Below are 68,311 nucleotides of genomic sequence, written 5' to 3'. Positions count from 1 at the left end.
CTCAAGCTCTGTGTTTTTCCATAGGCACATTGTGTAAATGTAACCTTTCACTAGGCCCCTCCCCTCCAGGAAGTTTGCTGGCCCCTTTGCTGCCAGGAAATATGAAAAACTGGCAGGATGCCCATTTAATCTGCAAACAGAGAGGGAGAGAGAGGAGCGCACGAGAGAGAGAGAGAGAGAGAGAGATGGAGGGAGAGGAGGGAGGAGAGCCTGAGTGGAGGTGAGGTGGAGGAGAAGGAAATGTTACAGCCACCCGCACCAGTAGAAAGAGAGGGGGGAAAAAAGAAAGAAAACGAGGAGAATTTGACTTTGGAGAAAAAGGAGTCTGATCATTCAAACGGCAACACTTACTTTTTTGAAGCAAAAGACTACAAACGGACTTTGTCACAACCAGACACACACAAACATGCGCTTACAAACGCACAAACACACACACACACACACACACACACACACACACACACACACACACATTGCATGTGCTGAGACAAATGTACAAACATAAACACACACACACACACACACACACACACACACACACACACACACACACAAGCACATTTTTGCCCTGCCACTGCGAACACACCCTGGTGAAGCATTTCTTCCTTGTAGCTATTGTGTCATGCCGTGCTTTAGTGAAAAATCAACACTGTAGCTCCAACCATCTCTTGTGTTGCAATCTCTCTGATACTCCTTTGTCGAAACCAAAAGCAAGTTTATGAGACATGCTGTGTTGTGCCTCATAGTGGGAGCAAATAACTATGCCTTTCAATCTCTACAATGCTATTTGTTGTCACTTTGTAGTGCTGCTGTGTGTTACTATGTTACAACAGCACAATAGAGCACTAGTAACTGTTTTCTACTCATGGGCTGGCAGTTTCCTTATGTGTTATATCTCACCACTCAAGGGCACCTTGAAACGAATGCCTCAGTCTTCAGAACATGATTCAACCACCATAAAAACGAACCTTGTGTATTTTCTTCTTGCTCGTTTTCAAATGAAATGTTCATTTCAAATTGTTGTCCTCAGATAAATAATGCTAAGTAACCATGAAGGATGTGTCATTTTGGAGACTCCCACTAGACTCCCATGATGCTTCACTGCACTGGTGAATGTATAAAGTTTATTGAGAGAATAGCAAATAACTAACATGTGTGTGTGTGTGTGTGTGTGTGTGTGTGTGTGTGTGTGTTTGTGTGTGTGTGTGTGTGTGTGTGTGTGTGTGTGTGTGTGTGTGTGTGTGTTTGTGTGTGTGTGTGTGTGTGTGTGTGTGTGTGTGTGTGTGTGTGTGTGTGTGTCTTTGTTGTCGTATGTACCTTGTCTTCTGTGTCTTGTCAGTGGTCATTTTTGTGTATCTCTTTGTTTCTCTGTGTGAGTGTTGTACTGACTTACTCAAAGTCTGTCAGTTGTGTGTGTGTGTGTGTGTGTGTATGTGTGTGTGTGTTTTACTCAGAGAGGGAGGTTCTCTCTCTCTCTATCTCTCTGTATCTCCCTCTGTGTGTGTGTGAGAGAGAGTGTGTCTTAGGGTAGGGAGGGAGGTTCTGTTTGACAGTGTGTGGTGTGTCTTTGTGTGTGTCTGTTTGTGTGTGTGTAGTGTATTTATATGACTGTCTCTGTGCGTATCTGTGTGTGTGTGTGTGTGTGTGTGTGTGTGTGTGTGTGTGTGTGTGTGTGTGTGTGTGTGTGTGTGTGTGTGTGTGTGTGTGTTTGTGTTTGTGCGTGTTTGTGTTGTGTGTGTGTCTCTCAGCACTCGTGTTCTTCCTGATAAAGCTGACTCTCTCTGGCTCCGGAGCTTGGGTCATGCAGATGCGGAGTGAGTCACCTCCTCTCTGCTCTCCCGTACGGAGCGTTTCCCGTCAGCCCAGCGCAGCTCCCCAGCTCTTGGCTGTTTACGGGCCTCGCGTTCGTCACCACCACCACCACCACCACCACCGACGGGATCTGTGTGCTCCACTCAATCTCTCTCTCTCTGACTGTGGGGGCCAGAGCTCTCTCGCAGTTTAGGCAGTGCAGAGAGAACGAGGGAAGTGCATTTACCTACAGTGCCACCTGGTGGCCAGGGGAGGAACTGACAATGCACGTCACATGATTGGAGGTCGGAAAAGGGTGTCACAGTGCCATCTCTGGACAAATGGAGCAACTGCAGCTTGTGAAGACCTCTGTATGGCTCAGTTTCATTGAGAAGGCAAGGGAATGGTTAATTAATTTTTAAAATGATTGATTCTTTAGACTTTCCCATGAATGCAGATGAAGCCAGTTTGAGATTCACCATATCAATGTGTCCCTTACTCAACTGGCATGGTTGAGACTGTTATTATTGTGAACACATCACAATAAATGATATAAATGAACAAATAATTAATTATAATTGTAAAATACATATAATATATATATATATATATATATATATATATATTTTTTTTTTTTTTTTTTCATCTCATCTCATCTGCAGCTGCACCATGGATGAAGGTGTCACACTCCTGTTGTACAGGGGCCGGAATGCAGGGCAGATGTTGACTTCTGCCACCCTTCCTTCCCTCATTCTTTTCTATCTCTCTCTCTCTCTCTCTCCCTCTCTTTCTCTCCCTCTCTTTTTTTGCTCTTCCAGGAAGTCCTTCCCTGTGTATGACGCACTTCCTGGCGGTTGCCAGGTGACAGGGGAAACAGTGTCTGGTGTGGCGGGGCTCGTGGGAGGTTGGAGGGCTCTGTTGTTTTCCTGGCACATGTTCACAGATTGTTCGGCCGGCTCGCTGCACATGCTTCATCAAGGGGGACAATAGGCAGCGTAAAGGAGGAAACCTGAAATATCCAGTCATCATCATCCGTATCACACAGGCCCTCATACGCCATATCATCCAGCAGGGCCTCTTAGCCTTCTTTGGGTCTTTTCAGTTTGATCTCTTGTTGTCTAGTGGTCATACACTGATTAGCCACATTGGAAACAATAGCCTCTGTTTCTGCTTAATGCCTTCTGGTGAATTCTTGAGACCATTTGCCACTGGTGGTCCCAAGAAACAAATGGTTCTGCCATGCAATGGGCACCCGGCATGAAGAAATGTTTTCTGACACAGCTTAAAAAACAAACTATTTTCCCATCACTCTCTTTTGTTGGTGTGCTCAAGTAAATCTTCCGAAGCTTTTCATGGAGTTTTTTCAGCTCTTTGGAGGAAAATATGTGGCCTCTCTCAAATGTTTGAGTTCTGATGGTAGCAAGGCTAAAATAAATCCAGTTCATTTGGACCAATTTAGGATTTCCACATATCACAATCACACACACAACCCAGCTCACCACCATGACGTGCAGTGGGACTACAGTCTAATTTCAGAGCGGCAGACAGTGTTGCAGCACTACAGTAATTTCAGTGAGGTCAGCCTACAGTATGAGCTCTCCCGGCATGGAAGGCCTGAGTCAGGATGAGAGGCTGTCCTCTCCCGGGCTGGGCTGCCTCCCCTGGCTGTGGTTTGGTGGAGCAGCAGTCTAGCAGTCGCAGCTCGGCAGACACATGACTCACCTCCAGAGACCCAGGAGTGGAGTGGGGTCCTGGGCACCATAGCAGGGGCGTATATGGAAGAGGGGAGAAGTGAAGTGAGTGAGGGCATCCACACACACACACACACACACACACATACACACATTCATACCATCCACATATACACACCCACACACATACACACATTCATACCATCCACACATACACACCCTCAAATGCACACACACACACACACACACGTATACCTCTGTTCCCCCCAACCAACAGACACACAGCTAGGCACAAACACACACTCAAAGACAACAGTGGCCGGTGCAACAGTGGTAGGTCAGTATGATGCCAGGTGCTGACCTGGTAAGGTTCAGTGTGTGTGTGTGTGTGTGTGTGTGGTTGGAAGGGGGTTCTCTCTGCAGTGGTGAGTCATGTGAACAGCCTCCCTGCTCTCTGTGTGAATGGAGCCTCTTATCTCAGACAGGCCCTGTGAAGTGGAATTCTGTGGCAAACGCACCCCCCATCCCAACCCCCCCAAGCTACTCTGACAGACATCTGAAAGGGGGGCTCTGAGAGGTGGGGAGGGGGCTGTAAAGCACTAGGGGGTGTTGGGGGAGATGTGCTGGGGTTGGGGGTTGGTTGTGTGTGTGTGTATGTGTGTGGGGGGGGTTAGTATTTAAATTCCTGCTTTGTTCCGTTAACTCCCTCCCTTCCAGCAGCCCCCCCTCTCCTTCCACACACACCCTCACACACACACACACACACACACCACCCCCACCACCCCAGCCCCACACACAAACCTCACCCACCCCCCTCCCATCCCCCGCCGCCCCCCTCGCTCCAGAAAGCCCCTACCCTTCCCAGCCTGTGAGAAGAAAACACAGGCAGCCGGGGCCGTTGGGCTGGGGGAGAGAGCAGTGCGGGGGAGGGCAGGGGGGGGGGGATTTGTGCTGGGGCTGCAACATCCTGTCTGGCTCCAGAATGTGCCCTTTGTTTGTGTGGAGTTCCTCCCCAGCCATGCTAGCTGACCAGCAGCTTCTCAGTTTCACACACACACACACACACACACACACACACACACACACACACACAGACAGACATATGTGCATACTCACAGAGACACTATACACACACACACACACACACACACACATATATGTGTGTGTGTGTGTGTGTGTGTGTGTGAGAGAGAGAGAGTGTGTATAAATGTGAGTATGTGTGTGTGTTTGTATATACGCATGTATGTATGTTCAAAATAACGTGTAATTTACAATTAATTAATTACAGAATTAACGCTGATTAATCACATTTCGTAATAACCTTTGACCCAGTGCACTTCTGGTTACAGTGACTGAAGGAGGCAGACGAGAAAGCGCTGCTTGGTCCAGTAAATGGAACATTTAGCCTACGCTTAAAAAAAAAAAAAAAAAAAAATGCCAATATGGAACTGTTGACAGTTCTCTGCGATTTCTGCAGTAAGGAATTTCCGTAGGCTACCATAGGAGTTCGTCTGAAGTATCACCTCAATTCAAAGAAACCTGGGTAAACAAATTAGCACACCCCTTGATGATAATAAGTAACGCTGATGGCCAGCCTTGTCAAAGTTAACTTTGCAAACGTATTGACGTCTGTTCACTTATTGCAATGGAATTTCATTGAAAGGGAAAGTAAGCTAGTAAGACGTTGCCACGCAACACCTTAAACTGTCACGTTCTATCTGTGTGGCGAACTATTTATTTTGTCAGCGGAAGACACAAAACAGTAGCAAAATAATTTATATAAAAATAAAAAGACCCATTGTGTTAGGTTTCTTTTCTCGTTTTGGCAAGTAGCCGTATAATAAGCGGGATAATGTATTGTCCGCCGGTAATTATCAGAAAATAAGTCCCTTCAGGTCGAAGCAAAACCCTTCTGCTGCGCGTTGGGGTTCTGTTCACCCTGTCGGGACTTATTTTCTGATTTCCGTCAGACGATACATTAGAAGCTATCCCTTAGTTAATCGTCTACATTACCTCAGTGTTAGGGTACTGCACACGACAACAGTGAGTGGAAACTTAAGTCAAAGATTCTCTAGTTACCGTCTCTTATCTCTTGTCAGTTGCATTTACCATGCTAAAAAAACATCTTGCGAGAATTGTGAAATATTACCTTGTCAGTAGATATAGGCCTACTGTAGCTCTTTGGAGATCGTTTTCCCCTGTTAGTCTGTTAGTCCTTCGCCTCCACAACAAAAGCATTTTCATTGTGTACAGGGGAAACAAGCCCTGAGAAGTAGGCTATTTACAACGGCAAAGTAAAATATAAATATATCGCGACTCTAGAGGGAGCTCTTGAGTCGCCAAAAATAGGCTACCTGAAACTGCAGAGGATTGTTTTTCAGTCTACACTGCAAAAAATGAATTCTAACCAAGTGTTGATCTTATATTAAGATTAAAAAATCTATTTGGTATTGTTTCTAGTATAAAGAGACTTACCTAGCGCCCTCTCAAAAGATCATTTTGACTTAATTTAAGAAGACTTTAACTTATTTTAAGGAGTCTTATCAAGACAAATTTGCTCAACGCACTGGCAGACAAATTTGCTTATTTTTAGGACAAATTTGCTTAACGCACTGGCAGACAAATTTGCTTGTTTTCAAGATGAGATATCTTAAAATAAGTCAATGTTTTTTTAAATTAAGTCAAATGATTTCACAAGAAAGCGCTAGGTAAGTCTCTTTATACTGAAAACAATACCAACTAGTTTTTTTTATCTTGATATAAGATTAATAACACTTGGTTAGATTTTGTTAGATAAGCAGTTTTTGCAGTCTATAATCTATAATGTTGGTTTGGCTATTCATTTATTTACTCATCCGCCAAAATTTGAATTTTTTTAAATACGTTCATAGCATAAATAGATGAATGCGATTAATTTAGATTAATTAATCACAGAGTATGTAATTAATTAGATTCTTTTTTTTTTAATCGCTTGACAGCTCTAATGTATGTATGTGTGTATTATGTATTATATATTACACAGCATACACACGCACACACACACAGACACACACATGCTTACATAAGTAGACATAGACATGTGCAGACCAGAAAGAGAGATATACATAAAGAACCCTAAGCAGAGGGCCAGAGAGAGGGGGTGAGTGAGAGAGAAAATCAGACACACACACACACACACACACACACACACACACACACACACACACCAGAGGGTTGGGGGCCACAAAGACACAGGGGCCCCTTCTCATATGAGTGATTTGAAGCCTTCACACAGCTGATGAGGAGGCTCTGTAGTCACGCATTCTGTGTGTGAGCAATTGAGCACCAAGAGCACCATTAATCTGGGACAAACTGATCAGCATGTGGACTCTGGAGTTAGGCTGTCGGTTTAAACCCCAGCCAGGCTAATTACAGCAGGGAATCTTTAACTGTCATATAGGGAGTCATAGGCACATCTATTTTTCCCTCACAAGGGCTCTAGGTGTGGGAGAGTGGTTGGGATTGTGGGTATTGGAGTCATTGCTTGCATGAGTGTGTCCAAATAAGGCCGTAGGGGCTTGCGCGTTTGAGCGCTATCAGACTGTGATGTTTACTCCTTCAATGGCTTTGCCACGTGTTCCTCATGTGACTGCTGAGAGGAATGTTGGGCCGTTTGGGCCGTTTACTCGCCGCCACACACACACACACACACACACACACACACACACACACGAACACACACATACATACTGTACAAGCGAGCAAATGAGAGGGAGAGACAGAAAAGAGGGGGGAAATATAGCAACAGAGAACTTATCAGGAACATGAAAATGCACATTGTGTGTGTTTTTCTTTTGAGAAATGTACTGTAGTGACTTTCTCATGTTACAAGAAGGGGACTGAAAACTCTTCAGAAGGCCTTTCAAAGAACACATTTAATTTAAACTATCTTTACCTCCCCAGTTTATCAGTTGGTAGACTCAAATGTATGGGTCTAGAATCTCCTCTTGACATTCCAAGATGCCATGGATTCAGGTGCTGCTTGTACAATTCACCGCACTCCTCAAAAACCTCTGAAAACAACAATAAAAACATTTCTGACACTTGAATAGGTTTTCTCCCATTTAGGGGGTATTAATTCTTTGGGATTTAGTTTCCACCCTACATTGCTCTCCAGAAGGTGGCATTATGTCAAAACAAATGTTAAGCCTAGTGTGGTGAAAATGGCAAACATACAACCCTCCTTATTTATATTTAAAAGCATACATCTGGTTTTGTACTCGTTCAGCAAAAAAACTAATCCCTGTAACACTCAACTGGTAGAGTGGTAGATCCCTCTGGAAGCTACTATGTGTGTGTAAAACACCGGCAGATAAAGAATAATGATTAAAGCCAGTAACACAGAGGTACAGTGAAACTACACAGGGCTTGTGTGCACACCGGGGATGGGAGGTATTGCATACTGTGGTAAGGTTACCCATCATACTACACAATCAATCAATAGTCAATCACATGTCAATGGGCGTTTCACCTGTTGCATAGCGACACCTGGTGGAAAGCCTCGGCATGGCTACTTTTCCCAATCAAGACACCCCAGTTCCATGCCCCCATCCTCACCCCTCCACCCCCCACCCGCCACTCACTGGCCTTCTGCTTCATGCAAGTCACATCACGCTGGGTGCTGCTCCGATATGACAGTGGTTTATCACAGCTGATCCCAGTTTGGCGAGCTGTATTGCTAGCTAATAGCTCTTCCTGTATAATAGCATTCTGACTTGTAATGTTTATGTAGGAACACAAGCAATTTACATTTACATGTGTTTATATCTGTGTTTACATGAATGCATTGTGAATGCATTTAGAATCTCTATTAGTAGTAATTAGTAGTATTACAACACAGCTGAGGCCAAAATGGATGGTTAGAATAAGGTGCTGTCAGTTCCTTTACATAAACATATTACAATATCTCCATGATCCTTTAGGTATTACAAAGAAAACAAAGCACACAGCTACAATCTATGTTCAATAAGTAAAGTATAAACTCAAGAATATGACTGTAATGCATCTCAGTATTCATTACAATTCATCACAATGAGATGACGAAGCAGAGAGAGGTAAGCTTATTATGTGCACCATGTCCTATATGTGTGCAACCCTGCAATACGTGCTTGTGTACATCAATACCAATATTTGTATGTATATGTGTTACACTGTGTGTTTATGCCTCAGGGAGGTTGTTCGTATATTGGGAGGATGGCATACCTGATCTCTACATATCAGCATATCGGAGTGAACCCATTTCTGTGTGTGTGTGTGTGTGTGTGTGTGTGTGTGTGTGTGTGTGTGTGTGTGTGTGTGTGACTCTGTGTGTGTATGTGTGTGTGTATGTGTGTGCCTGTGCTTGTGTGTGTGCGCATGCACAAGTGCGAGGGTGTGTTCGTATACGCATGTATGTATGCATGCGAGTGTATGTACGCTGGTGCATGTGCGCGTATATGTTTGTACATTTTTACACCAGATCGTAGAATTATGAATGTGGCCATGATAGCACGTAGCTTCTCTCTTTCTCTATGTACCAATTACCGCTTCACTTATCCTTCAGCTTTCTCCTGCCTCACAGCCACCTCACCGCGCCTTGCCTCGCACTCCCTTTGAGTTATAGCAGCTGCTGGTGTGTGGCTGTGGAATTGATGCCGTCGAGCGAGGGAAGAGAGAGAGGGAGAGCAAGGGAGGGGAGAGAGGAGGAGGAGAGGAGAGGAGAGGGAGAGCGGGAGAGAAAAGGAGATGAGAGGGAGAAAGTGATGGGAATGGGAGGAGGAGGAGAGAAGAGAGAGAGAGAGAAGGCTCTGTGGAGTAGAGGGGGAAGGGGCAGGATGGGAAGGAAAAATGGAATTACAGAGGAGGACTGACAGGTAGGGAGAGAGAAGGGGAATGAGAGAGAGAGAAGGAGAGAGAGAGAGAGAGGAGAGCGGGACAGAAAGAGAGAGAGAGGGTGAGAGAGGGAGAGAAGGAGAGAGAGAAGGAGAGTGGGACAGAAAGAGAGAGGGTGAGAGAGGGAGAGGAGCGAACCCAAATGGGAATGGTGTGTCTGGGAAACAAAGGACGGACAATAGAGGGGTGTGCTGAGGAGGACACAAACATGCTGCTCTGGAGAAGGAACGATGGAGACAGAGAAGGAAGGAGGAGACACGAAGAGAGGGAGAGAGGGAAAGAGAGAGGGAGAGAGAGAGGGAGACAGAGAGAGAGAGGGAAAGAATTGGAGGACAGAGCCAGGGAGAGAGAAAGGGAGAGAAGGAGCATGTGAAAAAGAGTAGGAATCAGCAGAAGGTTGTGGTGATGGTGATGTTGAGGAGGTGGGGGTTGCAGTCCCAAAGCTCAAGGGGGGGGGGGAGATCAATAACTAATTTCAGTGCTGAGCTCGAGTCAGACTGTTTTCCAATAAGCCCTGGACATAACGAGTTAGCTTGAATAGCTGTAGTCCTACTCTCTGCTCTTGTCTCCACCCCTCCCTCCCTCCCTCCCCGGCCGAGCCTCACGCACACGTCTCCCAGGACCGCAGCTACCTATGGCTGGATCGATGCTCCACAGGCCCTGGTTGGAAATTAGATGCCTGGGCTTCGCCAAGCTCTGCTGGCCCAGCAGAGGTGAGGGTTTGTGGGAAGCGTGAATGGATTCCTTGTGTCTACGTATGCAGGTTCGAAGGACGATCTCTTTTTCATTGTTTATGAGACACATTGGGAGAGAGAAAGAAAGAAAGAAAGAAAGAAAGAAAGAGACAGAAAAAGAAAGAAAGAGGGGGGGCAGTGAATGTATATTGGAATGTGCATTATTCTAAGGATGCTTACATACTGTACATCAATAGTACATGGAATCATAGCATAATATCATTGAAAATCAGCATCAACAGTATGTGGACGTACAATATGTATTCCTATTATGATTGAGTTCCAGTCTTGTTTGGGCTATGTGTGTTTTTCTGTGTACCAATATTTGTACATCTGTGTTTTTTCCGCCTTCTGGACTTAGCCACACCACCAGGCAAGCTGTTTTGCCAGACGTCAATACATGGTGACCACAGCCAGTGTTGGAGCATCTCGGGAGACGGGTGAGCACAGACGTGTGTGTGCCAGGCTGGAGGTTCTACCCCTCAGACTGGGAGTGGCGTGCCAGCTGGGGCATCTGCCAGCGGGGCCCGGTGACAGAGCAGGCTGACGCCTCGCCAGCCAGCTAGGGCTGAGCACTGTGTGTGTGTGCACTGTGTGTGTGTGTGAGTGTGGAGTGTGTGAGCACTGTGTGTGTGTGTGTGTGTGTGTGTGTGTGTGTGTGTGTGTGTGTGTGAGTGTGGAGTGTGTGTGAGCACTGTGTGTGTGTGTGTGTGTGTGTGTGTGTGTGTGTGTGTGTGTGTGTGTGTGTGTGAATGTGGAGTGTGCGGTGTGTGTGTGTGTGTGTGTGTGTGTGTGTGTGTGTGTGTGTGTGTGAGAGTGTGGAGTGTGTGTGTCTCCGGGACAAGTGTCCTCTCAGCACGACCTCACACCAGAAGACATCCCCCACCCTCTCTCTCACACACACACACACACACACACACACACACACATACACATGCATGCATGCATGCACACAGACACAGTCTCAGGATTTCAACCCTACAGAGTTTCACTACTAAGTAGTAACATGATAAGAAGCAATCATTTTAACACATACTACATTGCAATAACAATGTCTTTGGTGTTCACATAAATCTTCATGTTGAGTATGCAGAATTTATGGTGAAATGTTCACTGATTTGTGCTGTATGTGTAATCCAAAACTGTGCATAAACGTGTCCATGGATTTTTCTAATAAGTATGCTTCTTAAACAGAATGTGACTGACCTTAAAAATCCCCTGTTTGCACTATAGCCTTCTTGCTCCTATGGTGCAGCTGCAATTCAATTAGATTGCATTTCCACACGTGCACCATTAGATGGCGCTGCTGAGCACAGGCCAACTTGCCCCTGCAGTCCGTAGCAGAGCCCAATCAGAGCCCATATCAGCCTGGCCACGGGAGGAGGTGCATGGAGGAGGTGCGTGGAGGGGCTGGGGAGGCAGACATAGCCAGTGCCAGCTCCTCAGGGCCTCTCCCTGTCTGTCTGTGAGTGTCTGTGTGGGAACACTCGCTCTGCCTCCCACCACCACCAACACACACGCTATATTTACCGTCGCACACAAAGTGCCTCGCAGCTTAAAAGCTCCGGCTCCAGATGTGGGAGCTGTCCCATCCCGTTCCGTCCCGTCCTGGACAGGAGCAGGACATCAGACGGGACGAGAAATGGGTCACGCCGTTCAATCAGCCAATCAGGACCCCATCTCTCTCACTCTCTCAGCGTCCCGGCAGCCGAGGGCCTACCGCAGGAAGACTGGGGAGCCTCTCTGTCTCAGAGATGGAGACCAGGGTGGAGACAGAGAGAGAGGGAGAGAGAGAAAGTGAGAGAGAGAAAGAGAGAGAGAGAGTGACATAGCGGCTTAGACAGAGACGGAGTGAGAAACAGCCTGGAAGAGAGATAGAAGTAGTAACAGACACAAGGTGATAAACAAGAGAGAGAGAGAGCGAGAGAGGCAGACACAGATGGATGAATAGAGAGGGAGAGATACAGAGAAGGATAGAGGAACGGAGGAGAATGACTGTGATAAAGAAACAAGAGATGGGCAGAGAGGAGAGAAATGCAGACTTGAGACTGTAATCGTATGTTGTGAACCCACCTAGTGTCCAGCACACACATCATGTCACACACACACACACTCACACAGGAGCCCACTAGGAGGTATAGACCACTGCGTCACACCGACAGGACAAGAGCTCTCAGCTGTTGTCCTGGTGACAGTGAATGACTAGGAGAAAGCTAACGTGAGCCATCGCCTGAATAGCAACCTAAAAGCTATGCTTCATTTATAACTCTGCTCACCCTCCCATCTCTCTCTCTACTCTCTCTCTCTCTCTCTCTCTTTCTTTTTCCCACTTCTCTCTCTCTCTCCTTCTCTTTATCACGGGATCCATTGTTTTTGTTGTGTTGTGTTTTATCCTCCTCCTCCTCCTCCTCCTCTCTCCTCACTCTTGCTGCAGCGGGTCCCTACCCACTCTCAAGCCTGGCAGGCGTGGCGTGGTGGAGAGGGGAGGTTTGCCTCTGTGAAATATTAATGACAAAATGGGCTATGCATTTTTAACCAAGCACCAGCCAGCCACCCGGGGTCCTCATCAGCCCGCGGAGTTCAGCCAGCTGAAGCTGGGTGGATGCTACAATTGCACCTTTTTTTTTACTACTACAGGCGTCCAAGGCTCTGCCTGAGGTCTATTCCCCAGTGAAGGAGCTGGTGGTGGGGTCCATTTAGAAAGGACAGCTCATATGTGTGGCCTTCATGGACACTGTTGAAGAGTAGTGGGCAAACAGAGAGACGGCGGGGCCGACACAAAGAGGGAGTCGTCATCGCAGTCCACTCGTGTGGCCTCCTCGGGTGTGTGTGGGACTCGAGGAGGGTGTGGTCACTGGTCGATGGAGGATTGCAGTAAACCAATTACACGCCACTGCGGTGAGTTTCACACATAACATTTTCTACAGAGGTCAAGTCAGCACTGTCCTCTCTCTCACCCTCTCATTTCTCTTTCTGTTTTTTCCCTTCTGTGTGTGTGTGTGTGTGTGTGTGTGTGTGTGTGTGTGTGTGTGTGTGTGTGTGTGTGTGTGTGTGTGTGTGTGTGTGTGTGTGTGTGTGTGTGTGTGTGTGGTGTGTGTGTGTGTGGTGTGTGTGGGTGTGTGTGTGTGTGTGTGTGTGTGTGTGTGTGTGTGTGTGTGTGTGTGTGTGGGTTTCTTTTTCCATCCACTCTCTGTTCTCTCTTCTCCTACTTTATTTCCATTTCCTCCATCTGCACCTCTTTTTCTCTCCTGAAGAGAAAAAAGTCTCCCTCGTTCATTCTGTCTTTTTTCATTCCTTCTCTCTGTCTTCTCTCTCTCTCTCTCTCTCTCTCTCTCTCTCTCTCTCTCCCTCTCTCTCTCTCCCCCTCTCTCTCTCTCTCTCTCTCCCCCTCTTTCCCTGTTTTTCTTCTGTTACCCGGCTGCAGGCTGCTCCTTTTCTAGGTCAGGGGCTGAGCTATGGAGGCAGTAGTGAGCACACACACACACACACACACACACACACACACACACACACACACAGACACACACACACACACACACACACACACACACACACACACACACACACACACACACACACACATACACGCTGTGTGTGTGTGTGTGTGTGTGTGTGACAGCAGCGAGCACGCGCTCCTCTCCACTGTCTGCTCCAATCTGCCCCGCCAGTGCTGATCCCAGCCCAGACAATAAGGGTGAGAGAGAGGGAGAGAGAAAATAGCGTAGGGGGAGGAGAGGAGGAATAGCAGAGAGAGAGGGAGAGAGGGAGAGAAAGTGAGTGAGAGATACAACAGGAGAGAACGACAAACGAAAGAGAGGGAAGAGTGTGAACGTGTTTGAATGTGTGGGTGAACGGGAGAGTGAGGCTAAAAACATGGAGTGACATGGCAAAAAGGAGGAGAAAAGAAGGAGGGATAAAAATAGGAATCAAATGTCCTAGAGAGAGAGAGAGAGAGAAAGAGAGAGAAAGAGAAAGACAGAGAGAGAGGAAAAAAGAGAAAGAAATAGGTTAGGCAAACATGCTATTGGGGGGTGGGGGTGTATTGTGTAACACTATGTCCTCTTTTATTCTGTAAACGCATGCTACACTTCCTCTCTCTCTCTTTCTCTCTCTCTCTCTCTTCCATCTCATGTAGTAAAACTAGAACCACATTACACCCCGGCCCCTCACACGCGGCTGACAGTCCCACTCTCACCTCTACAGGGGAGGATGTGAAGGCTCAAAGTCTCATTCAGTCCAATTCCACTCAGAGGCATAGTTTCATGTTCTGTTTTATAAGAGGATTTATGGCATGTCCAGGACTGGACCACAGTGCTGATCAGAAGGGACAACCGAGGGAAAATGGGCAGGGAGACCCCCCACCCCCCCATTCCCTCAGCAGATGAGAACAGCCTGACCTGAACTACAATGACATAATGCACACACTCATACATACACACACACACAGGTACACTTTCACACACACATCAGGGACAACGTCACAGATAAAGCTGACACACACATATGTGCACCCACACAGACACCACTAGTGTAGAAAACGATGTCATAATCCCCCCTACACAGTGCAATATCACAAATAACGTCACAACTCTACTAAACTCGTCCTCCCACTCAAATCTCAGAGAGAGACAGCTCATTTGTTATCCTATGTAAAGCCTTCGCCTCACTTATACACAAACGCCACAATAACAATCTCACAGTCGCAAACCCGCCAGTGATACAAATGGTCTCATAACCCAGATTATTGCCCTCAAATACATATGCTCATATCATATACATTATTGTAAAACCTATAATAACAAATGTCACAGCTCTGACAAAAATGCCACAGTTGTAAAAATACTATTATAACTCCCACACATGTTTACAAACTCTTCATTATTTTGAGTGGCATAACTCACGCATGTGTATGAAAACACAGATTGACATTGTAATACTTCCACAGAAACATGATGCACTACAGACATGCACATACACACACACACACACACACACACACAAACACACTGATATACACAAGGGTAGAAACAGCAACTTTAGTTCTCTATGAGCTTTGATTGGTGCTGGAAACTATGACGCTATGGCCTATGGTAACTATGGTAAACAGAACGCCTGACGCTATGGCCTATGGTAACTATGGTAAACAGAACGCCTCGCAAGTGAACAGGAGGGTCTTTCTTCTGTCTGTTTGGGTCCAGTCACATCTCCTACACAGGAGAGGAAGAACTGACCCAGATCCAGGTCTTGAGCTCTCGCCCTACATTTCTACAGAGCTCTCACTACCGATGGGTGTAGGCCAGGTGCCTTCCCTCTCCCTCTCAATGATGTAATATGATTGTAATGTTCAACATCAAAAGGGAGCTTTTCTCCTTGTGGATGCGTGTCAGAAATTTTGACCCCAGATCAAAGTCTTCCTTTTTCCTTTTTTTTTTCTCCATCCTTCGTTCCACTGTTGGAGGCTGTGTAGTTTGATATTGCCTTGAGCACTGGTCCTGGGTAAAGGTAGTGGCTCACGTTCACAGGAAAAAGGTCAGAGTACGAGACAACCAAAACCTGACCTGAGAACAGTGATGTGGGCAGGAGATGTTAAATTATGAATAGAATTAAATCTAACATGATGTAGCAGATGTTTTGTGGGGATTTTAGGTGTTCTAACTTAGATACTACAACATAGATGGTTGGCCTTTTTGGTGGTCTATTTGTTTGTTTGTTCATTCAGGTGACATGTTTATGTCTGTGACCTCATCAAGGTCCTTCCATGCCATTAACAACACAAACACAAATACACAGACAGACAGGCACCACACAGCGTTTGCTGTGTCTTAAGGTAATACAGACCTGATGCAAACATATAATGAGAACGTCTTTTTTATTATCAAGCCTGTTCAAGCACATAGCAGTTCAATAAAATTGCAGTAGAATAGACTGACAAAATAATGTTGAGCAGTACATTCACCAAATTTAATTGTTTGGTGAATGACCAATCCATTTAGAAAGAAGTGCAATTAATGGAAAACATGTTTATGATCTGTTAATGGTCTGACCTCTAAACTGGAAACAAGGCATTTGTGGGTAAACCTTTTTCTTGATAGGTTCATTTGGCTTTCAAAGTATTCATTTTCATTATGACATTGTTCACTATGACATTCTCATAGCACCTAAACATTATGATTGCTGCTACTCCATGTGTGATGGTTTAGTTTATAAACTAACGCAGGGGTATGGCATCTTTGCTTTGTAGGGCTACCCTTGAGACAATGCTACATGTGCCCATGGATTTAACTGTTGATGTAAATACAGAGTTTACAATGTAGGCTTCTCATCAAAATGAATAATGTGTTAAGACCCCCCCGAAGACAGATATGCTGCTTTCTAAAGTCGTTCCAATGCTCCCGGTGGTCTTAAGCAGACTGTTTATTATTTACCAGTGATTTTATTTTGTATCATAAGTGCCACAAACTTTGCCGCTGTTGATGGCCTGCAGTGCAAGACGGGCGCACACACAGTATATGTAACAAAAAATCTTAAGTTACTTCAATCAGAAATAGTTGTTACACAACCATCTGCATCATTTCATGGAAACACCACATTGCCATCTTGTGGCCAAGTTGGGAAAAATAACCATTGGGTGTCCACCTACTGGTCAGGGATATCTTTATGCCCTATCTCACATTAGGTCTGCCAGTGCTTTATTTAAGACTTGGTAACTTTTCACTGATACCACAGAAATGACAACTTTGTCTCATGGCACAAGGACTTGTATCCCAGAGCTTGCAGGCATCAAATACGTACAAATAAGAATGATTTATGAACAATGCCCACATGTGCCTACAAAACAAACACCACCAAAGAATATGTCTGTCAATGTCCTGATTTAATAAACAACAAAGTTAAGTGACCTTGGCCATAAAACCTTTCATTTAGTCACAGCAAGAAAAATATTATGATGAGGATAAACAATTAACAGAAGCTGTTTGGAGGGCCCGGCACAATTTTTCATTTTGTGATGAAAGCCTTAGGAGCATTAATTTGGGAGCACTTATTTTACTACACCATCTCGACACCTAAAGCAGAAGCTGTCAAAATGAAGTTTATGGTAACTTTCTTACAATTTTTGAGATGGAAATATCTCTCGAGTGTACAAATGATATGTCTATGCTTTCAATAGAATCAACTGAGTAGCGGTCGGTTCCAATTTCATGTTTCCTTCTTCATGAACTTGAATTGGTATCGCATTTGCTGGCATACATGTCAACATGTGAACAATGACTACATCCAAACAGTAGCATGAAAGATTAAATCAAAATATTTCATATTTGACAGCAGGCATACTACGCACCAAGCCCACTTGAATTAGCATCTAAATTTCTGTCAGCTAAATTTGCAGTGGGTTTCTTGTAGTGCTAAATCATATATGTATGACTGGTTTAGGTTTTGGCTATGTAGCATAGTTCCTTTGACAGTTCCTCACATTGTGGGGCATGTAGATGGATTTTTGCCTGCTGTGTGTCTGTTTGAGGGGAACGTTATGTAGATGGATTGCCTTGGTGAAGCCTGACCTTGTGCCTGGTGCAGGGCAGACGAAGGTCCTGATATGATTAGGATGATGAGTGACTGTCTTTGACCTCCACTCCTGCAACCCCCAAGTGTTGTCTGTGTCTCCACCACTATGCTCAGCCATTGGCCAGCTCCTGGACCACAACAGATGACCCTGCTGCAAAGGACTCGGGAGAAAGAGAGCAGAACCGGACGGGGCCTGGAACTTGTGTGTGGGGTGGTGGAGGAGTATTTAGATATTAGACCTTTCAAGAGAGTTCCATTATCAGCATCATAGTTGGCTCCACAAGGCTTCCGTTTTTAACATTCCATATGTTATCTTAAATAGAACGTTCAAACATTGTTTTTGTTTTTATTGTTGAAAGGACCTTTCAACAATAAAAACAAAAACAATGCTTGAACGTTCTATTTGGTTCCCAATCTACTTCCTCTGCATTAAGATAACATATGGAATGTTATAACGGAAGCCTTGTGGGGCCAACTATGATGCTGATAATGGAACTCTCTTGAAAGGGTCTATATGACTTGGTGATGTCACAGTGCAGTTGATATGGAAACATTTTAATTTCTGCGAATATCAAACTGTTGCATGTACTCCAGATAGTGGTCACTTGCAAAATCAGCATGGACATAAACACGAAAAATATAAGAGTATAATGCCAAATTATTCAGGAGGGAGTCAGTTCCTATCACATTATATGTGTGTACTATTCGCAAGACTCCGGGGTACCCTCTAGACATATTGTTTCATAATCACCAGTCTGCATCAGATTATTTAGTGAGAGCTCAGATCACACATCTATTAACATATCCGTCATGTAGTGAAAGCAGGGTGCCATTGACAAAGGAAAAGCAGAACAAAGACAATCTACGGGTGTGAAGGGCAACATCTTTAGTGTCTCTCTAACAGAATAAAAAGATGCTAACTTAAACTGAACAGAGAAAGAAGAAATAAATGGATAGAGAGAGAGAGAGAGAGAGTGCAAGGAAGAGAGGATGACAGCAGACAGGGAGTGGAGTGGAGACCCACTGATGTTGCTGAGTAAGGGGTATTCAGAAAGTGTTGATTTCCACTCCATTTCTCCAGCTGTTTTGTAATTCTAATGAGCGAGGAAGGTGTCAGGAGTACGAGAGAGAGAGTGAGAGCGAGAGAGAGAGGAGGGGGGGATAGGGATGGGAATGGGGGCTGCGTATGGGGGATGGTGGGGATGGTGGTGTTTGTGGTGGTGAAGATCAGATTAGATATCGACTGACTTCAGGCTGTCTGGCACAGACCGCCCGTGCTCTGAGTCATCACTGAGCTCCGGCAGACTGGTGACGAGGACACAACCAGGAGGAGGAGATGGAGACAAGGCTGAGGACCGGAGCATGTAGGCTACACAGAGAGAGGTGCAGGAGAGTTCATGTTTTAGGAGAAGGGGTTATCGGGTCCATGTTGTTGAGATGACAGGGAATGTTCAAGGATAAACAAAGGACAGACACTGTGGACTGAAACATAGTTCATAGTTTGCATATAGAATGAATACATGTGTTGATGTTGAGTAAATCAATTTAAATAAAAGCAAATGGGGTTGAGGTGGACAACCAATAGCCTACTATACTGCTACTACACTACTACACAGGAATCATTATACAAACAAATACATTATTAAGGTTTTCTGATGACACAGCCATACTGATCTTATTGACAGGGACTCTGACACTAGCATGCATCAGTCAGAGATATAATGGGTGGTGCAGTGGTGTGAGAGGAACCATCTAGCTCTAAATGTAAATAAAAACAAAAGGGAATTATTTTTGATCCCAGATCAATTGGTGATCATAGCCCCGTTGTTATTAACTTGATGTGGTGCAGGCCATGTCTAGGCTTTCCCTCTCGAAATGGCACTGTGTCTACTTTAGAGGGCACTGTTCCCACCTATTTTGGCCTACCATTAAATGCTTGACCTCTTTAGAAAGCTCAGACCCTGTAGTGTCTTAGGAATCAGAATTAATGTGTGATGTACTGGCACAGAGTTACAGAGGCTAGAATATTTTCTTTCTGCTGGGTTACAAACATCTTTGAACTGACCACATTTCAGCCCTCTAAGTCACTTGAGAGAAACAAAACTGAGTCCTAGGACCAGGTCTTGTGAATCTGTGTGTAAAAGTAAATCAATATAGAAGAAAAAAATAATAGTTTACACAATTATTTGTAAAGGTGTGCTCATGCTTTTGGCAAAATGCCCTATGGAGACTCCCCATAGGACTTTTGGTTACCCAAAATGCATACTGACAATAAAAGGCTTAGCATATTTGAACACCTTTGTGTAGAAGTATAATCATGGTCTCAAATGAAAGATAACACTGAAGATTTATTAGTGTTATTTTGATTGTATGTCAGGGGTTCTGATATAGAATGATTACATATAAGTCTCTATTTCTGCCTTTTTTCTGTTGATTCAATGGGTGTGTATAAGATGGACTATACATCTGCACAACTTATTTTGGATAAACAACATGAATATTATATTTCTATGGATTCTTGTGGACATTTCAAGACCCAATATGCTGCATCTACTTATTGCTAAGGATATACACTGCAGCTAGAATGTAGGGAAGCACCAAAGGCGGAGGGGGAGGAGGGCATTTTTGATTCAATTTAATTGAGACATAGGAAGATTAATTTGACAATGCACACTGCACACTAACTGCACACTTTGATCAAAAAGGCGTCAAATTCTCCACTCCAGGTGATCTTTGAGGAGACTGTGAGAAAGCAAAGCATTCAAATTATTGATGACACAAATCCCATCCTCTGCAGAGAGTACTAGCACTCGCTAATGGGAAGCTAGCAGACACTAAACTGTGAGACAAATAGATTCAAATTCTCTGTGGTCCCACTAATCAAGTTACTGAACAGTAAGAGATGAAGTGTGGTATGAGTGGATGTGTCTGAGAGTTTATATAGGTATGTTTGTGTGTGTGTGAGTGTGTGTGTGTGTGCGTGCTCAAACTCTTATTTGATGTAGGGCAGTGTGCAATATCTGAATGGGCGTGTGGCAAAGTGCAATATCTGTCGTAGGGTGTGTGTATTGGGAAGAAAAATGGCTATAGGCTAGCTTGCACTGTGAATGAACAATAATTAATGCATAGGCTATAGAATATAAATCAAATATAAATAAATACAAATGTGGGTTATATGTACAAGGGAAATAATTGAAAAAACATTTAGGACTTGATGGATCAATACCCTGGCCCATATCTTGCCATATATACAGGGTCGGACTGGGAACAAAATTCGGCCCTGGTAATTTTCTACTGGACTGGCCCACCACTGGACCAACCCCCCCCCAAAAAAAAAAAAAATCCCCCATAAATAACAAACAACCAGTAGGCCTATTATGCTGTAGCAACACTTCATAAACTGAACCCAAACATTAAACATTTAGAGTTTAGATCTATAGCCTATAATCACAATAACACAGGGGTCCGGGGGTGTCTCTCCGGGCTTTTTTTTTTTTATTTCTGGTTGCTAATCTCGCCATTTTAAAGTGATTTGAGAAGGACAGGATTCAGGGATAGGCAAGACAGTCTCATATTCTGTCTGTCTCACGTCATGTTACCCCATGCATTAAACCACGTCACTGCTTGACTACAAAATATAGGCTACTGAACATGGACATCGTCATAGTTGACAGAAATTACGTTTTGTGCCAACATGTTGTAGAAACACAACCACAGCCTTAATTTGGTGCAAATCTCCTTTACTTTGGTTATAGTCCGCGATTCACATTAACTGTAGGCTATCACCACAAGTGTATAGCCTAAACGTTTTTGCCCAAGTTTGTGTGCCGTCATCACATTTTGCAAAATTAGGCTAACTTCGTTACTAACCTACCAGTTGATGGCCTACTTTTTACCTGCATCGACTCGCGATTGATTGTGCATTTAATCGGTGGAGAGACTTCCACTTTCTAAGTTTCACTTTCACTGTCGTTGTGAGCTAAAAGGCTAGACCTACTATATGGGAAATGCTTTGAAGTTCCTTTTGAGTAGGATCAGCTCCAAGAATTAATGGATTTTCTATAACCTGTGCTACACTTTTCCACCAAGTTGTGCGAAAATTGTAGACTACCCGTAGTTTTTTTTTTTATGTTGACAGAACCGCACTACAGTAGCCTACATGGTGCAGTAAATGGAAGCTCTTGGTAGCGCGTGCAACTAACGTCTATAAAAACAATATATTTAGGCTATGGAATAAAACTAGACCTCTGGTTGCTGTTTACGGTTAAACTGGGATGATGTGAACACCAGCCAGCGGAGGGCACCTACTAGGCTACTATGCACTCGTAGGCTATATTTCCCCACAAATAGCGGCTGCTTGGACAAATCCACTTGAAGGGTGGGGCAGAGGGGCGCAATCGTAACACACACTGAATCCAGAGACGGTAGAATCTTTGCTGAATCTGTCATGAAGAGGCCAAAATGATTGACCTGTCAGCCCCCAAGCCAAATGGATGCAACTGCATTTATAGGCTAGGCCTATGCCTACATGACGGACCGCAAATAGGCCTAGTCTAAATAACTTTAAAAAAACAAATCCCGGAGGTCACCGGCCCACATGTGGACCAGCCCACCGGGCATTTGCCCGGTTGTACAGATTACCAGTCCGAGCCTGCATATATATTAGAACTTCAGTATGTGGCATACAACAATCGAAAGGGGAGCATACATTCATTTTATTCAATGATTCCAAAAAGAAGTAATACATTAGGTGGCGACACCTAATTCCTACCACATGATGGCGAAATTTCCCTGAAAAATGCTGCTCGCCACAGTGACCAATAAGAAACATGCATACGCCAAATAAGGAAATGACGTGAAAAAACTCGGCGGTGTTCCTCGCAGAGGAGTTCTGTTATTTCCGAGTTTTGAAGAATCAGTCGTACGAGTTATGCAGAGACGCACCTGGTAAGTTTATGATTCTCCTTATAATATCACATCTACGTCAAACCCGTAGTCAGTTTTTCATCAAACTAGAACATGTCGCCTGTAGCGGCCATGCATCGTCTTTAGATGCTGGCAATGTCAACGCTGTTCATCAACACGTGCAACTTTTCATCAAGGCCCTAACTTACTGTTTGTAATTAATCGAGTCAGAATCCTATGATGGTTTCATGTAATATTCACGTCAGGCATTGTGTTGTGACATTGTACACAATTGATCGATGCGTTATATTACACTCCTATTGTAGTGCTAAGATACCCAACTTCAGTTCATTTGGGCTAGCATTAGCTTTCATGCTGCATTACTTGGTTGCTATCCTGCTATCATTGTTTTGATTGACGCCATGAAGTTAAATATAGTCCAGTCATGTCCATGTTACTCATGGCACCTGTCGAAAAAGTCATTGTCAAAAGCTAGCTGTCTTGCCAGTGACGCCAACCATTTACAAAGCTGTTTACGATAACGTTAACGCCTTCTAACGTGAACCTGTATATTTGATTAACGCAATGTAACACGCAATGTAGCCATATCGATTATAAATTAACTCCTTTGTTTGGATAAACAATAACGTTACATGTTGAACTATTTAAGCTCCCAAACCGACTGTCACATCGTTTTATGAAGTGCTACACAGTGACCGCCGTGTCAGTCCATTCATTCTACAACTCGCATACATAGTGTGTCGTGTCTAGACACGGGAACCTCATTGGTAGTTTTTGCAGGCTCCTCGGGAAGATCTTCTACTCCAGTACCCCCAGCTGACCCGCTGTCATAAGATCAGCGTTGACAGCTGAGCTCACGCCAGGCATGTCCACATTTGGACTTGGGAGGCAACCCAAGCGTGACCACACGGACATAAATACATTAACCTAGTCGTCATCGTATTTGAAAGGGTTAATGTTACATGCCACCTCATAGTTGTCGGTATATATAGTTTTCGGCATATAACCCCCATGATCTGTGAGAACTGTAGGGTAGGTGTGAACCATACAACATGTGCTGCTCAACCAGGTCTTTTCTTGGTATCAGCGTCAGACATAAGCACATGACTGAATACCAAAATTCTTTGACTGTGTTGCTATGCAGATGACTACGCTCCTCAAGTTAAAGTGTGTGTGTGTGCTTAACATTTTCAAATTTACGCACTTTAATGTACTAGTTACTTGTAATGCAACTCGGCAACTGTCTATTACTGCTTTCAGACACAATGGATGAGGTAATTGGGCAGGAGAGTGCATTTTACGCCAAGGCAGAGGGCTACTGGAAACAAGTGCCTCCCACGGTGGATGGTATGCTAGGGGGCTATGGCAGCATCTCAAGCATAGACATAAACGGCTCTAAGAAGTTTCTGCAGAAGTTCCTTGGGGTAAGTGAAGTGATTGGCCTGTAAAATGCTAGTTTGAATGGCCAGTGAGTGCTGGTGTGCTGGGTGCTGTGCCCCGTCATAAGAAGTGTAGTCAGTACATCAGTTGCAATTATCTGATTGAAGTGAGAGTGATAGGATTGATTGTAACATCATTGCTTACATCCATGGTCCTTTGACATTAGGATTTTGTTATATTTAGCTCCTAGGCACATGGGGAAAATGTATGTTGTATAATATCATATAGGCACATAGGGAAAATGTATGTTGTATAATATCATATAGGCACATAGGGAAAATGTATGTTGTATAATATCATATTGCACTGATTCTTTTGAAGTGCAACATTTAGCATCATTGTGATGACTTTATTACCTTACAGTTTAGTACCTCCTTTCCCATTGCTCATGTTCTTGCAGGAGGGGCCGGGCAAGACAAACGCTGGGGTTGCCCTGGACTGTGGCGCTGGCATTGGCCGCATCACCAAGCGGCTCCTGTTGCCACTCTTCCGCACTGTGGACCTGGTGGACGTCACACAGGAGTTCCTGGACAAAGCCAAAGCCTCCCTGGGAGAGGAGGGCAAGAAGGTGGACAACTACTTCTGCTGTGGCCTCCAGGACTTCCAGCCTCAGGCCGGCCGCTACGACGTCATCTGGATCCAGTGGGTCATAGGTGAGCTTAGTACCCAAAATCATCTCCCGGGGGAGTTTCATAATGATCAGAAGTTGAATGTGTTGGTTTTACAGGAATCAATTTCTGTAGACACAAAGGCGTGTAATTATAGGAAGTCAATGAATATGTTTGTCTTCCATCGTACAAAGTTTGGGTTGGCTTTGAATAATACTTTTCAAGATATGAATGCCAAAACATGGCTTCTTAGATGATGTATTTTGTCTGTGAATCTGAAATAATATCCTGGGCTAAAACATTATGAAGACCTAGGATTTGAACATGAATATTTTACAGGCCTTGGGTTTTGGGACCCATTCATGATCGACAAGGTTTGAACAAAATGTAAGACGGTGCAGCAAGAACCTTATTTGGTTTGACACAAAATGACCCTACTGTATTCATTCCTACTTTTTACTAGGCTACTGTCTGGACTTAGATGTTAACAGAACTTTCTAGAGACGTACAGCTAAAATACATTTTTTTGCAGTGAAATATCTTTCCTTTCTTCTGAGAACCTTGAACAATTCTGCCACTTTTCATTTTTTAAAATACCTTTAATTTACTAAATCTGTTTTGCTTCTATGTATGTAAAGCACATTGGAGGACCTCTTTGCATGAAATGTGCAACATAGATAAGCTTGTCCTTGCCACCCTTTAACAGGTCACCTTACAGACGAACACCTGGTGGAGTTCTTGCGTCGCTGCCAGGGTGGTCTACGGCCTGGCGGGCTGATTGTCATCAAGGACAATGTGGCGTACGATGGCGTGGTGCCCGACGAGGTGGACAGCAGCGTGTGCCGTGACCTGCCCCTGCTGCGGAGGCTGATCAAGCAGGCAGGCCTGGGGATCGTGTGCGAGGAACAGCAACTCAACTTCCCTGAGGAGATCTACCAGGTGTGGACGCTAGCACTGAGATAGGGCCAACCAGTCAGGTGGTGATGATGATGACGACGACGACGACAACATCAATATAAACTGAGATTGTGCCATGCATGCCTGCATGTCAGGTGATGGTTGTGTCCTGTACGTTTCTAGGTGTGGGTTTTTGGAAGATGAATTTTTGTATGCGTGTTCCTCCAGTGTCTTTGTAGAATGTATGCACTAAACTTTTAACGAGCTCTATTAATGTAAACACACAATATTGTTACTATTACCAAGATTATGAAATTGCAGATATATTTAATAATGAATGTACTGTTTGAGGTACATTAAACTCAGGTATTGAGTTATTTTATGAAAAATAAAAATAACTTCAGAGGTCTGTCGTGAGATGTGAGGTGATGCACGTCCACTCAGCCGTGGACTAACCTGACCAGCAGAGAGGAAATACAGGCATGCTGCTGCTTCTCGTCACATACGCCTCCTCAGATTGCACGTTTTTAAAGCTGTTTTTATTCAGAAAGACAGATAATCCAATCAATTTACAGGCAAGTTACTCTTCCAATCAGTCTTTTGCTATTCAGTGAGAAAGAAGATGCAGTGACATTTGGCATCAGTACACTTTTGTCTGTGCAAGGACAGGATAGATTACATGAAATGCTGTAACATATTTATATTTTGTGATGTTTGTGTGCGTGTTCTGAAAGTGTGTGAATGTGTTAAATATACATCTTTAAAGTGAAATACTGAGGTTGTTTTTTTTGTTTTCTCTAAACACTGTTTGTTGACCTGAACGTGAAAGTGTTGCATAATGTAATCTAGTGTAACATGTGTAATGTTTTCCAAAGCAGTTCATTTATTAGATTATAATCCTAATCAGTTGATGACTCTGTTACAATAAGGTTAAGTCTGTATAGAGTCTTCATAAAATGCCATTGGGCTTTAAAGGCATGATCATTTCCCAGTATTTACAGAATATTACAATTGGCTCAAATTAAGCAGCACATGTAAGTCCTTGTGACTGCCTGGAAGGAATATAGATGATGATGATAATAATAATAATATGTTTGCTAATAATATGTTCGGTTTGTTGAACTTCAATTTGCCAATATACCAAGTATTTCAGTATGCATCATTAAGGGCCATATACAATACATGTAAGAATTCATGGGATGAGTTGTGTGGTTACACTACACCATAGGAACAGGTAATAAACTGTTAAGTTTGGTGGCTGAGATTTCTGTTATTCACAAAAAAAAGGCTCTGTGGTTTTGGCAGAGAATATCTTAAGGACTAATGGCTTCATGATAGTTTCTGTAAGGGGGTAACGGCTTGATCAGTGGAGTTCTCACAAAATAAACCCTGCCCATTTGGAAAAGGCTGAGGGTGCCGGAGGATCCCCTAGGTCCACGTTTCACTCTGGAAGCGGCCAGACTTCTCCAGGGCATCCAGCATTTCCTGTGCCTCAGAGTCAGACACGCCCCCCTCTGTCTGAAACGCCTCCTTCAAGGCATCACACACTCCCGTTGGCATCTGCTTGGCATTGCTAGGCACAGAGGGAAAAACAGTGTTAGTAGTAGTTAAACACCTGCTCACAGTCCAAAAATAGAGAATGAGAAGTAGACATATAATTGGTTTTGATGAGGAAACTTACCCTGCTATGTAGAAAAATGCATTTTTGTTAGCTATGAGGTCCCACAGGAGCTTTGCTTGTTCCCTTACTCGGTGCTGTACATAGATTTTATCTTCCTGAAAAAACAAAAATCAGATACCACAAAATGTCGAACATCCATGCTTATATTACAAAGACTGAGGACAACGTTTGATGTGCATTATGGAATCTCCACATCTACTGTATACAGATAGACAGCTCACCTGGTCCCTGGAGAATGCTGTAGACAGAATGAGCTGTCCAGCCTTCTCCATCTCCTCCCATTCAGAGCGGCAGTAGAAGTCCTTAGACTCAGAGCGGCAACCAAAGAAAAGCACATTGGCTGATATCACAGAATGAGCACAGACAGAAAGAAACACATAACAACAAACTTCAGGTAAATGTGGGCCAAGGCGATCCTATAGGATGAGCTCTCCATCTGCTTTTCATTTTCATTTGCATGACAACTTGTGTCTACATTTTATTGGATATGTTGAAAGCACTGGAAACTGATTATGTTCATTTTTAATCAGTTGCCAGTGAAAGTCCTCAGGGACAATTTAGATCAATCAAAGCTTTGTCAACATCTTCTAAACATGCCTTTACTATAAAAAAATAATTGAAAATAAATATATAAAAGTATCTTCTAAATGCTCCTGGTGCAATGCAAAATCGTATCTCTTTCTGGACAACGCACCTGTCCTTCCCTGACTGATCCTCTCCTGAAGTGCTGATCTGAATGGTGCCACTCCAGTTCCTGGGCCCACCATGATCACAGGAGTGTCACGATCCCTCGGAAATTTCAGGCTTCCCTTCTTAACCCACAACGGCACATACACATCACCTACAATGTGTTACAGCCATGGAAGAGAAGGCCAATTTACACATACAGACATAAAACCTAATTTATATATCAAAACATTCTGCAAAGGAGGGGTTGGAAGTACAAGGTGCTATAAGAGCTTGTGGTCATCACGTTTCATGCCCTGCTGACCACTTCTGTCCTACCTTGTGATGGGTCTAGAGAGGCCAGCCAGGAAGAACACAGCCCCCTGCGTGGTTTCTGCATTCTGGTTCTGTAGCGCACCACTGCCAACAGGATCTGGATTCTGTTGGGATGGGCCTGGAGAGAATAGTTCCTACAATTAGGTCACCTAGTTTTTTTACATCCTTACAGATGGGTGTCTCATGTGTATAAGGGCATGAAGACAAAAATGTATGGTGATTTACCAGTCGTGATGAGGCTATGGAGAAGGACCGTGGCTGAATCTCAGGGTACAGATCGAGCAGGTAGTCAACCTTCAGCTCTGCCGTTGTATGGGGAAAGTCCGCTAACACCTGTAGAAAAAAAAAGGGCCTTAGCACTACAGGTCAGGTCACCACTTCCAGTACAGGTCACCTTTCCCCTTTGACCTTTGCCCTCACCTCAAGTGCTGTGCGGCGAGGCCGGTTGCAGTAGGCGTGCAGCTCGTCCTGTCCCTGCGCCGAGCTGAACTCGGCCAGCTTCTCCCTCTCCAGCTCGTTGGTGGCGAAGGTGGCGAGCAGTTCGAAGAAGGAGCGGCGAGGCACGGCGGCGATGTCCAGGAAGCACTCCACCAGATGCCTTACGGAGCAGGGCTGGGGGAGTCGGCTGGGCACTGCCGCTAGGGAGAGAAAGACGGCTTGAACGTCTTATTAGCACTCGCCTGGAATATCACTCTCAGTCGTGTGTGTCACCAGACTTTAGTCACAACCCTTCTCAACCATCTGTCGTAACACCTCCATTTGTCAACCATTTCGTCCGAAAATTCTAAAACAACAATGTTTTTTAATACTTCAAAATAAAATTTGATAAATGAACCTTACATTTTTTAGTAGCCATAGGTGTGTAGATTTAACAAAATCTGGTTTGGTTCTTACCGAGGCTTTTACTGCTTGAAATATCCGATTTTGTTTACCGCGCTCGGAGGTTAGTGCTGGCCTGGTGGGTCGCCTACTTCCACCCTTTCAACGGCACATGAATGATTAGACTGAGAATTCTCGTCGCTACCTCAAAATTCCACTGGAGCTCCAAGCGGATTTGTACACGCAGCCTTACAAGACTGTTCATAGCTCTTCAAGGTCACGGTAAAATGTAATTTTTGGTACATAGCTAATTTAGATACACTTATGGTGTGGGTGCTTGCGTTTCTTTAGGATTCTGCCTTCTTGGTTTGTTTTAGAAATGAATAGTAAGGGAAACATGGGGCTGGTGGTAATAGGGGGCGATCCGATAAATATCTAATGACATTAGATCTTTGATTGGGCAACTGGTGCACCCCTGGAGTCTTTAGTATCTTCCTACACCTGTCATCTCCATGATCTAACCTGTGCTAGTGTCTGTGGGCTGCAGAGTGAACTGGCTCTGAGGGTCCAGACGTAGCAGCTGGCAGAACTCGTCCACATCCTCTTGGGCATTACAGGGCCTTATCATTACCACGTCCCCAGCAGTGAACCTAGTAGAAACAGACATGCAGCCATTAGGACAGTATGGCCACAGGCAGTCTATATAACTTTCAGTTAAGTTAAGAAATCTCCACCATGGCACCACAAACCAAAATAGATGCCAGCAATGTATACAGCAAAAAAACAAATGCATTGCAGGTGAACATTCACAGCAGTGGTTAAACATAACACATGCCTACAAGTTCAACTCACTCAATGTTTGAGCCGCTAATGTCAAATTCAATGTGCCGCACATCCTGGAAGTGGGAAGGACTTGTGACCCTGTGATTGAACACCACCCTGGCTGAGAAGGGGTGAGTGGAAGAGGGAGGCCCAGAGTCCTCCTGTGCATTCACACGACAGCTGGACTCATTCATGATGTTGTCCAGAAAATGGAATGCATAGCGTGGTGGAAGTCTACAGAAATGAGACAAGAAAAGGTGAGCTAAGATGACTATGTTGGATTGGCACTCTTTTCCCCTTGAAACAGGCAGTGACACTTACGGTTCCTCATCTTTAATAAGGCTCTGTCCTGCCGGGAGGGGATACAGAGCCAGTGCTTTTTCCCAGAATGCTTTGAGCCAAGGATCAATCACTGCATCTGCCCTACGAAACAGAAACCATTTTTAATCTTAGCTACAATTGTTACAATTATGTTTAAAGAAGGGTGCTGAGAAATCCAAAGTATACACATTCAAATTAATATTTTATATTAATAGATATATTTTATATTAATAGATTTTAAACTGCTAAACTAATAAATAACACTCTTTGTCTGGCCCATTACACTGAAGCTCATCTGTCTTTTGCTTGACCTCTCCTGAGACTCACCCCAGGTCATGCTGGTCATCTGCTAGTCCCACTGGCAACAGAGCATTGGCACCAAGCTGCAAAAGCCGCTTTGAGAGTTTCTTGGCAACAAAGTTGAACCTGGCAAAGGATAGAAATGTGATTTTATCTATGGAAATAACACTGAAGTCTTCACTTAGGTCCAACCTCATCAAACAAACACTAACAATAAATCAAATAGTCACTGCTATGGAAAAATAAGCCTACATGATTACAAAACTTGTAGTAGTAGTAAGATGGACAGTTTAAAGCAACACCAAAGCACTTTCCTCTGTCGCATCTATTGTCGCAGCTATTTGTTTATCCAGCACCGGCTTTGGAAATAAAGATGTCCACAGACAAGGTAGAATATGTTGCATGATTTTATGAAAGTATATGTACTGTGACATCAGAAGCAAGTAAAATTTGTGGTTTCTTATGTCTCATTCCATCGAACTACAGGTCCGCTACCTGACCTGGCAAACATAGTGCGGTTATAGCCGATAGAAGGTCGCGAAGCAACTGCAGAAGTGCCGTTCACCCTGTTACGAGTTGATGAACCACTGAAATGATTTTGGAAACATTATTTTAGGGTACAAAAAACTCTTTGGTGTTGCTTTAAATATAGACTTCATGCTCACTTGGGATAGGAGGAGTCTCCAAGACCCAACACTGCACAGTCTAGACGACACAAAGATCCAGCAGGCAAAGACTTCCTGAAGAGAAACCGCCAGAAGTTCTGTTGAGCAAAGGAAATGTTTAAGAAACCTTATGGCATCAGATGGAAATGTGATTAAACAAATTACCGTCTTTCTCCGTCATGTAATGTCCAACACAAACAGTGGTATTATTAAAGTTAAAGTACATGAGAGGTATAAAGAGACAATACCTTCATGTTGTCTGGAGGATCCCCTTGACCGGTGGTGGAACACACAAACACCACCAAAGATTCAGATATCAAGCCAGCCTGTTCAAATAGATAACCATCAACAGCAGAAAGGACACAGTCCTTGTTTGGGATTAACAACACGCTAATGGATCAAACTGCGGGCATTGGACTGCTTCTGATTTCCCATTCAACAAACATCTTTACTATCTAATGTGGTATCATTTGATTTTATACATAATACATTGTATGCAGTGGAGTTCCACTTACCACATTGTAACTGTCAAAGGCCTCAACTCGGACTCTCATCCGCCTTCTCTGTGCTTGGCGTCCTATTTGCTCCGCCGTGTCCTGGGCTGTCCCAGTCTGGCTTCCATACAAAACCAGGAGGGCGCGATCCATTTTACCAGCTGACAAAATCTAGATCTAGATCTTGAACAAAAAAACCCCAAAGAATGTCTGTGAAATTAAAGATACATAACCAAAGTTTAATCATCATTGTCGACACACGAGCCAAGCGCACCTACCTGATATGATGACCTTTCGACTCAGTTCTCTTTAGGGGTCTCTCTGGGGAAGGGTTATAGAAATCTAACAAACCTGATTTAATCTGGACGAGATAAGGCAACAGTGAGACTTCTATTGTAAACAATGCCGAAGTTCAATCATCTTACAATTGCATTGCATGGACCACAGACAGAAAGATGTGTGCTGCTTATTAGACATTCCCTGACAGCAGCTACTACCCGGCAAGGTGTTGTTGTGTCACACTTTACGGCACGTGTTTCCTCGAATTTGGTTGGTTTAAAATGGCGTTTACGTTAGGGGCTGTTGTGTTCACGACAGTTATGCAGACTTGCCGTTGTTACGGATAGGGTAAAACGCCTGCTCGTGATAACGTGCAAATTATTTATCCCCAGTTTAAGATTTAACAGTTTAACATGCATCCCGTTAAGGTCCGTAACACCGTTTTGTTCACTGCAGTCAGTGGTTTGTCTGACCTAGGGTGGGTTAAAGACAGACAAAATGTTGCAAAGCGTTAGCCTAGAAATCTAGACGCACTAGGTAACAAAGCGTGTGGGTGGGTGATGCGTTGAACGCTCCATTGATTCGCGCAATAAGCGCTCAGAATTATTTATTCGTAGGCTGATGATGGAGAAAGTAGATATAGGTTTAATTTTCTTTTCAATTTTTCATTCTTAACTTACTTTAGGTAGACATGCTGTGTTCTTATATATTGTTTCGTTTTGGTTGTTTATTTTTAAAAAACTAATCAATTAGCCTACTAAATATGAATTTGCTATCTTACATAGCTAACAGGCAAAATAGTGGACGCTCTTTGAGGTCACTCGACAAAAAGTGCAAGTTTAGCCCACCCCAAGCTGTGTCCTGCAATTGCGATAATTGATAGGCCTAGCCCATGTGACGGCAAATCCCGGAGCGCCAAATTCAATTCAGTTTTTTTTTCTTCAGGGGTGCAAGGTTCAGGGGTTTGTGATGCGCGCATGCTTTTGAGCATTTTAAAACAAATCGATTACGTTTTTTTTTTTTTTTTTTTTTGCAAAGGGACATTCTCTCACGGAGATCTGATAGAACGTGATTTTGCTCTGTTAAGACTGTAACGATTGAATTATATAGCCCCATTACAATAAATATTTATTCAGTTCTCTGTATGAGATCAGAGTTTTTCACAGTCCTTAAGGACCAGCACAAAATACCCTATATCATCATTCTATCACCCCTTTAAGCCAATCAAGTTAAGAAAGAAACACCAATGCTTGTTTCCGGAAATGTGACGCGTTGTGATATCACTCAGAGTTAGAGGTATACCCTATTTTTTACAGTCTATGGGTGTACCTTTATAAGATCACTCTTTGTCCGCCAGCATGAAGCGCAACATGTTCGCATACTACCACGCGGATGATCCATTCTCTAGAAGCGGGTGAGTCATCATTCAGAAAAGAGATGAATTCTTTTCGATTTGGGTTTAGGCTAACCTGTTGAACTCTCCGTCACTGGCACTATGTGTAGCTTACTTTTTGTAGAACGCCAACTACCATATTTTGAATAATTAACGGAAAAATCCTTAAAGAGCTTGTTTTGTCAGACAGTCCAATCTGAATGTCAATAACTATATTTTATAGACCATACATTTAAATTTACTTAAGTAGACATGGTAGCTCAGATCTTTCATTTAGCTTTAAGTGTTTTTTTCATTCTATCCCTAGAAGTGATTTAAGACCAGACTGGCCTTATGACAGCTCTGTATATGAATCACAGCAAGACACTCTAGTGAAGAGGTCACCTGTAGAATGTCAAAATAATATTTGTAAAATCTGATGTGCAATAGATTTTATTTTGTTGTTGTTGAATAGTGTCAGCATGATTAGAGAGTGAGCCGTTTGTCTGTCCACAAAATGCAACTGTAGGCTAAACCACACAGGTAATGGCATGCTGCTTAAAGGTGCTCTAAGCGATATTATATACAGCAAACACCTCCTCACCATCCCTAGCTGCCTGTCCCTGGAATATAATGTAAAAAACGCAGTCTCTGTGGACACCCCAGGCTCCAAAAAAGGGCAACAAAAACAGCCTGGTCCAGCCTTAAGCATGAAACATAACAAATTGTTCCAGCCAATAACAGACGATATGGAAAGTTCAGGAGAGTTGCACGGAAGGGAGAGGGAGGGAGCTCTCTGTTTTGTTACCCAACATCGCTTAGAGCATCTTTAATGATCAGTGGCAGCATGTTGTTCATTGTACACTCTAAACCAATGTGAGCTTAAGAAACCAAAACCAACAACTGTAGCTATAATACCAGCATAATCAACTGGACAAGTGACCAAAATCTCAGTTGCTCCTATTTAATTACATAATATATTGTATATGCTGGTTTGTGGGCCAGTGAGTCCTTCAGTCTTCACCTTTACATAAGTGCGATGGACAGCATGAGTTGACATGACTATCAGGCCATTTTCACCATGTAAGGCACATTTCCAATTTGGTCTCCGAATAGAACAGATATTAATAGTTGTACCAAAACGTTTATTAAATCGCTAAACCCACTTGTAAGGTCTCTTTGCTGCGCTCTTGATAATCAACTCGAAGACCAAATGAGTTGTCACAAAAGGCATCGGGGCCTGGAGATAAGAGATTGGACTGATTTAACAAGGAGGGGTTTCAGGCACAGACAAGAACTGAACCCACCCCTTGTGTAATGACTTTCACATGTTAGCCATTAGCACTACTGAATGGGGAAGTCTCCCACAGCAATGCTAGCAGGGAGATGTTTCTGCCAAAACTGCGCAGAATATCATTATCGCGTGGAGGCTGTCGGACAGACACACTCACATAGGACAGGAAAGCAGTCGGACAGGCATCCACCACCATAGGCTTGGTTTTGGCTGGACTTTGGCTTGGACTTGGGGTAGCTGAAAGCTGGCTGCCATGTCAGCGGTGTGGGACACTGACTATCTCTGGAGAGAGGCACAAGGGTCAGTATGAAGTCTTCTGGTGATTGCCGATATGACAAGGCAAGACGGCTTGGTCAGCATGTATTGATTGACTGATTGAGCCATTGGTCAGGCACCATGAAAGAAGACAGTATTGAATGCAGGCAGGTGATAGGAGTTTGTGGTCATTTTGCTGAAGTGTGTGAGACATCTCCATCGACTGTCCAGCCAGGTGACCAGCCAGATCAGGAGGAGAAGTCTAGTAGCTGTCATATGCCTCTGATGTGCACCGCTCAATTTTATGTGATACTGAGTCATGCAACCATGCAGTTTGAAAAGCATATCTGTCAAATTTGATATCCACTGTGGATGATTTGTCTATGAAATCTTTTGCTTCTGGATTTACGTATAAGTGAAAGTCTTGTCTGTTAGATAAGATTAAAGGTCACCTACTGGTTTTGGTTCCCTAAACAGATGTGTTTTTTTGATTCTGAAATGAACCTGTCTTAATCATGACCATCAGGTCCGATAAAATGACTTAAAGATTTCATCCTCACAGTTAGAGTGTGTGTGTGTCTGTGTTCATGCTGTGTGTGCTTTAGGGCGAAGCTGGCCTCTCTCTTTAGCCTGGACCAGGCTGAGAGTCAGGGCAACGAGTCCTTCCAGTTCACCGCCCCTAAGCAGCCAAAGAGGAACACTTCCACCTCCACTGCAGGTGGGTAGCCTATACTACTACTACTACTACTACTACTATGTTTGCAGGGAGAACATAGCAGATGTCCCATGACGTTATGAAACCTTGTCTTCTCAAGTGAGAGACATGTGGTTGTGTAGCTGCTGTTCACTAATGATTTTTTACAAACGTGAAGGTCCTCCCCCTCAGAAGCCAGCAACTCCTCCTCCATCTGCCCCAGCAGTTCTGTTTGCCACTGCTGTCCACGCATTCCGCTTGTGAGTCATCATTTAATCCTGTAAATATGTAGCCGTCAGCCTCTACTCATCTTAATCAGTACAGTACATACAGGAGTTCATTTCAAGAAAATCATGAGGGTTTACAATTTTACAGAAATATATACAGTATATGCATTTTTCTTGATTTCATTAATTGTGACCAATGGCTGAAAAAAAGTGTTTTTTTTCTTGTCACTGCTTATGACAAGCACATTTGTTTCATGACTGAATGGAAGGGGCTGTGTCTGTGATTGTGTTAACAGTGTGAATGGCCAGTACGTGAAGCAGGGCAAAGTTGGTGCTGCCGTCTTGGGTAACCATGGAAATAAAGAGGTGAGTGAGTCTGGTAGGCATGCCTATCATTATGAGGAGGATCTATCATATCTGGAAATCTCCAACTCAGTAGTTTAGAAGACATCTTCACCAGTGAGTCTGGTGAAACAAGCCACACTGGCAGTGTCACGTTGTTGATGTGTGTGTATATATGTGTGTGTTGTTGTTGTGCATGTTTGCAAGTTCCATTGATTTATGGTCAATGACTGTTTTGCAGTATAAGATCCTGATCTATGGTAGCCAGCAGAAACCGATAACGACTGCCAGGATCCATCCTGGGTTTGTCCTAACCGTGAGTACACCATACATGCACATCATGTGAACAGACTCTTTGTCTATGCAGTTTATGGTGTCCATATGTCTTTTACTTTGTAGCCTGGTTGTTACAGTGATGTGTTACAGTTCTGAATGCTTGTCCACTCTGTCATGTAGGTTCAGCCTGGGAATTATGCCACTTTCTACGATGACCAGAGACAGAATTGGTCATTGATGTTTGACTCTGTAAAAGTCAGCTCAGACTTCTGTAAAGAGGTGATTTGTGGCCCTGTTTCTAGCATTTCATGTATGCCTCTGATGTGAGAAGAAATTTCCATATCCATACTGTATATCTAGGAGTTAAAGGACAAATCCGGCGATATCACATAGATCTCTGTTTCTCAAGGCCACCGAGTACTGTTGGTACAAAAAACGATGGTAGCTACAGTTCTACACTCTGGGGGCATGTGCTGCCTGGCAGCTCTAGCTGTTGGCTGCAGCAACTCAAGCTACTTGTTTTTCTGCGTACCGACATTTGGTGACCTCGAGAAACAGATCTATGTGAAAAATTGCCGGAATTCTCTGTTAATGGCTTTATGAATTGAAGCTGAATAGCTGAACAGTTTAAATGGAACTTTCTGTTATAATGATATATTTAATCAACTATGGTTTTTCACAAATATGCCTATGCCTTACATGTTGATTTTTGCCTGACCCAATAGTTTTCATCCTTTTGTTTTTTACCCATAGTGTTAGTATAGCATTCTTAGTTTAATCACTATATCCTCTGCTTCTGTTTTACAACTCCTTCTTCAGGTATGTTTGGCAAAGAGGAACAGTGACCCATCTCAGGACAAGCTGGTGGTCCAGGACCTGGTCTTAGGCGAGGGACAGGCAGTGGACACTGGAGACACCCTGCAAATTGTCTTCACAGGATGGCTCCTTCACAACTACACCATTGGAGAGGTAACACACATGTGTGCTCAGTATCGTAAGATGCCACCAACAACCAACCGTCATGCCATTTTCAAAATTTTGACTAAAGTTCAATTCAATTGTTTTGTTGTCGCTCATATTTCATGGATTAGATATGGTCAATGAATAGGTTTGTGAAAGTCCCTGCATTCTTTGGAGATGGCAGAGTTTGTTTTAATTTACGTAATAGCTTTCATGCTGTTTGAAATTATTGGTCTCTTGGTATGAGTTCTATTAGTATGAGTTCTATTAATTTTTCCAGTTTCAAAGAATTGAGCTCATGCTGAACATCCATGTAACTGTGTCTGTGTCTCTTGGAGACATTCAAATCCAACTCCACGACGGGTCAAGACCAGTTCCATCGCGTGAAACTGGGGCCGGGCAAAGAACCCAAAGTAAGTAGGACCTCCAGGTTATGTACAGGTGTGGTTTGTACATAGTTTTTCTTGCCTTCTGCTAAGTGAGTTTCTCTTGTGTGATCTTTAGGGTTGGGAGGGGGGCTTGCTGGGGATGCAGAGAGGTGGCCGGCGACTCCTGGTCATCCCGCCTAGTAAAACCGCTGGACCCAAAGGCATTCTAAACGATGTACCTCCATCCAATACCCTGGTTCTGGATGTAGAAATCCAGCAGGTAAGATTAATATTGCCAGACCTTTTAGAGACTAGTTTGGAATGAAGTCTGTTAGTCATACTTTTTAATATCAAATTAGATGGTGATAAGTTTCACATTGAGGGTATGAATTGTGTATTGTGAATTTTGTGTGTATTCTGTCCATTCCAGGTTCGGTTTTCTGTTGAAGGGGCATCCAAATGTCTGGACCAAGAATCTCTGGATTCTTCACCCTCTGTGTCTGTGGCTAGTTCTAGCTCTGAAGCAGCTCAGCCTGAGCACAGGTGCAGCACTGACAAACAGGAGAAGTACAGTATTTGTAAGCCTCCAGTAGAGGGTGACATGTAGATGATGGATGTTAATAATAACGCTCAGAATGTTCTCTCTCTCATCTCAGGGACCAGCAAACCAAATCCAATTCTCCAAATGAGAAACTGAAGGTTGGTGATTTCTTTCTCTCTCTCCCCTCCTCCGCAATGCCCCACAGAGTTGTTCTCACTTACAGGTTTGGAGTTGTACAGACAGCATAGACTGCTGTAGTTGTCGAATGTCTCCAGAACTTGTGAGTGGACTTTTTAGCCTGTACCCTGTTTTGGTCCTCAGAGCAAAGACTCCGCCAAGGCCAAACTGATCTCCCGCATGGCGAAGATGGGCCAGCCCATGCTGCCATTTCTGCACGGAGCCATTCCGGCTCAGCCTGACGCCAGCGACTCTGACACTGAGGTAGGCAGAAAGATTTTATTATTAACAGTGCTTTTGCTTGTTGCAGTAGACGTTTAGCATAGAATTGTAGTATAGAATGTCTTGGATTTAAAAGCAGTTTGTTTGAATTGTGCTGTTTTGTGGTGAAATGAGAGCTCAATGGTGTTTTAAGCCCCCGCCGTTGACTTCAAGGCAGCGTTGCGACCGGCGACTTTAAGGCACCTAACCCTAACCTTATCTCTAACCCTAACCCTAGTGCCTTCCATGCAGTGCTTCCTGGAAGACGACGTTGGGGACTTAAAACACCAAGATATTACATATAGCCTTTGACATTTGGTAGATAGATGGTTTAGTGTAGATGTTGATTAGGATATAATATCTGTAACATACAGTCCGTAGAGAAGGGAAGCATGTAGATTACCGGTAAGTTTTCACTTTAAATCTATGCCACATTAACAAATCTGTGCTTATAAAAGGGCTATTAAGTAGATCAATTAGTGGTTCTTGTACAGGCACAGTTCATTCCGTAAGCTCTGGAAAAATGTCCTTTTCTATCACCAGGACATGTGTGACTCTGGAAGAAGACATCATTCTACGCCTCCCACTACCCCTGGCTCCCCCTCACTACCCTCCTCCACCTCGGCGTCAGAAACACCTCCACCTGAACCAGGTGTGATCTCATGCATCTGCAGGCCTGTGATCTTACACTGCAGACAGCCTGAGCTCAATGTGGAAGCATGATGGAAATGGACTCTCACTAATTCTGTTCTGATAGTTTCAGCACCTTCCCAGCAAGTTGTTGCCCGACAACCTGAGACCATGGCACAACCTGTGAAGCCCATATCAATGCAAACGTTTATGGTGAGAGTAGAGTACATCTTATCATTTCTATCTGCTAACCAGAATATCACAGTTTGGTGGCTAAAGTGACTCAGATATTTTGCTTGTCAACAGCCCTACCCTACTGTGCTGACGTCTTCTCATATTCAGCCCATTGGTTTTCATACTGTGGCTTACCAAGGTAGCTATCATCTTCATACTGCAATGGTAGTGCAGACTAGGCCTTTGTATTGAAGTGTTAACATCTTTATTATCGCCCAGCTCCTGATGTCTCGTCCTTATTGATGAGTGACGTGCGACAGTTCAGTACTGAGATGCGGTTGGATGTTGGAAAGGTGGCTGACAAATTGGAACAGTTAAGTGCCAAGGTAAGACCTCATCAATCTTCTCATTGTTTCTTCAAACCTTTGGTGTAATGTACTACAAACAATGTATGTCAACAAATATTTACTTTGATTGATAAAATTAGCTATGCATAATGTTGTCTTTCACAGTTTTTATTTGCATCCTAAAAATACAGATAGACATTTTACTTCATGTCTGATTTCAAGACTATGTCCATCTCTACTGCAGGTGGACAAGCTGCAGAATCAGGAGATTTCCTTTGGTGGACCTTCTGTATCCATGGAAACAACCATGATCATGCACAGCATCCAAAGAATCATTCAGGTTTGTATGACTCCTCTGTTTACAGAAGGGACAGTCATGTCAAGAACAATTCTTAACAGAGTTCCCCTAATCACATGCCCTCTCTGCTATGCAGGAGAACTCGGTGCTTAAGAAGGAGCTATATGAGAAAAGCACCCGGATAGACGAGCAGAACCGCAAGATCGGGGAGTTGATGGAACAGAACCAAAGGCATGTGTTCTGTCTCTTAACCATGTGTTCTAGATGTGTTAGTGTGGGCATCAGCACAATTCACAGTATGTTATTTAAGTCTCTATTTAAGTTTTTGAACTGAGAGTATGTGTGTGTGTGCGTGTGTGTGTGTAGGTACGTACATAAAAGCAGTCTGATGCTGGAACAGAATAGCAATTCCCTTCAGCTCAGTGGTCAGCTGACCCAGACACGTCTCCTGATGGCAGAACAGGACAAGGTACCATACCACACAACATGCACATACATACCAATCACACCACACAACATGCACAAACAGGACAAGGTACCATACCAATCACACCACACAACATGCACAAACAGGACAAGGTACCATACCAAGTATTCAGACATATCCTTGTCAAAATGTCTCAGCTGTTGATTGGAGTGATTAATTCTCTGTCACTTCTCTCTCTTCTCTCTCTCTCTTCCTATTGACCCGTCTGTCTGTCTCTGTCTCTGTCTCTCCCTCTCCCTATTGACACTTCTGTCTGTCACTCACTCACACACACACACTCACACACACACACACACACACACACACACACACACACACACACACACACACACACACACACACACACACACACACACACAGGTTCATCTGGTGGAGGAGCTGTCTGCCTCCTCTGCCCTGGTGTGCCAGCTGCAGCAAGAGACCTCGAGCCTCCAGCAGAGGGCAGCAGAGCTCCAGGCCAAACTCAACGCATCTCTTCAGAGCACCAAGCACCAGACCACTCAAATCTCCTCCCTGGAGGAAGCAGTGGAAGGTAGAGCAGTTCAGTCCAGGCCCACAGAACACCCAATAGGGGTTCAGAAGGTCCTCTTTGGAAAAGACTCATCTTAGCAGATATTGTTTTCTTCTAGTGTACAGTGAATTGATATAGTATTGTATTTCAGTGGTTGGTAGCACGTATGAACCCTGTGTGTGTAGTATGTCTTTTATTGAATATCAATTGTATACTTATGAAAGCAAGAAATTCATATTTGTTGTCTCACATGCTTTTAATGTCTACAATTTAAATCCACATAGTTATGAAAAAAGCATCTCCGCTAAGCTTCTCTCCCTTCTGTGGTGTGGTGTGTTTTGCAGAATTGAAAGCCAGCAGGGAACAGACTCACACTCAGTGGCGTGAAGAGAAACAGAAATGCAAAGAGCTGCAGCTCCAAGTCAACAACATGGAGGAGGAGCTAGAAGACCTCAAAACAGACAAGCAAACCCTAGACCAGGTGCGTCTGTGTATGTCTGTGTGTGTGTGTGTGTCTGTGTGTGTGTCTGTGTCATAGATGTCAACATTGAGCTTTGAAAATAAGGGAGATTTCCCGGGTTTCTCACGCAGAATACGGGAAAATGTCAACATTCGTCCCCCAACGTTGGAAGGGTTGCAGTATTAGTCCGTTTCGCAACTGTAAGCTCGTGCATTGGCCAGCTAAACAATACAACAAAGTAGCCACTTTATTTACGCCTAACAACAGCCTATATTAATTTGGTCAACTTTATACAGCCCTAGCAAGGCTAAAGTTCTGTAATCGATGCCCCTGTGCACTTCATTCTCTCTCCTGCGCAAACAAAATGTGTGCGTTCCAAGTAGCCTAGTGCGTAATTCTTCTTCATAAAGTTGAACAAATGCATTTGGTTATTTTAGAGAGAAATATAAATGGCCTGTCATGCAGTTTATGGGCTACAGTGCAGAGTTGGGAAGTTATGGTAGCCCAACTTGGAGTGAATATACAAACAGGGGGAATTCATTCTCTACTCGTAGCTGAGTAGCCTGGTAGGCCGATACAGTGTGTGCGGCCATACACTCTATGCAGGTGCCACTGAATCGTGCTCTCACGACAACCACGCTGTCATCTTAAATAGTCTCACTGTCGCCATCAAGCAAGCAAAATGATGCTTTGAAAACATCTGTTTCGCTGTAAGGGCAAGGGGATAGCAACAGCTACAGTACAGAGACTGACAAGTCCGATGGTAGAGCTAATGTTATGAGATTGTTAAAATACGGGATATTTACGGGAAAATGTTAAAACGGGAAGACCGCGGGAAAAAAGTTAAAATACGTGAGAAACCCGGGAAAAACGGGTGGGTTGACAGATATGGTTTGTCTGTCTGTGTGTGTGTGTGTGTGTGTGTGTGTGTGTGTGTGTCCATACCTTTGAAATGTGATAGACTACATTTATTTAACTTCTCTGTCCAAGCAGACTCACTCATTTACTTTCCCAATACAAAACAAAACATGCTCCTCTTGTCCTCCGGTCCGCTCCATCAGGTGCTGTCGGACAGGAAGAGGAAGTGGCAGGCGGAGCGGGGGCGGCTGCTGGCGGAACTGGAGGAGACGCGTCAAAACAGCCAGCAAGAGAGTGACCAGCTCCGGGCCCAGCTCAGGAGAACGAGAAGCGCTCCGCAGAACTGCAGCACAGAGCAGGTGGAACCTTCACTAGTCTACCGCATCATACTAGTGAGGAGGTTCCATCAGAACCGTGTGATGATGCCAAAACATGCAAAGGAACTAGTATACAATTTCAACCCTGTATCAGAGAACCAGAAGATGACCAGGAACATTTCTGTTTGAGTTGAGCTTAGGAAAGTGGATTTAGAATAGTGTTTCAAAAAGCCAGTACATACATACAAAACCAGGTATGCATGAAACTTTTGAAAAGTCTGTATGTGATCCAGCCTCTCTCAGGTATATGAGGGTGTGTATGTGTGTAAGTACTCGTCTATGTTGTTGGTCTATGTGTGTTCTGCATTTGTGTGTTCTGCATTTGTGTGTTGTTAATGTGTGTGTGTGTGTGTGTGTGTGTGTGTGTGTGTTTACAGGTCCAGGCTGAGCTGGAGGTGGCGTGGCAGCGGCGGTGTGACGCGTCTCTGGCCTCGGCACGGGAGGTGCACCAGCGCGCTCTGTCTGAGCTGATGGAGCAGAGGGACATGATGGAGGAAACCGTGTCCCAGCTGCACGACCAGGTCAGGGGTACAAAACACACACACACACAGGCAGGCAGACAGACAGACAGACAGACACGCACACACAGGCAGACAGACAGACACGCACACACACACACACAGACAGACAGACAGACACGAACATACACAGGCGTGCACACACAAACACAGACACACACAGACACAGACACATAGACAGACAGGCATGCACACACATGCACATGCACACGCACGCGTGCAGTGACCCACAACAATTTCTTGAACAACATAGTTGTACAACAACGTATCTTTTTTTTTTATGTAGAATTCAACATTTACAATGACAAGTTAGTTTTAGAAGTGAGAACATTGATTAAAAAATAAAATAAAAAAATTGCCCTGAGGTTATGTATTTATTTCCATTTAATGGATCATATAGACCAATGAGGAGACAGCTCTTCCCCTGCGGCATCCCTTTGTCTTTCAGATATCTGAGGTCCAAAGAAGAGCGAGATCAGAGAAAAAGAATCTAGAGATTCGATTGGCTGAGTTAGAGCAGAAGCTGTTTGAACAGACCAATGAGGAGGCAACTGCCACACAGGTACAAACATAAGACTCTGCAGTTGCACTGATGAGGGACTGAGAAAGACTGTGCTGCACACTTGTTATGCCATTATTCTGTAAGCTATCTATTCCAAGACATCCCTTTATTTCATTGTTGAAAGTCTGACTTCAGGCCATCCTTAAAAATATTTGTGTTTGCAGTAACAGCCAAAAAAAAAAATAAAAATGGGTCGGTAGGTAGGTCAATATTTTTTTTTTTCAAGATTCAAAGTAAAAAAAAAAGAACAATTTTGGTCATGGTGATTACGTAGGAATGAATATACACAAATGTGTATATCGTGACGTAACTGACTGGGTCTTCAACCCGTGCCTTCAGGCGCACCATTGCAAACCTCATTCTGATGCAGGTTATATAGACCAGCCTTTCTCAAACTTCTTTGACCTGAGGCCCGGTTATGGCAGACTTTTGGGTCATAAGGCTCATCTACATGTACCCAGAAAGAAGGCTACAATAGCTCTTGGCCACGTTATATTGAAATTTGACTATACAATACTCAATGCTATACAGTGTATTATACAGTCTCTGCTCTGTTTCTAAGGAAGTTCCAAAAAACAACGTCGTTCTATTAAGTTTCGTTAAATAAATAAATAGCCTTCCAACAGGTTGAAGCGGAGCTTTGATACCAACGTAATCGATTAGTTTCAGTTTCTCTCGCGCAGACGCGCATTGAATGAATGCTCATACCAACACTTAATTGTAGGGCTCCATGTTTAATGACATCGATAGCAGAAACGTTTGTTTTCTTTTTTCGTCGATCCGCGGTTTCTTGATCAACTGCGCAGCAAATTATCAGATGAAGCACCGGGCCTAATTTCACTCCACGACTCCGCGGACCAGCAGTCTCCATGTTGCGGACCCATATTTTGAGAAATGCTGAATAGACCACAACCAATTTCAATACTCCGACACGGTCACCGTTAGACTAGGGGGAGAAGGGATGAGAAAAGATCTGGCCACAGTTCTTCCAGAACTTCGTGCCAAGTAAAAGCGTTATCAGTTTGTGTGAATGAAACGAAGCGTAGGCCATAGTGTGACATGCGTAAAACCAATGGTGTAGAGATGACGCCACAGGTTGTTTTTTTAAGTGAGCCACGTTTGCATGTAGGCAATTTATATTCACAATACTTGGGCCTACTAAAAGAAATATTATTTTATTGCATTTGTATTTGTTGTTTAGAGTAAAAAAAACAATCGGTCGGTATTAACGCAAGTTTACAACCGGCAAGTCGGTCGGACTAAAAGGGGAAAAAAATAAATATTTGGGTCGGTTCTAAATTGACAGGGTCGGTCGGGTTACGGCAAACGAAAATATTTTTAAGGATGGCCTCAGTAGTCCCATAATGCTGATCCTGATGTTGCTTCACAGCTTAAGCAGGTGATGAACAGGGTGTTCCACTCACTGAAAGAGGAGTTTGACCTGCAGCAGACCTACACTGGAAGCACCATCCTAAAGCTTGCTTTCAAGACCATCAAGGTACTATTCCGATTGCAAAGTGTGTGATGCGGCCTTGGGGAGCAGTGGTAGTGTTGCCGCCTGACCGTTGGCTAGCCCGGGTTCTAATTCTGAACCCGATATTGCTTGACCGTGTCATTGTACCAGTGAATTTATTTTTACTTAGAAGTGCAGTTGGACCCCTACAATGCAATTCACAGGATCCATTTTAGATGTTTTACATTCAATGAAAAGGAATTGTGTTCCACTTTAAGTTTGGATTGCAGGTTAGTGTTTTTAGCGAATCTTTGTGCTGTAGAATGAATTATGAATGGCTTACATTTCTTCTACCGTCTACCGCTGTATCCAACAGAGTGTTACACTGCACTTCCTAGCTGACCTGAATGACATCCCAGCAGAGGCAGATGATGAAAGAGAGGAAGGGGATGAATAGGAGGAAGAGGAGGAGGAGGAAGGTGAAGCATGCCCTGGAGAGTCACTGCAGGACAGAAAGACAGATGGACAGGTGGTGAGACCGGAGAAGGCTAAATAAGCCGATGTGGGGGAGATAAATTCAGCAAACACAAATGTGCAAGCAGAGAAGTCCAATTAGGAGATTACTGAGGGCTCCCCCAATGGGGTGCTAGAGTCTCAGGAATCCTCAAGAGGAGGTGTACTTGGACACCCAGACAACCCCAGCAGAGGAGTCCTCTCCCTCTGCCCAAACACAACACTGAGTTCATTAACAGGATAATCAGTGGTAAGCAATTATGAACGTTAGGTGACCCTAAAACACTTCATCAAAAACTTGGTCACCATTTATTTGGAGGTCATGAGAAATTCCTCCAGAGGATGAGGAATAACTGTATTAAAATAGCTATTATGAAACAGACCAGCAACCTTTTTTTTAATTTTAGGAATCAGAACCTATAAAAAAAACTAAATAGAATCTATGATGAATTAAATGTAAATTAATATGTAACCTCATATTTTTTTTTTACTAAACTAACTTGTCATTGTAAATGTTGATCTACACAATAAAGATGTGTTATTTTACAACTATGTTGTTCAAATAATTGTTTGAATGTATAATTCCTAATTGTGAAGTATCCTGCAAATACTGTGAGTGCTGTTGATGGAATGAAAAATGTCAGCACACAAAACATTTCAGGACCACAGTGGAAGATGTTTCCTGAATTATGCCCCACAGAGCACAAGTGTATAGACAGGAGGCAGGCATACATCTGAGTACATTTATAGGTTTTTATAGGCATAGGTTTCACAGCAAACTAATAACACACTAATGAAGCTTTACCCACCGACACACAATGGATATGCTAACCGAGATTACCAAGGCAGATCTTTACATTAGCAGCTCCTCTATCACATATTACACACACAAAAACATCAGTTTCCACGGATGATCAGATATGCGGATGCTAATTCAAAATTATTTTGAATTACTTGTGAAAAATAGAATGGGTACAAAAGATAAAAGGAGTAGATATGAGCCTAGAAATCATTGTATTTTGGGTTTCATTGTTTAGTTTTGGTAGAAATGTCTCGTGTTACAGCAACACAAGCTGTAAAGCGCAAGTCAGGCACTCTTCTCTTGAAGCATACTGGCATCTACAACACACAGTTTACAACTTCAGTAACAAGTGGCGTGATTTTAGGGATAAATAATTTATTGAGTATAATATGTATTCAGCATACAGTCTATGTACAGTAATGTAATGGAAAGCATGCACTGTTAGTATCAATAGTAAGAGCACTTAAGTCGCATGAGACTGTAAAGGGTGAAAATTAGAATGATGCCTTTCATATGGAGGGAGGGTGTGGGGTTAAATGTGTGGGAAGTGGAGTAATTATAAGGTGATTGTGATGTGGACAGCATTGAAGGTCTGGCTGTCCTCAAAGCACCTTTAGTCTGACTGCCATTTATGCCAGTAGTGGAAGAGAGAGGACTATAGAGTACTACTCATGATTGTTGTGACGTATAGATGCCACAAACAGGAAAAGGCACACGTGCGGAGATCCGGTGTTGAAAGAAAGCATTCACTGTCAGTGTAAAACAGATTTATACCATCCAGTTTAGGGCACTTACAGATGGGCATGTTGAGATAAGACCTTTAACATACTTGAATTCATCTGTCTACTGAATAACAACAGAACTCTTATTGATATAACTAAGTTTGTGAGAGATAGACATAAAAAACAAACACAAAAACATAATTCCAAATGGCTTCACATTTTAGACTTTCCCACATTAAAATGCATACAAATGAACAGTACTGACTGTCATGCAAACTGAAAATAAATACTTCCCTCTGATGTACCATTTCCTTTAGCATTCTCTGCCTTATAAACGCATCTCTTTCTCTTGACAACACTAGACCACAGGACTTAGTTCAAAACTTAGTTAGACTTAGCACTTAGTTCAAAACTCAGACCCACTTTATAGAGCCCCTGAAGTATCTCATGGTCTGGACTGATTCCATATGGCTTTGGCCGATGATAAAGAGCTTCTCTTTGGCAGAGGGCAGAGATGATGAACATCGCGATGATGATGATGTCTTAGTGGGAAATATTGCAGTCTAATATGGTGGAAAGTGCATGCAGAAAGACAGCGTGAGTACACTGCATCAGAACTGGTGCGTTGGTGATTTGAACAGACATGACGGACGGACTCGGCCTCGTCAGGCGTGGTAGAGGCGCACACGCTGCTCGATGGCAGCGCGGCACAGCGGGCACAACTGCAGGGCCTCGTTGCACTCGTAGCAGCAGCACACGTGCCCACAGGGCAGAAAGATCACCTGCGACTGGGGACGAGAAGAAGAGGAGAGGAGAAGAGAAGGGGAGAGGAGTGGGTGAGAGGAGAAGAGGAGGAGAGGAGTGGGTGAGAGAGGAGAAGAAGAGAGGAATGGGTGAGAGAGGAGAAGAGGAGAGGAGGAGAGGTGGGTGAGAGGAGGAGAAGATGAGAGAAGAGGAGGAGAGAAGTAGGTGAGAGAGGAGAGGAGGAGAGAAGTGGGTGAGAGGAGGAGAGAAGTGGGTGAGAGAGGAGAGGAGTAGAGAAGTGGGTGAGAGAAGAGAGGGTTACTCTGGGTCTGGGCCTTTTATGAACACCCCCACTGAACTGTGATCTACTACTGCTTTCCCCCACTTATAGACTAGCATTACAAAACAATAGCATGCAGCATGCCCAACATGTGAACAGAGAACTGCATGTTGTACCCTGTGCCACTCTCCTACATCTACTAATATGTCCTCGGATAATTAACGAAGGAGTTAAACAGCATCAATACATACTGTATGCAAGTACCATTCTACTCAGAAATGCCTGATAGAAAGCAGGGTTTTGCTGGGTGTCCTCAAACTCCATTTTATTGTACAACTACATCATCCTCTGACCTGAGCCCTGCGAAAGCACTTACCCCATGCTCCATGCACACCACACACTCCGAGCTGCTGGGGCTATCCGTGGGGGTGGGGGCCGAGGGGGTCAGGGGAGGGGTGGCCTCTGGAGAGGAGGCGCTGGGCTGGGACGGGCCAGCTACCTCCTCTGCCTCAGGCTCCGCCTCGGCCGCAAGGGCCACTGATGGGACAACAGAGAATCATTACTCACTGATGATGACGATGACGTTTGTGTATGAATGATGGTTCTCCTGGGGATCAATAAAGTCTCTATCTATCTATCTAAATGTCCTGGCTATATAGCCCTGCTTAATGCACCTCAAATTGAAATCAGTGATTATAGGATATTGTGTGTCAATATGTAAATATTTGTGCACATACTCACCCTTTGTTGGCATGGGGATGTGTGTCTTTGCCCAGTTTAGTAGAGCCTTTTGTATGCCCACCTCATTCACACCAATCTGTACAGACACACAAGCATTTCTGTTTTAAATATACAGTGCAAAGCTTCTGATTGCTCTGTTATGATCAGCGATAAGAAAAGGAATAAATCCCTCATGTAATGGAAGTAGCACACTGGCACAATTCCCTCTCTCTACTCCTCCCTCCCTCTCTGCCTACAGACACACCCAGAGGAACTGAAAGCAGCGTACTTTGCTGAGGTCACTGGTGGTCATGTGATTGAGAGCCTTGGACGTGACGCGGTGGTGAGCCAGGATGGGCAGGTAGTGCTCAGCAGAGAGCTTGGACAGCAGATCCACCAGATCCCGCTCCACGCCAGCCTCCTGTCACGCAGTCACGCACGCACACACAAGCATACATATGCATACACGCACACACACGCACACATAAACACACACACACACACACACGCACACACACGCACACACACACACACACACACGCACACACACACACACACACGCACACACACAGAGAGCACAGCAATCAATACACCTCATGAGCACAAAGCTCTTAATGTCATTACAGTAGCACTTACTATCAAGGGTTTAACAGAAATGGAAAATCTATTTACATCCACAAATAAATGTGATACTTAACCAAAAAAAAATATATATATATATCGATAATAAGTTTAAGTTTCATGTGAAGTATTCTTCAAAACCAGACTTCCACTTCCAAGCTCAATGATTAGGGTAATGACATTAGCCCTTGCACTGACCTGTATGGCCAGTGAGAGAGGACTGACCTGCATGGCCAGTAAGAGAGGACTGACCTGCATGGCCAGTAAGAGAGGACTGACCTGCATGGCCAGTGAGAGAGGCTTCGAGTCCAGGAGTCTCTGGTACTGGATCATCCAGTAGTTCTGCAGATTGGAATCACTCTTCCGTTCCAGCTCAATCTGCACAGAACACAAACAATTTATGAATATATTTACGATTTAAATATATTGTATGCAATTGTGCAACTGTCTGGCAATGTGACCTTGTCAATGTTTCCTCAAAACATTGGCCAAAACATGATTTTTGTGTTCCTGTGACTATAGGTTGGCTGGTCATCTTGAAAGACTCAAGGGCCAAGGTTATGTTCTATCTAGGCCTGTACAGTGTATTCTACCTTGTAAAGGGAAGGTAAATATCATTTAAATAAATATGTGTAATCCAGGGGGCAAACGTCGGGGTGATAGTCTCACCAGATTGTGCCGCAGCTCCTTCTCTCTCTGGTCCTTCTGCTTCAGAAGCATCTGCAGCATGTCCGACAGGGCTGTGCGCTGATCCGACATCACAAACTAACACACACACACACACACACACACACACACACACACACACACACACACACACACACACACACACACACACACACACACACACATTTCAAAATCATTTACAGTCAGTTCACATAAGTGCAGACTTCACTGTGCATATCCAGACCAACAGGCTAGCATCTCAGCTTTGGGCACCAATGGATTGGCATGGTCTGGCATGGGCTCCACATTTAGTAATGGATCACAATGAAACACATGAAGTGGCAAAAAAAAAAAAGGAATCGGTTTCATGCTAAGCAAAACATGGATGTCTCAAGATAAGGGGTGGTGATGACAACTGATCTGTTCTGATTTAACAATTCTAATTCATAGTTACAACTTCCATTTAGTATGACTGCTCATGTGATATTCAACTGCAAATACTCCCTATTATTAGTTCCAATCACACTGGTTCATGCATGCAGGAACACAGAGTACAATCTATTGGCCAAAGTCTTGACCTTGACCTCAAACCTTCACCCTCACACAGACAGCCAGACAGAAGGCCCCTATCACATACCTGCAGGTTCTCAGCATCCAGATCCCTCCTCTTTACCTCCAGATGTGTCAGCTGCATTAACTCTGCTTCTATTAGCTTAATCTAGAGACATGAGAGCATAGGGCAGCTTGATGAGGGGGCAACTCAATTCAGAAGAGGGGTAAGAAGAATAAAAAGGTAGAAGCACAATGGGGTCTGATCAGGATGAGTTACGTGGGCTGGACAGCAGCAGCAGCAGCAGCAGCAAACTACTGACTGATTGACCGGTTGACTGACTGATTGCCTTGGATTAGTGTGGTAAAGTAACTTAAAACGCTACTGAGCAATGACTCGTGAAGTGACTTGTTAATTTTCTTCTTTTTTTTTAATGACAAAATAAATGTCATTGATACTGAATAAACAGCAAGGGGATTAAGTCAGACAGCAGCTAACATGATGGTGTATAAAGATTACATAAAGATTATGCAATTGTATATATATATATATATATAATACAAATATAGTGACTAGAAAAGATTAGTGGTCAGTATGTGGCCAAATATTTTATCAACACAACTTTTAAAGCCTAAAGTATGACCACAGGTAGTGAAACGAGCACAGGCTCCACTTAACAACATGCAGATTTACTGCGTGGGCCATATATGAGCCAGTCCCAACAGACACCCTCTGGCTGCACACACTGAGGAGGAGCAACTAAGCACAGGCATGAGCCGACGGAGTTTACCTGATTACGAATATAACCGTGGACACTATCCTTCTGCAGCTGCAGGGCCTCAAAGGCAGCCTTCTGCATCTCCTCCTGTAGAGAGACACCAACCCACAGGGCAGCAATTCTCATGTATCATATATTATACATTTACAGTTGTTTTGCTGCATGTCAAGTCAAACTCATCTCATGACATATCCTTAACTCCTCTAGCTGTGTGTGTCTGTGTGTGTGTGTGTGTGTGTGTGTATCTGTGTGTGTGTGTTTGAATGTATGTTATACCTATCTGTGTGTGTGTGTTTGAATGTATGTTATACCTCCTGCAGTGTGTGTATCTGTGTGTGTGTGTTTGAATGTATGTTATACCTCCTGTGTGTGTGTGTGTGTGTGTGTGTGTGTGTGTGTGTGTGTGTGAATGTACAGTATGTATGTTCTACCTCCTGCAGGATTTCAGCAACGGCTTTAGATTTCTCCAGCTGCTGCAGCAATAAGACCTGCTCCAGCTTCCTGTCCTGATTCTCTATACTTCAGATGGCCACGGTGGAGAGTGGAGACACAGAAAGGGGTCATTACAGCGGTCACTACAGCAGGGAAATTGCAGGACTTAAATAGAACGTCCGTTTCTATACAATTTAGAGTCAGTTATCTATGCATGTATCTATACAAATGAATCCAGTAAAGAGCTGCATAGTACATTTAGCAGGTTTAGTAATGGGTGAGGAGAGTTGTTACATATTATATAAAACAGTAAGCTGTTGTTTTCTGTGCTGCCAAAGAGGGCTGTGTGCTGTCTAACCTCCGGTAGGCCGCAGTCACCAGGCTCTGTCTCCGGCCCTCATTGGCCTCCTGCAGCAGACGCATGGAGAAACTCTCAGACAGCATCTTCTGCATGGCCGCTACACACACGCACACACACACAGAGACACACACACACACACACACAGAGACACACACACACACACACAGAGGGGGGGGGGCAGAGAGAGATACAGCAAGTGTTAGGGAGTGTTCTTTAAAGAATGGCATCAATTTGTGACTAATTATGACTAAGGCACTCAAATGATTGGTAGCACTACTGGTGGGTCAACAGGTCAAGGGAAATGACCACCAAGGTGCTGTGGCTGAGCTCTGTATGGTCCTGTGTGTGGTTGTGTGAATGCTCTCTGCCCACAGGTGATGAGCTGTCATGGCATCAGATCACACCTACCTGCTACCTCTTTCTTCCGCAGCGAGTCAGCCTCATCTTGAGTCACAGCAGTGAGATGATCCACACGCATCCTGTGTGGGGAAGTGTGGTTAACCATCACATGGCCTGTTTATGTTTAAGACTAATACTAGTTTAGTAAAACCAACATAAAACACCATACACTGGCATGCTGCATAAAAACAACAACTTTCACAGAGGAAAACGTACATGTTGATGGTGTAAGTTCTCTATGTTAGAATTATGTGACTGACCACAACGTCATTCATCATGATAAGCTGCTTAACATCATAGAATTGCTTTCATACACACCTGTCCTCCTCCATGGCTTGTAGTATCTCAGCTGTCTTCAGTTGGCTGTGGGGTAAGATACATTAATAATAATGATATTAATGTGTTATATGTATTATTATCTAGTTACCGGTATTTATAATGAATTGTTATGAATTATAATGATTATATTGATATGATGAATTCTAATGAATATTAATCAATTAATTTTCTTTCAACATAACAGGACTCGCTAACCCTAACAAACTCGCTCGCTAACAAACACATACTAGCACATGGACATTCAATCAGATCACTGATCCACCAAACTCTAAGACCAACATTTTTTTAAGGCATGCAGTGCTCATTTAAATTAATGCCAGTATAGTGGTATGCTGACTTGGTCAAACGGCAGCCATTTTGAAAGCCTCATGACCCCTGGATCCCAACCTCCACCACCTCTACACCCCTCAGCCCTCCCCTCCTCACCGGGAGTTGTCCAGCAGCAAGCTGGTGATGCGGCCCATGACGTTTCTCTCGGTGTCGCGCACCCTCTGCAGAATGCGATGTCTCTCCACCTCCAGAGCCTGCTGCTGTTGGGACAGACCCCTGTCCACACGCTCCTGCTCCTGATGGAGGAAATCACAGGGCCGAGAGATAGAGAGAAAGAGAGAGGGAGAGAGAGAGAGAGAGAGAGAGGGAGAAGGAGGGAGAGAGCGAGAGGGAGAGAGAAAGTGAGAAAGAGAGAGAGAGAGAGAGAGAGAGATTCATATGAATTTCTGCTTGAGCGTTGCTGAATATTACAAAATAGTGCCACCAAAGATTGTTAAGGCGGAGCAAGATACTTCGTCGTAGTTCATGTCTATGGGCGCGAAATGGGGATCGAATCCTGTCTGCATAAAGAGGCGGTCGATGGCGTATTGATGGCGTAAGTTGCAACCGCCAACAGCAGCTGCAGAAATAACCGGCGACACCTGATATAAGGTTGATTTTCTCCAGACTGGATTGCTCAAAAAAAAAAAAAATGTACCTGAAATGTTCAGAAGGGTTTGAGGATCATGAAAATGTGCCCGAAATTCACATTCCTAACTCTATAGAACCAAGACCTTAGCATATGTGGTGAAATTCTGAGCTATGCCCATAGACTTCAATGGAGCAGTCGCTGCCTCTGCTCTGCATAAAGGGGGATTTTGACCGCCCCCCCTCGTGCGATCCGGGTTCCCGGAAGTGGCTCCTGATGAAATATCTTGCTCCGCCTTAACAATCTTTGGTACCACTAGGACCAGCAGATCGCTCTCCTGCTGCCTCTGGCTGAAGCGTGTGTGTGATCAGGCTGCTGTGGTAAAGTCTGTGTTCAAGGTCACCTCTCTGACACACATTAGGACATTGTCCTTGTTGGAGTTCTTGATGTGGATGAGATGGGCCTGTTCCCTCTGCTTCGCCTCCAGCTCCTGCTCAAACAGCAGCTTCTCCTGCTGCTTCTGCTCCTAGGAGACACACACACACACACACACACACACACACACACACACACACACACACACACACACAAATGCACATGTACTACCTGCAGTGTGCACAGATAATACCCAACTGATAACAATGCCATATTATGATGTAAAGACAGAGGTGTTACCTTTCTCTTCTCATACCCCATGAAATTATCCTGCAGATGAAAGAAAAGAAGAAAAAAATCTCAAAATATTGAAAATAAATGTGGGCACCAGATGGCAAGTACGGTCTCTCTCTCTCTCTCTCTCTCTCTCTCTCTCTCTTTCTCTCTCACACACACACACACACACACACACACACACACACACACACAATGTGCTGAGTTCACAGGCCTACTCCATACCTGCCAGACCAAGTCAGTCTCATCGACACAGTTAGTCTCCATGGCTGTCCTATCTGGCTCTGGGGCATTCTGGCACTCTGAGGGTGGACAGTACTCCAGGCCCAGCTCTGCGAGATCACAAAAACCACAACAACAACATAAACCAAACAATAAACACACGGCACACAACAGAGCACCGCAAACACCGTGCTGAACAGCCGAGTGGCTCAGTGTAAATGGTAAGAGCCACATCAATATGATCACATGATGTTTTCAGTGGACTGCGCTAGTCATGGTACCCACCAGCACACAGGAACCTCTGGATGGCCTCAGTGCCAGCAGCACACACAGAGGAATGAGGGTAGGTCATCAGAGACGTGTCCAGCATCAAGCACTACCGCGAGGGGCAAAAACACACACACATAAATAGACACATACATGAAATGCTAATCCAAGCCAAAACCTCAAACCGCACTTATTTACATATATACATAACATCATATACTAGCAGTCCCACATCAGCACTGTGAGAGCAGGCCATCTGATTAGTGTACTAAATGTGACTGTGCCTGTGAGTATCAATCTGTGAAATCTATGTTAGTTTTTCATACAGCTTTGTTAACTGCAGAACCCACTGCTTTAGGATGACCTGCAGAACAACATCAATGACAAACATCATTTTAACACACACACACACACCTCCAAGCAGCGAGCATGGGCCAAGTACTGGGGCAGCTCCCTGATATTATTCTCACTTAGGTCCAGAGTTCTCAGGCTCCTCATGTGCCCCACCACAGCAGGCAGCTCAGGCAGACAGTTCCCTACAGAGAGGTAGAGCATGGAGTAGATTACCCTCATCTACTTTACACTCAACATAAAATCTCAGACATATCTCCATTTAACTTAACGTGGCTTACTGCACTCACACACACTGTTCACACAGAGGTTCTTAAACATTTTCATAAGATTGTGTAGAAACTACACTGTTATGTCATCCAAACATTTACCTTTCAGATTGAGAGTTTTTAAACTGCAAAGATCTCCAATGGATTTTGGTAGTCCTTTAAGAATATTCTTCTCTACATTCAGCACCTATAGAAACACACAAATACACAGATCCATTCAGTGGACAGCTCAGTGTACCATATATTTCATTTGTTCTTTCCGAAATGATACATAAACTTGTGTTGAAATGGAGAACTTGCCTGGAGTGATGTCAACAGGCCAATGTCATCAGGGAGAGAGGCCAGCTTGTTATTGTGAATATCTAAAACCTGAAACGCAGAAGAGTGCATATGAGAGGATGAGTGTGTCCAATGGGAGAGTACAATGAGGATCATTTGATTATCGCTTTGTACAGACAGCACTGTATCTCTTACCCTCAGTGTTAAGAGGGAGATGACTGAACAGCCTTTTGGGATGAAAGACTTCAGCTCATTGTCACTGAGTATGAGGGCCTGCCAAGAGAATCAGGAAGGCATTTCATTTGGTACATACATAGAGATAAAATGTAATAACAATATCACTACCATATCATTACTATCATGACATAGGGGGTATGATGAAGATTGCATGATGGTATGATGAATATTGTCACATATATTATTCACATTAAATAATTTATACTATACATCCACTCAAATAACATCTGGACCATTTGTTTTTAGTAAGACATGCTCCTTCCATCTGTCTCCAGGTTTACCTTCTTCTGCAGCACTTTACAGATAGAGAGAGCACAGGAGGGAACCTGAGAAGGCAAATTCCCACAGATTCAACACAGCGGTAAAACTCCAGGTTCACAAACAGAGTGTCTCCGGGATTATAATGATTTACAATGTTTATTGCAATAATAATGATGATTTACAATGATAGTCATATTTCTGGTGTAATCAAGCAATTTGTTTAAAATTGAGGATGTAGAAGATTTGGGAATTTGTTTCATTTACCTCACTCAGCTCACAGGATGAAATGTCCAGGACATCATCAGCTCCTGCCTCTTTAGACTGGAGAGAAGGGGGATTTAATGATTTACAAATCATGTCAGCAACAACATTCGCCCTGCGGTCTTCTGTGGTTACTGTATGACTTCTCCACATTATACATCAGTGACACATACAAACACTGCTATAACAGTGCAGATATGGACTAACTAACACACACACACACAAAAAACCTACAAGACAAACTCACCAAGCACAGCTGATACTCCAGGCGCCTCTTGGCATCTTCACTTGGCTTCCTCTTCCTAAAGAAAAGTGGCATGGTTCAGACAGTAGTGCCACCTGACTGTCCTGCCGGCCTTGAGGGTGGTTGTGAGGTGGCCTTGGCACTATCTGTGAGTCCGCACCATAGAACAATCACACACCTTCTGCCAATTCCAAGTCAGTCTGCCAATCAAAGTATCTGGTTAGAGAAAATTAGGATTAATTAAAAGGGGGTAATCTGGATTGTAGACACACTAGACAGACTGGTTTGACCAAAATGATACAGGTCCATGCAGTTCCAATTTTGTTTTCATAACCTTATGTCCTTCAGTATATCTAGCTATGTCTAAATATTGTCATGCCAGTTAACTTACTTTTTAGTAAGTCAATGTATCCAGTCAATGTAGTCAATGTATCCACAAGAGGCTGTCAAACATGAAAATAACACCATCAGGCTGAATGTAGTTTAATGGCTAGCTGTTTACTGGAAAGGTGAATCAGAATATGCCACAATTAACCTAACGTAACGGTAAGACTGGTGGAAAAGCGATAGAAAATTATGTTAAAATACTTTATAGACATTTGACTAAATATCGCTCCTGTCATGAAATTGCGTTCGGTTAACTGTTAACAAATGTAACGTTACTTACACATCAGGCTAGAAGAAGGAATGACCACCTGGTTTGTTTGTGTACAACCAGAGGGTTAAGGATCTTTGGTCCAACGCTTAGATAACGTTACCAGTTTCTTACCTTTTGTAGCTGTGAAATTTCGGTTTAGACGTGGTAAAGTGTGGTAAAGTTACTGTAGATCTTCAATGTGTCGACAAGTTAAGTATTCGGTATTCTTATATCTACATAGATATATTGACGAAATCGTAGTCATCTGTGTTTCATTATTTATTTTTAGAGAATGTTCCTTCCTAGTGACGTTTAGACGGAAGTAAGTTAAAACGTGACATGTTAAGATCTCGCGTTATCACCAACTGTATAAAAGACCACGATACTTGGAAACGGTCTCTTCTTTTTCACTTTGCGGTGAAGGTGCAACAGTAATCGGTCGTCCCGAATCCGGGTTCATCCGACACCCTCACCTTTTCAAGCAGAACTGAGCTCATCTTAAGCTACATCATGCCTCCCAAGTTCGATCCCAATGAGGTTAAAGTTGGTACGTTTACTGAAGTGTCTACCACATTGGAAAGTCAGCGACTGGGCGTCTCATGAGGGCAGGCTTTGAGGCCTATTTGGCTAACTTAGGTAACGTTAGCAGGGTTAACGTTACTGAAACCTCCGCATGTAGTGTGCATTTTGTGGTATGTGGTATTTTTTAAAAGTGATTTAAGGAATCAAGGTAAGTTTTATAAAACAGAAAGGTGATCGAGGAGTCAGGTGTGTCAAACGGAAGGGATTTGGTAACTTATAGCAGCTACCGCTGTGTCCGATGTTGCCATGCGGAACGGAAAACGCGTGCAGATGTTAACGTTAGCTTGATCAACTTCAACGATTCAGGTCACCGAGCTATCTTCGAAGGTATATTTTGTGGATGTTGCATGGTTAAGTTACTATAGTGTCAGGAATCAATGAATACGTGTTTGCAGTGGTGTCCACGTGCATAGCTTCAATGGCTAACAGTATCACCACGGTAAATTGGCGCCTGCGCAGTTGTAGCGTAATTGCGTTTACGTCAAAAACTTAGATTTTGTGGTTGAGCGACTAGCGCATGATAAACACCACTTGCTCTTCTAGAGTAATATAAAATCGTGCATTTACATAGGGACTGAGCTTAGGTTTTGTTGCTGTGTACTGGTTGGATGCGGTCATGTTGCCAGATACACATTTACTAGCTTGATTGTAACGAACTGGAGGTGTAACCTAAATCGTATGTATCAAGGATTCCACTTGATGCAGCCTTGAGTGCACTTACCTATAAGATGGATGTCAGTTTACCAACATAAAAATGCGAGGGGTGGGAATGGCAGATCTTGGTAGTGTAGATATGTGTGCTCTGACGCTGGAATCATTGTACCAATCATTCAAGTACCAACCAGATCTTCCAACGTACCTGCTCGTTTTGGCTCTTCATTGTTCATCTTAGGGACTGATTAATGCAATAAAGTCTGAACTTGCAGGGAGTGGTAGTTGGCAGAAGAACAACAACTGTTTGAAACTAGCCTTCAGCATTCTGTACTTTTTCACAGCTATGTATGCAACACTTGTGTAGTTAGAAACTTCTATCATGGAGTGTGGAGACGGACTGTATTCTCAGTCTTTCAGAATTGTTTTGTGCCACTGCTGGAGATTTCTTGAAGTGTTGTAAATGACACAAGGGTGCCTTGTAGAAAAGGTGTCTTTAGGTTATATTATTTAACCCATCACTTAGATATTCTGGAAAATAATGTTTCCATACACCCATAATTAATCTTCCAATAAATGTGTTGCATGTTTTGTGTGTGATATGTATAATGACTTGGTTATTGTAAAATAATTAAAGTAATGTTCTCCATTGTCTTGCAGTATACATGAGGTGCACAGGAGGAGAAGTTGGTGCAACCTCCTCTTTGGCTCCCAAGATTGGTCCTCTGGGTCTGGTAAGTAGCAGTTTTAACCAAAACTTGCATGTCTATTCTCAGCCTCCCGCCACTGTGCCTGTCTTGCTATGACTGAGCTTAGTCCAGTGGAGGCTAATAGAGACCCAGCTCTAGGAAGCAGTGCTACCCAATCAAATGGCTAACTCTGTGCCGAAAGATCTGGAACAAGACAGATTCATGTTTAGCTGTAGTTTCAGTGTTGCTGTCTGGAAAATTGCCATAATGGTATCCTTGTAACAGTTAATGGGTGGAGAGTGATTTATTTGAAATGGGAGACTAATTTGTTGTTTGCCTACAGTCTCCCAAGAAGGTTGGTGACGACATTGCCAAGGCCACAGGCGACTGGAAGGGTCTGAGAATCACCGTGAAGCTGACTATCCAGAACAGACAGGCAGCTGTAAGTATTCAGTGGTATTCACACTTCCACAGTGAAGGATTATCCTAATGACAATACTAGCCTTGGTGTAAATTCCCAATTTTTCTGTTTCTGCAGATTGAAGTCGTGCCCTCCGCCTCTGCTCTCATCATCAAGGCTCTGAAAGAGCCTCCTCGTGACAGAAAGAAGGTGAAGAATGGTAAGTCATCCTATCGTTTCTGGGAGTGGGCAGCCTCCCGCCACTGTGCCTGTCTTACTATGACTGAGCTTAGTCCAGTGGAGGCTAATAGAGACCCAGCTCTAGGAAGCAGTGCTACCCAATCAAATGGTTAACTCTGTGCCGAAAGATCTGGAACAAATGATGATGCTAGTCCCATTCAGTCTGTCCAGACTTTTTTATTGTGAATATTTACACATGAATTAATTTTAACGGACTGAAATGTTGCCAAGTAGGCTATAGCCTTGAAGTTTGAAAAGTTATTCAGATAAACTTTTAATATATACATACCTTTTTTTGTCTGATCTTAAATTGTGATCCTCCTTACTCATTTCAGTCAAGCACAGTGGCAGCGTGGCCCTTGAAGAGATTGTCAACATTGCCCGTGTCATGAGGCACCGCTCCATTGCCAGAGAGTTGTCTGGTGAGTTTCCATTTCATGTGCATTTCATTTTGGGCACTGCACCCTGCCGTAATGTATTTTGTTGCAGTATGAAGCAGAAATGTTCTCAGCCTCCCGCCACTGTGCCTGTCTTGCTATGACTGAGCTTAGTCCAGTGGAGGCTAATAGAGACCCAGCTCTAGGAAGCAGTGCTACCCAAACAAATGGCTAACTCTGTGCCGAAAGATCTGGAACAAAAAAAACTGCATGAACCATGTTGAAAGGGTTATTTGTAACCTATTAATGTTTTAGCTAATAAGTGTAGTAGAAAATTATACTTTTTTTTGTGGTTGTCAGGAACCGTCAAAGAGATCCTGGGAACAGCTCAGTCTGTTGGTTGCACCATCGATGGCCGCCATCCCCATGATGTCATTGATGACATTAATGCCGGAAAAGTTGAAATCGCCTCTGTAAGTGTTCAATTAGTATTTTATATATACTGTGTATGCTGTGGTGTTGCTCAATGATGCTAATGTCTGCCCTTTCTGTCTTCCAGGAGTAAAATCACGAGTGGAGAAGTAAATAAATTTGTTACAAAAATGTATTACCCGCCTGGTCTTTTGCTCACAGACAAATTACACCATAAGCAATTTTGTCATTGTAGATCACATGAGCAGTTTGTTTTACTCAGTGTTTGGGTATTTAAATCTGACTTCACCTCACTTGAAAAAAAGGCCTTTGTATTACCATGGCAGATGGAGGCAGTTGTCACAAGTGTATCCAAATCACATTTACATTTGATATAGCAGACACTTGTCCACAGTGACTTGTGAACTATATTACAAGGGATTACATTGTCCCTTGAGCAATTTGGGGTTAAGTGCCTTGCTCAAGGGCACAATAGTGAAAGCTGGGAATTTAACCCATGTATTTCAGGCTTCTGCCTAGTCATAATCTAGCTCCTTTTGTGTTGTGGCTAATTGTATCCTTGTTTCTCTGTCTGGTCCGTGTATAGAAAATCCAAATGTCAATTTTTCCAGACTCGTCCTTAAATATCCAGTGAAACAGTTTTACAAAACAACTTTTAATATAAAAAGTACAAATTGTTTTAACTTAACCAGAAAGGTTGGCATTTAATGTGCCTCTACCACAGTTGGACACAATGCCCTACAAAAGGCTCCTCAAATTTGGTACCCTGAGAAGTGTTTATGCTGTTGGATGTAGTACTTCTTAGGGACCATACACACACAAGTGTAGATCCTCTACAAAGTGTAGAAACAAACATTAAGCCACCAACTTAACATGTACTGTCTTAACTTCGCAGATTGCTTTCAAAAGCATTCCTAAACTACATATCCCACTGTGGCACAGATTGTACAAACAAAACCCTCTTGCTGCACCATATAGACCACAGGCTCATTAGGCAACTAACAGTTCACATCAAGGCCCTCAAAAACCAGGGCACTTCCACTGGGTGGTGAAGAAGCAGGTGGTCTTCAGTTTTCAACCTCTTCATCTTCAACCTCATTCTCTGCCTCCGCCTCCTCATCCATATGTTCTTCCTCTTCCTCCTCTTCATCTTTATTCTTGTCGTTCTCTTCCACATCACTCTTTTTCTCTTTGTCTTTCTTCTTCTGTTCAGAGGCCTCCTTTTTACCTTTCTGCCCCTTTTTGTAAGCTGTGAAACACATGCAAGCAGGGTTAGGCAAGTTAAGTCAAGTAACTAAAACATAAATAAGAGTTCATGTGGGCCAACAGAACCAAGATGGATGAGGGTATCGAATCCTGGTAACAACAATACTGAGGAAATATATATGTTTGAATAAAGGCATTTGCGAAATTAATCACTAGATAAATGTTATGTTTTGAATTACAGACTAATCTATCAGAAATAAGCCTACTGCAACATCTGAAGTGTTAGCAAAGATTAAATCATTAGGACACCAATTACCTTCCAGAGCTTCGCGGAGGGGTTGCATGAACCGCTCAAATTCCATCTCTTCCATAGCGGACATCACATCCCCAGCATTCAGGGTCTTCCGTTTAGCCTTCATCGCAAAGTTGTTAGCACTGACAGACCACAATAGGGATATTAGAATCGCTTTACATGATACTGTTGACAAAGCCAGTTGCCCTTTTGAAGTATTCCGTTTCAGATACACACAAAAACTGTTTTTACTTGTTCTTACCATGATGTAGCGTACAACACAAAAACACTGGCCGCCTGGGAGATGGCTCTCCTTGCTTCCTTAGATACGTTTACGCCATCTGGCAGCTTCACGAAACAAAAATTGACAGAATCCTGTTATCAGACTGCCATGTCACCACAACAACCATACCATTAGCTAGAACTCTACAAGTTAGCAAAATAAGCGCATAGCTTTCACCGTCGGTAGCGAATCTACTAACGTTGTTTATTATACACCATCAAGTCATTGAAAATAATGTAAAACACCCGGATGAGGGAAAACTTCCGAAGCAAAATATCGTGACGATAACAAGTAAACTTACTGCTTCTTTAATGATACGTGTGATGACAGCGTTGGGCAGGTTAAGATCTTCGGGTCTTTCTGCCATCTCTGCAGAAGACTTCTGTATTTAACTCTAAATTGACTAACTTTAATAAGCAATGAAACACTCTTTCGGTTATTCGTATTTTAAGAGCTCTAGCTTCTATCCTACGATTATATCCTGTGAGGACAGAGGAATTAGGTTATACTAGCAGCTTGTCTTCAGTTAGCTAGCAAGCTAACCCGGCTAGCTAACGACCCCGGTTAAGAAGTTGATTACAACAAACTGTGCGTTTTCACATTCACATTTGCAGTAGTAGTAAAATACTGTAAGATTCCTGACACAATCTTACACTAAACGCAAATGTAAGAAATATATTATCCTTCCTTTCAAGCTTTTAAATTACCCGACCTCAAGACAGCGGTGAAGAAGAGAACTTTCTTTGAGAATAGAAGCGCGCTCGAACATTACAAACCATGTGGTTGTCCTTTGACCTTACAACTTTGACCCCCCGTAAATTAGTACTAATTTAATTGTAACTTGCTTGCACATGCCTACAGTGTAGTTTAATGTAAATGAAGCATGATAAATTAAAACAAATGTATGTAAATGTATGAATAAGTAGCCTACGCATTCGCAGTACGGCAGATACAATAATAGCCTTAGCCTATAATATGATCAAAGTAGGTTATGTATGAAATGTGCATATTATGGTAAGCTGCTATTTAGACTATAAAAGATAATATTTTAGTAGCTTAATGAGGTCAAAATACATCATGATATAAGCTAGTCAAATATTATGGTTTATTTTGATCTATTTCCCTCTATTATTATGAAGTGATCCAAACTCTGAGTGAGTCAGCAAGTTTAAAAAATGTGTCCAATCCACCCCACTTTTCTATGACACAGAGAGCACCAGAGGACATAACACAAATAACTATGTGATATTTTGCTTAAAAAAATAATAAATTAAAAAACCTCTTTTGGACATCAAGTCATATAAAGGGAATGCAAGTCAAAGCTTTTTTCCTCTCTTTTTCTCTATTATATTCTATTTTCTCTGGCAAAAAAAGTAGTTGTGAATGTATTCATGGCCTCGCCTCCTAGTAGGCTACTGAACTTCAAAAGCAGCATTATCCTCTGGTTCTGCCATCAACCAGTAACAATTCAGTGCATGACTTATAACTTTGCGCACCACTACACTTGTTTGTGGCCTCTCTCCCATAACAATTTTCCTGTGGAATTTTCTCATGAAGTCCCATCTGTGTGTTTCTATAAATGGCAACAGTGAGGCGTTGTGCTCTTCACACTCCAGTGGCACCCTTTATTATTTCAATTACAGCTTGATTGCGGTTAATGGCAAAGTATTTTCGTGACTTTCCTAACAGTGAGCCGCTTTTGCACGTAGACCATCATGCAGAGGTCTAAGACTGTTTCATGCATTGATGTGGTTGGCAATCAATGCATTATTTCAGTTTTGTTGTTGCATTTCTTTTTGTTTTTTAGGGATTATGGAAGAAAGAAAGATTGTGCAGCACATCTCAATGGGCCTAATAATTTGTTATCCTCCTTATGTTACTATCTTGATATAGCTATTCGATATCTTAGCATGTTTAGTCAAGAATCTTCATCAATTAATACAGACTAACTATAATTTGCTATCTGCTGACTAAAGTGTCCAACTGTATTGGTCATTTTCTGAAGACATGGTTGCTTTGACAACACCAGGTGTCACTGCCTCCTCTTGAGTTGGAGGCCACGCAAATGATATTATTCACTCAAAATCATTGTGGCTTCAAGTCAGTATGTCTCTTACAATGTCGTGTGTGTGTGTGTGTGTGTGTGTGTGTGTGTGTGTGTGTGTGTCATGGTTGTGGTTATGGTTATGGGATTTGGCAGACATCCCAATGATCCCAGCATGATAACTATACTGTGTTTTGTGTTTTATGTTATATGTGTCCCTTCTGCTCAGAGGGAATTTGGGTGGAGTAAATGCGTATTTTCCAAAGCGTACTCCCCAAATTAAAGCACTGTAAAAAAAAAAGATTAATTGTCTTTTTATGTCTTTGCTGAAATAAAAAATGCATGTGTACTATATTTATGCTATTAGTCTTTTTTTAGTGTTTCCATGTTGTCCCATAATGAAATCATGCTAAATACACTTGTTTGCAGTTTATTGATACTCATATTGTGTGTTACGTAGACATAGACGTAGAAAACGTCTTATTAGTTGGGAAAGTCTGTATGTAATAAACACAAGTTAGTGATATGTAGTTGTTATTAGATACGTTGTACACTCTCATGTGGTTGCATGAATCATTGTTTTCAATAATATAGCCTATCTATATTTTTGACTATGAAGTAAGGATACCATTCTGTTATTAGTCATTTGCTTTGTACCTCAATCACATTTTATTCAAATAAGGCATGTATTGCTCCTCTTCTCACAAATTCTGCCATAGTTGAAGTGAATAAGCTTCATGCATCAAGTGAAGTCTTGGGTTAATGCAAAATGGATACAAATTTAGGCTTACACGTAGAAGTCACAAAACAATGACAGTGAAATGCTGTTGTAAGTGTATTCATAAATGAATATGTATTGTCATGACAAGGGGGACTAACTACTGGCTTGCGATTGATGCTGAAACTTTCATTATAGACCCTTTCAAGAGAGTTGCATTATCAGCATCATAGTTGGCCCCACAAGACTTCCTTTTTAACATTCCATATGTTATCTTAATGCAGAGGAAGTAGATTGGGAACCAAATAGAATGTTCAAGCATTGTTTTTGTTTTTATTGTTGAAAGGGTCTTTAAGGCAGCAGCTGTTCTCTGTGGAGGGCATCAGCCCGACTTGAGTCTCTCAGCTGTCTGGTGAATATGGAAGAAAGGAACGAAAAACATTTAATCACTCCTGCATCTCACAGCACGTGCCCAGCTGCTTGGCACCGCCGTCAACTTGAGCTTTCATCAAGACCACAATTCCGCACTGGGTAGAGTTTCCAGTAAAACATGAGCGGCAAAGTCCTGCAGCAAAGGCTGGCATATTTTGTTTTAATTCACCCCCCTCCCCACCCCTTTAGTGGCTGCTACTGGGCAGATGAAGTAAACTTTTCCCTCCTCAGCCCACACCAGAAGCACCCACAGCAAACCACTGAGGCGAGCCCCTTCTCTCCCAAGCGCTGCCAGCAAACTGTTAATTTCTGTGTAACACCAATAATCCACGACGTACTCCTGTGATGTGTCTTAGAACCAAGGGAGGGAGCGTCTGTCTGAGTGGAGCAAAATAGCTCATTTATGATTGTCCCTAACACCACCTCCCCATGTTAACAAGCACTTAATTCCTTATTTATTCATTTCATCATGAGAACACAATGGGGTAAGCCCAGTTTGCCCTTTAAAAATGGCACAGGATTCCAATAAAAGAAGCTTGTTATTAATCATCTAAACTAAATCTTTGATGGATATTTTGGTAATGTGATTAAAGGGCTTAAGAAAGGTAATGGAATTATGTAGACTAACCAATTAGGAAAATGGTCACAACAGACCTACAAATGTGTCTATGAGTGCAACAGAAAGAAAATCAAGACAGCATCATGTCTTGACATTGAATGCTGCAATGTTGATTGAACCTGTAAAGCTTTCTTTGTACTCAGTGGTCTGACTTTGCAGATACATTTTCCTAAAGTGATAGAGGAAGTCTGTGTTGCTTGGTCTCCTCTGCTTCCTCTGTCAGACCCAGAGACCAAGCAGAGTGGAGACAGGAAGACCTGTCCATCGCCTAGTCTCAATACATATGCACCGGAACAGGCAACACTGAGGACAGGACGAATCATAAATAAGATCCGACACTGTCGGCATATTTGTCTGGACTTTTTTTGGAAATGGTAATTTTTCCAAATTTCAGGAAGTCACCTAAATGCCAGGACATCATGTGCAGACTGGGAGAACCAGACTAAATTAAACTTCTGGTCAGCTCGCCTCCCATCCTTAAACCAGACATCCGACATGATGGTTAAACAGCAAACACTGCAGGGAATTTGTGTTACAAGTTGTACATTTGAATGAAATCAGTAAACTGTTCCTTTAAATCAAACTGGATTCAGACACATCCATTAATGTTGCCTGATGACAGCAGACTGGAAGGGGCTCCTTTACTTCATAACTCCAGTCACCTGGTAACCTGGTGAAAAAAGTCCTCTCATTCAGTTCCCTCAGGTCAAGGTGTGCCCTCTTGTGAGGGATGATTAGAGATGACTAAGAGATCCATGGTAGTTTTAGTGTCTGTGCTGACACTGATGAGATTTCCCAATGTCTTTCTACATCTGCCTGGCATGTATCGCTCTTTCATGGCCACCTGGGATCAAGTCACATCTGCACCTGTGGAGCACCAGGTATAACGATGAGCTTAGCGGCATTGATGTTTCCCGGCGACCAAGCTTCTCTTATTTACGCCGCGTTGCCAAGAAAAAGTGTTATGTCTGCCTGTGGCCCCGAATGCAAACACGTACACCACGCAAACATCGTCCACTGCCAAACACTGGAGCGGCAGGCCGTGAAGGCCCCAAAAAAACGTCTGATGAAAATCCAGCCAATGAATATTCATCAACGTCGCTGTAGGTGACCTCCCACCGATGCCTCCGTTTATTAACCGTTTATAACGAGTACAGTACACGGGGACAGAGGTCCTGTTCTCCTGCTGTAAGTGGCAACGTTGACCTGAGGAGGAGGTGACGACATTTACAGGGCAGTTAGCAACGCGATGCTGTCAGGCGTGATGTCATTTACACCGTGGGCCTAGAGGCTCTGCCTTGGCAGCGGCCGCTCAGATCCTGTAGCGCGCCCGCGTCGTGCCCACCCTCCCACACTCCGCAAGGGCGGCAGTGAAAGATGCGTTCTCCTGCTGGCGAGAAATCGCGCACCACAAAGACGCCTTTGAGGGGAGCATGACC

General features: G+C 43.4%; 6 protein-coding genes and 3 non-coding genes across 15 annotated transcripts; 6 read left to right on the top strand and 3 right to left on the bottom strand.

Annotated features, from left to right (window-relative positions):
• The first annotated feature begins 22,532 nt into the window (after positions 1-22,532).
• Positions 22,533-26,331, top strand: ntmt1 (N-terminal Xaa-Pro-Lys N-methyltransferase 1). Its single transcript, XM_048259648.1, has 4 exons — positions 22,533-22,636; positions 23,876-24,039; positions 24,456-24,708; positions 25,370-26,331. Exons 2-4 carry the CDS (start codon positions 23,881-23,883, stop codon positions 25,624-25,626), a joined length of 669 nt encoding a protein of 222 aa, XP_048115605.1. The 5' UTR covers positions 22,533-22,636; positions 23,876-23,880; the 3' UTR covers positions 25,627-26,331.
• On the bottom strand, positions 26,081-32,178 carry ndor1 (NADPH dependent diflavin oxidoreductase 1). 2 transcript variants are annotated; one of them, XM_048259647.1, is made up of 16 exons: positions 32,090-32,152; positions 31,943-31,985; positions 31,686-31,847; positions 31,419-31,496; positions 31,171-31,268; positions 30,533-30,631; positions 30,206-30,307; positions 29,915-30,118; positions 29,585-29,712; positions 28,664-28,881; positions 28,469-28,576; positions 28,247-28,361; positions 27,936-28,082; positions 27,463-27,581; positions 27,242-27,336; positions 26,081-27,133 (listed from the first exon to the last, which is right to left on the bottom strand). In XM_048259647.1, the coding sequence occupies exons 3-16, from the start codon at positions 31,815-31,817 to the stop codon at positions 26,989-26,991; spliced, it is 1,788 nt and encodes a 595-aa protein (XP_048115604.1). In that variant the 5' UTR covers positions 31,818-31,847; positions 31,943-31,985; positions 32,090-32,152; the 3' UTR covers positions 26,081-26,988. The 2 variants fall into 2 exon arrangements, with proteins under 2 accessions (XP_048115604.1, XP_048115603.1); XM_048259646.1 differs by having other exon boundaries at positions 31,943-32,178.
• An 857-nt stretch (positions 32,179-33,035) lies between these two features.
• Positions 33,036-46,410, top strand: fkbp15a (FKBP prolyl isomerase family member 15a). Of its 2 annotated transcripts, none has more exons than XM_048258482.1 (26): positions 33,036-33,357; positions 35,470-35,582; positions 35,737-35,818; positions 36,082-36,151; positions 36,369-36,443; positions 36,584-36,682; positions 37,223-37,372; positions 37,702-37,776; positions 37,868-38,011; positions 38,162-38,274; positions 38,388-38,430; positions 38,594-38,713; positions 39,254-39,362; positions 39,468-39,553; positions 39,647-39,713; positions 39,794-39,900; positions 40,106-40,201; positions 40,296-40,390; positions 40,526-40,628; positions 41,007-41,178; positions 41,502-41,638; positions 42,679-42,834; positions 43,230-43,373; positions 43,819-43,932; positions 45,323-45,430; positions 45,762-46,410. In XM_048258482.1, exons 1-26 carry the CDS (start codon positions 33,302-33,304, stop codon positions 45,840-45,842), a joined length of 2,715 nt encoding a protein of 904 aa, XP_048114439.1. In that variant the 5' UTR covers positions 33,036-33,301; the 3' UTR covers positions 45,843-46,410. The 2 variants fall into 2 exon arrangements, with proteins under 2 accessions (XP_048114439.1, XP_048114440.1); XM_048258483.1 differs by lacking the exon at positions 33,036-33,357 and adding an exon at positions 34,810-34,909.
• A 644-nt stretch (positions 46,411-47,054) lies between these two features.
• Positions 47,055-58,220, bottom strand: lrsam1 (leucine rich repeat and sterile alpha motif containing 1). Of its 4 annotated transcripts, none has more exons than XM_048258474.1 (26): positions 58,040-58,220; positions 57,662-57,713; positions 57,274-57,486; positions 57,030-57,086; positions 56,786-56,830; positions 56,463-56,540; positions 56,289-56,357; positions 56,091-56,175; positions 55,783-55,904; positions 55,387-55,477; positions 55,105-55,211; positions 54,886-54,915; positions 54,614-54,736; positions 53,739-53,878; positions 53,292-53,336; positions 52,983-53,053; positions 52,572-52,671; positions 52,213-52,300; positions 51,794-51,868; positions 51,091-51,171; positions 50,457-50,552; positions 50,067-50,165; positions 49,456-49,587; positions 49,188-49,263; positions 48,823-48,983; positions 47,055-48,210 (listed from the first exon to the last, which is right to left on the bottom strand). In XM_048258474.1, exons 3-26 carry the CDS (start codon positions 57,343-57,345, stop codon positions 48,088-48,090), a joined length of 2,166 nt encoding a protein of 721 aa, XP_048114431.1. In that variant the 5' UTR covers positions 57,346-57,486; positions 57,662-57,713; positions 58,040-58,220; the 3' UTR covers positions 47,055-48,087. The 4 variants fall into 4 exon arrangements, with proteins under 4 accessions (XP_048114431.1, XP_048114432.1, XP_048114433.1 ...); XM_048258475.1 differs by having other exon boundaries at positions 57,274-57,470; XM_048258476.1 differs by lacking the exon at positions 57,662-57,713.
• Positions 58,221-58,296: 76 nt separating this feature from the next.
• On the top strand, positions 58,297-61,453 carry rpl12 (ribosomal protein L12). 2 transcript variants are annotated; one of them, XM_048258478.1, is made up of 7 exons: positions 58,297-58,454; positions 59,801-59,874; positions 60,173-60,271; positions 60,368-60,449; positions 60,805-60,891; positions 61,207-61,319; positions 61,406-61,453. In XM_048258478.1, exons 1-7 carry the CDS (start codon positions 58,418-58,420, stop codon positions 61,409-61,411), a joined length of 498 nt encoding a protein of 165 aa, XP_048114435.1. In that variant the 5' UTR covers positions 58,297-58,417; the 3' UTR covers positions 61,412-61,453. The 2 variants fall into 2 exon arrangements, with proteins under 2 accessions (XP_048114435.1, XP_048114437.1); XM_048258480.1 differs by having other exon boundaries at positions 58,416-58,543.
• LOC125305310 lies at positions 59,920-60,044 on the top strand. The gene has a single exon (XR_007195402.1). It is a non-coding gene; the product is annotated as a small nucleolar RNA SNORA65 (small nucleolar RNA).
• Positions 60,486-60,610, top strand: LOC125305307. The gene has a single exon (XR_007195400.1). It is a non-coding gene; the product is annotated as a small nucleolar RNA SNORA65 (small nucleolar RNA).
• On the top strand, positions 60,984-61,108 carry LOC125305308. The gene has a single exon (XR_007195401.1). It is a non-coding gene; the product is annotated as a small nucleolar RNA SNORA65 (small nucleolar RNA).
• Positions 61,454-61,917: 464 nt separating the features above from the next.
• Positions 61,918-63,839, bottom strand: pole3 (polymerase (DNA directed), epsilon 3 (p17 subunit)). Its single transcript, XM_048258481.1, has 4 exons — positions 63,361-63,839; positions 63,039-63,124; positions 62,801-62,919; positions 61,918-62,527 (listed from the first exon to the last, which is right to left on the bottom strand). The coding sequence occupies exons 1-4, from the start codon at positions 63,424-63,426 to the stop codon at positions 62,346-62,348; spliced, it is 453 nt and encodes a 150-aa protein (XP_048114438.1). The 5' UTR covers positions 63,427-63,839; the 3' UTR covers positions 61,918-62,345.
• Between the last annotated feature and the right edge of the window lie 4,472 nt (positions 63,840-68,311).

Source organism: Alosa alosa, chromosome 12 (assembly GCF_017589495.1).
Source record: "Alosa alosa isolate M-15738 ecotype Scorff River chromosome 12, AALO_Geno_1.1, whole genome shotgun sequence".
Lineage (NCBI taxonomy): Eukaryota > Metazoa > Chordata > Actinopteri > Clupeiformes > Clupeidae > Alosa > Alosa alosa.
Note: the sequence above shows the minus strand (reverse complement) of the source record. Positions and strands in the feature narration are given on the sequence as shown.

What these genes read in the sequence shown, in the direction of transcription:
- ntmt1 (XM_048259648.1), top strand. Translation starts at nt 23,881, where the DNA reads ATGGATGAGGTAATTGGGCAGGAGAGTGCATTTTACGCCAAGGCAGAG. An exon ending in TTCTGCAGAAGTTCCTTGGG is followed by an intron (nt 24,040 to 24,455) that starts GTAAGTGAAGTG and finishes ATGTTCTTGCAG; the next exon opens with GAGGGGCCGGGCAAGACAAA. An exon ending in CTGGATCCAGTGGGTCATAG is followed by an intron (nt 24,709 to 25,369) that starts GTGAGCTTAGTA and finishes ACCCTTTAACAG; the next exon opens with GTCACCTTACAGACGAACAC.
- ndor1 (XM_048259646.1), bottom strand. Translation starts at nt 31,817, where the DNA reads ATGGATCGCGCCCTCCTGGTTTTGTATGGAAGCCAGACTGGGACAGCC. An exon ending in GATCAGTCAGGGAAGGACAG is followed by an intron (nt 27,582 to 27,935) that starts GTGCGTTGTCCA and finishes CTGTGATATCAG; the next exon opens with CCAATGTGCTTTTCTTTGGT. An exon ending in CAGCATTCTCCAGGGACCAG is followed by an intron (nt 27,337 to 27,462) that starts GTGAGCTGTCTA and finishes TTGTTTTTTCAG; the next exon opens with GAAGATAAAATCTATGTACA.
- fkbp15a (XM_048258482.1), top strand. Translation starts at nt 33,302, where the DNA reads ATGAAGCGCAACATGTTCGCATACTACCACGCGGATGATCCATTCTCT. An exon ending in ATCCTGGGTTTGTCCTAACC is followed by an intron (nt 36,444 to 36,583) that starts GTGAGTACACCA and finishes TCTGTCATGTAG; the next exon opens with GTTCAGCCTGGGAATTATGC. An exon ending in AGAACTGCAGCACAGAGCAG is followed by an intron (nt 42,835 to 43,229) that starts GTGGAACCTTCA and finishes GTGTGTTTACAG; the next exon opens with GTCCAGGCTGAGCTGGAGGT.
- lrsam1 (XM_048258474.1), bottom strand. Translation starts at nt 57,345, where the DNA reads ATGCCACTTTTCTTTAGGAAGAGGAAGCCAAGTGAAGATGCCAAGAGG. An exon ending in CTCTCTCACTGGCCATGCAG is followed by an intron (nt 49,588 to 50,066) that starts GTCAGTCCTCTC and finishes ACTGCGTGACAG; the next exon opens with GAGGCTGGCGTGGAGCGGGA. An exon ending in CATCCCCATGCCAACAAAGG is followed by an intron (nt 48,984 to 49,187) that starts GTGAGTATGTGC and finishes TTGTCCCATCAG; the next exon opens with TGGCCCTTGCGGCCGAGGCG.
- rpl12 (XM_048258478.1), top strand. Translation starts at nt 58,418, where the DNA reads ATGCCTCCCAAGTTCGATCCCAATGAGGTTAAAGTTG. An exon ending in CAGAAAGAAGGTGAAGAATG is followed by an intron (nt 60,450 to 60,804) that starts GTAAGTCATCCT and finishes TACTCATTTCAG; the next exon opens with TCAAGCACAGTGGCAGCGTG. An exon ending in CATTGCCAGAGAGTTGTCTG is followed by an intron (nt 60,892 to 61,206) that starts GTGAGTTTCCAT and finishes TGTGGTTGTCAG; the next exon opens with GAACCGTCAAAGAGATCCTG.
- pole3 (XM_048258481.1), bottom strand. Translation starts at nt 63,426, where the DNA reads ATGGCAGAAAGACCCGAAGATCTTAACCTGCCCAACGCTGTCATCACA. An exon ending in CACGTATCATTAAAGAAGCA is followed by an intron (nt 63,125 to 63,360) that starts GTAAGTTTACTT and finishes TGTTTCGTGAAG; the next exon opens with CTGCCAGATGGCGTAAACGT. An exon ending in CCTCCGCGAAGCTCTGGAAG is followed by an intron (nt 62,528 to 62,800) that starts GTAATTGGTGTC and finishes TGTGTTTCACAG; the next exon opens with CTTACAAAAAGGGGCAGAAA.